Source organism: Adiantum capillus-veneris, chromosome 9, assembly GCF_014529385.1.
Source record: "Adiantum capillus-veneris isolate H3 chromosome 9, ASM1452938v2, whole genome shotgun sequence".
Taxonomy (NCBI): Eukaryota; Viridiplantae; Streptophyta; class Polypodiopsida; order Polypodiales; family Pteridaceae; genus Adiantum; species Adiantum capillus-veneris.
Genome location: NC_140939.1, coordinates 95,518,446 through 95,590,534, shown reverse-complemented (window position 1 = coordinate 95,590,534; position 72,089 = coordinate 95,518,446).

Here is a 72,089-nt window from a genome sequence, read left to right as displayed (position 1 = left end):
CAATGACGTAATGACGCATATAAATACAATGACGCAATGAATTGAGTGATAGAAGAGGCAAGTCTAAAACTCAGAATTTTCAATCAAAAGATGTGAGCGCGAGTAGAAAAGAGCGTTATACACCATGGAAGGTACTTAGAGAGCCAGAGCTTTTACAACACGGAGCAAAATTGTTCAAATACAATATTTGTGGCTTTAAGAGATCTCTCTCTCATCCTCGCATAACTCAGCATAACTTCCTATATCTATATAGAGCTCTCCATTTAAACACATATCCTCTGTTTCATTTTGTAGCTCCTCTGCATGCACCCCATATAGAGTAGTAGCATCTTGATGCTCGTCTGGCACCACCGCAGCGGCTTCTGATTGAGCATCTTCTCTGATCTCCTCCATTGATGTCGTTGTGATTGGCACATGGTAGCCTTCATACGTCCTTGCACTACGAGGGGCTACCTCTATGACGTACCACCAGTTTGATGTAGACTTTGTAGGATGAAATATTACCTGTCAGAGCCACATAACTTACATGAGAGCTTTCAAGCACATAACTTGTAAAAGGGGGATGTTAACTATTTACATACTTACTTGTTCACAATGCTCAGGTAGTACGAAAGTGTCTCTTAGGTCAGCCCATTTCTTAGTAGAATCCACCTCAAGAAAACCAGACTCTCCTCTACGCACAGTAGCGTTGCGACCCTCCATGATTATCTTGAACCATTGCACGTCGAACAAGTCGACAAAAAATCCTCTGTAATCGATCCTCAAAATCTCTTGCAGCGTGCCGAAGTAAGTGAGTTCCGCCACCACAGGATCTGCATCAAAGGAACGTCGTCGACTAGACTGTTCAAATTTTGCCATGATTCCACAATCTTGAGTAAAACGCTTTTTATCGATTCGTTCCACCCTAAAATGTCGACCTTTACACCATGCTGCTGTGTATGACTTATACTACAACGAACAAAGATTATGAGTGGCCGTTCAAACGTTTATAAATAAAGTCACTTGCTAGTCGTACATTGCAAACTTACCTTGGTCACGCAACCCCGAGAGTACTCCCACTCTTCTTCAGTCACTTCGTCACCGCATTGTTGTGCGCTTTTCAATTGGTTGTGCAACCATCTTAAGCTCATGAAGGTTGGTAGGCTCTCCAGAACCGCTGGATAGTGCATCGGTTATCGTCTTCCCCGTCTCCACTCGATTCGTGCCCTTTGTCGCTCTTGCTTTGCATCCTCATATTGTGAAATCCACTTTTGCATCACTGGATTGTGAAGCATGCAAAATCGGTTGATTTTAGCCTCTAGATCTTCCGTCATCTTCTTCTCAACACCGAGATTGCACATGACAATCCCAGATATGCGCTCATCATCTATGGTTCGCCATAGCGTGTCCCGGGCTTTATCAAATCCGTCTAGCCACTCTCCAATGTACACTAGGGACTCTGATACCAACCAACCTTCTGCCATGCTACCCCTCGGACGTGCCTTTTGACGCACATATCCCTTAAGCGTTTTCATGAAACGTTCTAAGAAGAACATCCATCTGGAATGAACTGTGCCAGCTATTTCCACCTCATCAACTATGTGAACAAGAAGATGCACCTGAATGGTTAGCATTGTAGTAGGAAAATGTTTCTCAAACATGCACACAAGCTCCGCAGCATTTAGTGTGGCGAATGGTATGGAGTCTACGTTGATCTCCTTTTGTGAGATCCATTGCACCAGCTTTGCAAGTTTGTAGATTGTGTTACGGATGTCGAGAGACAAACATCCCTCAATGGCAACCCGTAAAATAAACTGTAAAGTATGTGTAGCAATGATATTAAAGTCCACATTTTATGCAATGATATTAAAGTCCACTATGAACGTACCTGACACATTTTATGCCAATCGTGTGACTTCAAACCGGTAAGCTTTCCTTCTTTAGTAAAACACGTTCGGAGCGAGTGCATTACGCCAGTGGGGGTCCGCAAAGATCAAATGGTCTCTTTTACTTTGCGTTCTTGGGCTCCTGTGAAAATCCATGGTGCTTTAGGGAGTTTTATCGATCCATCAGACGCTGTTTGCGGCCAATATTGCTCCATACGATCCACATTTCTAAGGTCAACTCTGGCTCCCAAACTATCTTTCTTGCCGGTCAAATGGTCCCATAGTAGATTACCCACATTCTTGAATATGTGCATTGGATCGAGGAAGTGATTGATCATGAGTCGGGGCTAGTATGGTAACTCGTATCATAGAGATAGTCTCTTCATCCCTGGAGGCAATCCGTCATCGCACATCTCCTTCTGCTCTAACCATGCTTGTGCAGACATCCTTGGTGGCTCTCTTCCCAAAAAGCCGTCGCGTAACACATGATTCTCTGGAAGATACGCTTGATGACCTTCGTAGATTTGCTTCTTTAGTGAGGGTGCCCTACGTGCATTCAGTCTAGGTCCACATGTGACACATGCTCTGTATCCGCTTGTTTGAAGCCCTGCATGTATACACATGATAATAGATCAACTATGGGAAAAAACAAGATTTACAGTGTCTGAGTGAGGAGTGTCAATAGATCACCTGAGCATTCTGTTAGCCCGGGATAGTCATTCATGGTCCACATTAGAATGCCTCTGATCAAAGCATTCCGTCGTCCTATGTGTCGGCTCATATCCACCACCTCTATGCCAATCCACAATTGTTGTAGCTCTTCCAATAGTGGACGAAGATACACATCCATATTCCCCACTTTATATCGCCCTGGCACAATCAAGCTTAGCCATACGTGCCCCTTCTTCGTAGTCAACCACGGGGGAATGTTGTAGTTGACGATGACAACGGGCCATACACTGTAAGATGTTGATCTTTGACCAAATGGATTTACGCCATCCATAGCCAGGCCTAAGCACAAATTTCGAGCTTCCCTAGCAAAATCCGACCATGTTCCATCTATATGTTTCCACGCCACGCAATCTGTAGGAATTCGTAGCACACCATCCGAAGATTTATTCTCCTCATGCCATGATGCTAGGGCGGCCATGGACTTACATTCGAAGAAATGCTTGATGCGAGGAAGCAGAGGGAAATGTCGCAAAACCTTTTGTGTAATTTTTGTCCCGTGGAGATCTACTCGATATCTTTTGGAATCACATTTCGGACACTTCTCCATGTCTATGTATTCCCCTCTGAAAAGAATGCAGTCATTAGGACAAGCGTGGATAGAATTGTAATCCATCCCCAAGTTTCGCAAAATCTTTCTTGCTTCATCTCGGGAATCTGGCATCACATTGTCAGCTGGTAGTATGTGCTCTTTCAGCAATCTACACAACATAAAAATATGATACAGTCGTGTAAAAATCTATCAGATCATTATACATTTAGAGTTCTATTAAAGTAAACTAATTGTAATAGATCACCTGAAAAGCGTTGTGACGCTAGTGTCACTCCATCCTAACTTTGCCTGCATGTTGAGAAGAACCAGGAGTGCTTTCAATCTAGACATACGTGCTCCATTATACAATGGCGTATCGGCTTCACTTTTCATATCATCATAGATAAGCCTTTCTGAATCCATGATCGTCTCGATCATTTCATCAATCTCGGGCTCAAACATTGCCTCGTTGGGAATGTGCTCTGCATGATCATCCCCCGAGCTGTCAGAGGCTACATCTTGTGGCCTCACAGATGCTGCTTGACCAAAGCGCCTGCGAACACGTCTATTGGGTTGCAAGATTGCTGCTTGTTGGCCAGCGTCAGAGTCCGAAGAGTTATAATTGGCAACAACTCGATCTATAATAGATGGATCAAACTCGCCAAATTCGCGAACGTGCTGCAAAGAAACATGTCTTGTCCATCGCACAGCATTCTTGCATTGATTACAAGGACATAAGACCCTCGTTGAGAGATAGGTGTTTCGGTTGGACGGTCCCACATCCTCGTCGCTACTCATAATGAGGATAAAAAACTTATAACCTGGACAACAAATTTAATATTCTATTGGCATTCTTTGTCTTATCTCTCTCTCTCTCTCTCTCTCTCTCTCACTCTCTCTCTCTCTCTCTCTTTACCTCACATTCTCTAGTCATGTCCAATCCCCGCACACCTCGGTCTAGAGGTGCATGGAGATCAGAACCACCGGGTATAATCTCGTCTTTATTGGTCAATACCTATATTTGTGGGTATAAGAAATCTACACACCCACGTCTACATGATACTGCATGTAGTGGACAAAACCCCTTTGCCTCTTCTCTAGCTGTAGCACTTCACAGCATCTTAAAATCTTTTCACAGTAGATCTTTTCACTGTTCGTCTAACTCTAAACCCTAAACCGTAAGTAATTCTTGCGTGGACTCGATCTAACGTAAATAAGCGTAAATCTAAATAAACGTAAATCTAACTAAAAATAAAGCTAAATCTAATTTAACGTAAGTCTAATGACTAGAGGTTGTCTAGATGGTCATTGTGTCGGGGATGTAGTGACTCTTGCCGCCCTGAAGATCCACCTTCTTCCCTATCTTTTGAAGACATTTCACCAGTACTTTTGGATCGACGGAGCCCACCATGAGTGAAGGCAGCAATACCCTATATTCCATTGAGGGCTTTCTTCACCCGCTTCATGCAGGCATCGCAGTCTATGGAGACCTAAATCTAATCTAATATAACGTAAATCTAAATCTAGCTTAAATAAACGTAAATCTAGTTAAAAATAAACCTAAATCTAATTTAATGTAAGTCTACATATAACCTAATCTTTAACGTCTTTTAAGATAGTTTCCTACGACGTTATAACTCTCTTCTTCTTGTGTGTGCGCGCGTGTGTGGATGTGTGTGCCAATAAAAAGAGATAAATGGTATAACCTTTCTATGACCCATGCCAAGTATGATAGATTGATTATGCCATTTCCCTCTTGAATAATAGGTCTTGAGTTCAACTCCTCGTCGGCTAGATCTTTAGGTCTTTTAATTTTAATTAGTTTCCTACGACGTTAAATTAGTTTCTCTCTCTTTCTCTCTCAATGTGTGTGCGTTTTTTTGGATCGTATGCATGTTTTCTCTCTCTTTTCCTCTCTCAATGTGTGCGTTTTTTGTTTATGCATGTTCTCTCTCTCTTTTCCTCTCTCAATGCGTGCGTTTTTTGTTTATGCATGCTCTCTCTCTCTTTTTCTCTCTCAATGTGTGTGTGCATTCTTTGTTTATGTATGTGTGTGTGTGTATGTGTGTGTGTGAGAGAGAGAGAGAGGGAGAGAGAAAGAGGGGAAGGGAACATGAGAATGAAGAGAGGGAAGGAGCATACCTGGCTCTCCTTCCTCTCCTCGTGTGTGTGTGTGTGTGTGGAGAAGAAAAAGAGAGAGAGAGAGAGAGAGAGAGAGAGAGAGAGAGAGAGTGAGGGAGAGCGTTACCTGCTCCTTGCTTGAGGGTGCCGAAAAACTCAGATCTGAGATCTGAGTTTTTGGGCGCGCTCGGTTATTTTTTTACCCCAGCCGGCGTCGCTATGAGCGTCGCAAATTTCTTTGTAAATTTGCGACGCTCATAGCGACGCTTATAGCGACGCTTATAGCGACGCTCATAGCGATGCCGGGAAATTTTTTTTTGAGCGTCGTTGTGTGAGCGTCGCTAATATGAATAGCCTCTTGTAGTGACATCTTAAGGGTCACATGTGTGTAGACTCCGATTGATTGCAGGAGATATGTCAAACTCCAAGTGTGGGAGTTGGTTCACTGTGATTATAATTTATGGTTAAGGGCTGAAATTCCCTCATGGATTATGGTTGATATTTTATGGTGGAAGCCGGTGTGGCTTATGATTTTTTTTCTGGATTGGGTTATGCTACTGAAATTTTTACAGCGATGTTATGTTCTAAAGTGGTTATGCAGGTTTGGTCGTGCCTCACCCAAGTAGGGTAGAGAGCTCACCCGTGTGATGTGATTGGATTATGGTTTATGGTTTATGGTTTTTTGGGATTGGATCATGAAGTGATCAAGATGGTTTATGGTAGACGTGTAAGGGTAGAGACCCTGTATAGTCTAACTGTTTGGAAAAGGATTATTTGTGCATCTGGGAAGCGCTATTGTGATTGGACTCATGTGTTATGTTTCTCATGGAAGCATCGCTACAAGACTGGGATCACCTACATTGCTTAGCCTTAGACAAAAGGGTCGTTGACCAAGGACTTTGCTGGATCGGGGGTGTTGCATAGGTCTTCTTCTTTTTATTAGGCTCCTCTACACGGTTAGTGCATCGAGGGTTGAATGACTTACACAGCTAACGCATCGGGGATCTTGCCTTGGCTTTGCCTAAACACCCGATGCTGGGCATCGAAGAGGCAGGACGCCTAAACTAGTATGGTTGGTGTTGATACCCTACCACCAGCTGGTATTTGGGATCCTTTCAGAGCTACGGTTCATGGATGGAGGTGAAGCGGCCTCACCGTTATGTCTGGCTTAGGTAGGCTGGTGATGTTTTGGTTGGCTCTTGATGAAGTAAAATTCTCTCTATCCGTAGTAGAACGGAAGTGGATGGGTGGACTAGTCGATCCCTACACAGGTTTCGGTGCTCTGCTAGTTGTTTTGTCTTAAACTATTTGATGTTATGGTATACCTGGATTTTGTCATTGCATTAATACATGGTTGACTGTTCCATTTAGATGGGCATTTAAAGATTCTTTTTTGTCAGTTTCTCATGTCTTTGTGCACTCTAGTTCACCCTCCACTACATTTTCTCTCTCTCTCTCTCTCTCTCTCTCTCTCTCTCTCTCTCTCTCTCTCTCTCTCTCTTCGCACAACGTGGTGTACACATATATTCACCCTTCACCATGTTATGTTTTTTCTTGAGTACTTTTTCATTCATAACACCCATTTAGGGGTAGCACTAGTCACTAGGTACCTCTAGATGGAGTCCCGCTCATGGCCTAAACTCCATGCTTGGTCGGGCGCTGAGAACTCCTCCCCTATGCAAACTCTTCTGCAACTGTAATGTATATTGAAAATTGTATAAAAATGTAAATTGTATAATTTGTGCATAGACCTCTGGGGAGGGGTATCTCTCACCTGGTATTAGAGCCAATGCTTAAGGTTATAGAGATAGCGTAAAGCCTGATACTAGTCGGGTTAGTTATGCATCATGCACGCATTGATGCATGCTGTTTGAGAAAGGATATTGTATTCATGATGCATCTATAAGTGACATTGGTTGGTGGCACTTGTTTGGCTTGTCTTCTTGAGTGGAAGTGTTCAGTTTGAGTTTTGATAAGTGATTGAAGTGTTCAACAACTGTATCAAGAATTTTATTTGAATGTTTGTTTTAGTAATGACCTTTGCGGGTGACTTCTAACGTCTTGTAACTAAATCCGCCTTCAATGGGGTGTAAATGACTACCCATTCCTTAGAGAATTAGTGCTAAAATTGTTTCCTCCCACCCACCCTCTTGACTCATAATGTGGGAAGATTAATACAATATATTGTTGATAAGATTTTAAAATTGACATGATGCAAAAATAGATCATGCCTCCTAGACAAAATGGAGTTCTTGCTAATGCCAATGTCCCTATTGCACCTCAACCGACTATCATTGATCGTGACATTGATGTTATGCTTCGAAAGTCACATCCAAGAAACTTTAGCGGAGAAGGCAAAGATGTAGGAAAGGTTCTTGAGGACTGGATTGAGCGCATGGATTATTACTTTGATTTAGCTCATTCATCCGTAGAGTCATTCATCCGTAGAGAACAAGGCTATCATTGCTAAGTTTAAACTTGAAAAGACGTCCAAGCATTGGTGGAGAGACCATTGTACTGAGAATAATGTCAACCCTAATGCAACAACTAGGGATTATCTCAAGACTCAATTAAAGAAGAATTATTGGAACAAAGTCTATAATTTAGACCGTATGAATGAGTTTCTTGACTGTACTCAAGGAATGAGAGACCTGGAATCATACTATAAGCATTTCTTGACCCTTGTCAAGTATGCTCCAGCAGGGATGACTCAAGAGGTCAAGGTAGCTTGATTTGTGTCAGGGTTACATAATCCTTTGAAGACTAGACTTCAGATCTTACGCCTTAGAAATTTTTCAGATGTTCTTAATGCGGGTAAACCGATTGAGCTTAAAATATCAAATGGTAATAAAAGACCTCGACCAGCAGATGAGTCTAGATCTTTATATCTTCAAACTCGAGAAGCCATATTACGTAGGAAGGCAATAAGAGATCACCTTTGCTTCAATTGTTTTGAGCCTGACCATGTGTCTCAAAATTGTCCGTTTAATGATCCAGAGAATTATGAACTTGCAATACAAAATGATGCTAAAAGTACGAACACTAATAGAAACTTTAGAGATTCACAATCTGGACCTAATACAAACCACAGACCACCACAAAACCAAAAGAGTTTCAGACCTGTGAATCCAATATTTACAAGAAATGGACAAGTCAATAGACCAGCTCTTTCAAGAGGAAATCAACAGCCTCAAGGATGAACCCAAGTCAGTAGAACCCAGAATGCTCGAGGTGGAGGAAATCCATCAAATGTTCGTCTCCATGCAGCTACTACAAATGAAGAAGAAAATGAAGAAATTTCGGTGCCATTTGGACTTGTAAATGCTCCAACCTTATTTAATATTATGACAACCAAAATCTCTCCAAGAGAGGAACATATTTGAGAAATAGGATAGTCAATTTAGCATATATCTATAGAAGCTTTTAGACTTACTCATTTGTTATCCATGTCGAGGTGTCCTCACATCGAATTTTTCAAGCGTGGGAGGATGTAAGATCCCCAATTTTTGGGTCTCTTCTAAAAATAAGAAAAATAACTTCCAGTATCTATTTCGTCGAATTTTGATTGACAGTATTGGAAAGTCATAATTATGTCCGGATGTTACAGTGTGGCGTAGTTTAGCTACGATTTTCATTAGATGGCTAAATATTGTTTGGATGGTCAAATTTAATGTAAAAATTGAATGGTAAGTGGGAGAGTTGACCACCAAAAGGAAAGCCTTGTTTTTAGGAAAGAAAGAGTCTTTTTAAAAAAGAGAGGAGGAGCTTAGTTTAAGACTCTTTTTTTTTGAAGGCCAAACTTCTTCTTAGAGTTTCTAAATCGTGCATCGAAATACATGTCCTTAGATTTTTTATTTTTTTTTAAATTTATGAAAAGCTACAAATGTGCGCGAACTTGTCCCTCCTTGCTCACTCTATTCTAGCTAGTGCTTTTGGCCTTGAGAGCCTATATAAAGACCTCTCTTCTTTCACTTTGGGGAGATGGATACACTCTCAAACGCATTAGCTCTCTTACCTTGACGTCAGAATTACTTATCTATTATACAAAGTGGTGCAAGCTCTTCATCACCATCTCCATAAACGCTTCTCTCTCATGAAAAAGAAGAAGATGGATACTCTCTCTCTTTTTGGTTATTATCTTCTCTCTCGTTCCACGGTGTACGCGCTCTCCGGAAGTTTTTGTGGTGGATACCTCTACGTAGCTCTCATCACCGCTCTCTTGCGGCAAAGCAAGAAGCCTTTAGACAACCCCTATTTTATTCTAAATCACGGTAAGAAACCATAAACTCCATAGTCATCATCTCTCTCTCTGTCTATGTCATTTTTCTGCATAGTCTCCCTCTCGGTGATTTTTTTTTTGCATACAAGTGCATGTATGGACTAACCAAGTACATACGAGGTTGATTCATGATTGTTCATGATTTTTTACATATTGATTTATGCACATGATGTGTTATGGTCACACACGTGCATAAAAAAGAGCTTTTCGTTTCACGTGAAAGAAGCGGTAGGGATACTGTTTTGGTCATAAATCACAAACCTTATGAATTAGCCAGAACCCTTTATACCATAGATAAAAAAGATCATTTATAACATTCTCTTTCTTATGTGTCATGTGAAAAACACGCACGAGCTAAGAGATATGGTCAAAAAATAGATTGTTGCCCACTACACAACCATAATTTTTGACTCAAGGCTCCTTGGAGAAGTACTATAGAGATTCACTGAATGGGCAAACCCAATTAACCAATTGAAAATCTTGATGAAACTTGATGATAATTGAATTTAGGTCTTTGTTATAACTACAAGAATGCGAGTTATTAATCACTCTATTATCTGTTTTACTTACACGCACGGGAGTGCTATCAAAGGGGGATACCATATGATGCTGTGAGTTAACCGAGCCGTTTTGATATGTTTTATGATTTGTTTTGGTGAGTTGATTTAATTTACTAGATGACCCTAAACTGACATCGGAGTATATGGTTAAACATTCTAAACCCCATAGGCAGATATGAATAAGTGACTTTCTTTTGGGATTACCGTTTGTTGTGTGAGTATCATATGGTCAAAGTCGCATGATGGAGTGATAGTCTATACTATGTATCTGAACTTGATGCATTGGTTTGCGGTCAAATACTTTCAATTGCATGTTTTGCATACTCCCAAAAATGTCAAAAAGTTGTTTCTGCATATGTGTGAAGTTATGGTTTATGGTTGACCTAAAGGTCGGAGTTGTTTGCATCATGTTTATGGTGTTGGAATGTTATCAATGACGTATGGGAACTCATGGATTGATGTGGATGCCTCATATGCATGGTTATGATTGCTTTCCACTTTTCTAGGTCAAAACTAGCTCTATGTGCTAGAGTGGTGAAGTGCAGATGTGATGCATCAACTTTGCATGGTTGAATGTTGTCAAAATTGGAATTTTGTATCATGATTAGTCGCTCGTCAGGATCTTTTTATGCATGCAAGAATCACATCTTAAGGGTCACATGTGTGTAGACCCTGATTATGCAGGGGATATGTCAAACTCCAAGTGTGGGAGTTGGTTCAGTGTGGTTATGATTTATCGTTAAGGGCTGAAATTTCCTCATGGATTAAGGTTGATATTTTATGGTGGAAGCTTGTGTGGCTTATGATTTTTTTTTTGGATTGGGTTCTGCTGCCGAAAGTTTTGTAGCCATGTTATGCTCTAAAGTGGTTATGAAGAATTGGTCGTTCCTCATCCAAGTAGGGTGGAGAGATCACCCATGTGATGTGCTTGGATTATGGCTTGTGGTTTATGGCTTTTTTGGATTGGATCATGAACTGATCAAGATGGTTTATGGTAGACGTGTAAGGGTAGAGACCCTGTACAGTCTAACTGTTTGGAAAAGGATTGTTTGTGGATCTAGAAAGTGATATTGTGATTGAACTCATGTGTTATGTTTCTTATGGCAGTGCCGCTACAAGACTAGGATCACCTACATCGCTTAGCCTTACACTAAAGGGTTGTTGATCTGTGGCTTTGCTAGATCGGGGGTGTTGCCTAAGTCTTCTTCTTTTCGTTAGACTCATCTACACGATTAGGACGTTGGGGGTTGAATGACCTACATGGCTAACGCGTCGGGGATCTTGCCTTGGCTTTGCCTAAACACCCGATGTTGGGCATCGAAGAGGCGGGGCGCCTAAAATGTTATGGTTGGTGTTGATACCCTACCACTTGCTGGTATTTGGGATCCTTTCAGACCTCGAGTTCAGGGAGGGAGGCGAAGCGGCCTCACCTATGTCTGGCTCAAGTAGGCTCGAGGTGTTCTGGCTCGCTCCGGCGAAGTGAAATTCTCTCTGTCCATAGTAGAGCGAAAGGGGATGGGTAGAGTGGTCGACCCTACACAGGGTCCGGTGCTCTGCTAGTTGTTTTTTCATAATCTTTTTGATGTTATGGTATAGCGAGATTTTGTCATTGCATTAATACATGGTTTCCTGTTCCATTTAGATGGGCATTTAAAGATTCTTTGTTGTCAGTTTCTCATGTCTCTGTGCACTCTATTTCACCTTCCACTACATTTTCTCTCTCTCTCTCTCTCTCTCTCCCTTCTCGCAACGCGGTGTACACATATATTCACCCTCCACCATGTTATATTTTTTCTTGAGTGTGCTTTCATTCATAACACCCATTTAGGGGCAGCACTAGTCATTAGGTACCTCTGGATGCAGTCCGACTCATAGGCTAAACTCCATGCTTGGTCGGGCGTTGAGAACTCCTCCCCTATGCAAACGCTTTTGCAACTCTAATGTATATTGAGAATTGTATAAAAGTGTAAATTGTATAATATGTTCATAGACCCCTGGGGAGGGGTATCTCTCTGCTGCTCTCCAAAGTGACATTCAAGGTACTCATTTCAATCAAATATCCCTACAAGATACTAAACCACTCATCTCTCCATGTAGCGATTCTGACTGAACTCTTCTTTCTGTATACTACCAACTCCTTATATGAGGCTAACTCCTTCTGCATCAACTCTTGGCTTTTAGTTAATTCTTGATTTTTCCTCTATAAAACTGCTTCTTCAGTCTGAACCTTCTTTTCCTTCAGTGCTTCCTCCTTGAATTGCTCCAATTCAGTGTGAAGTCTCTTATTCTCCCTCTTTACTAAAGTAAAATACATTTTTTGTTGTTCCAAATATTCTTTCACTACTCCAATTGCATTCTGAACCTCACTATAAAAGATACATTTGAAAATCTTTCTTTGGGTATATTAGGCTTTTCAGTTGTAGATTACAAAATGTTATGATAGGTGTCTCTCCTACAGGCTTTCCTTTTAGCTTTCTAAGTTTAAACCCTATCTTTATCGACACAGGTATTGCCACTTTTTGTCTTTTTTACATCCCAACTTTAGGAAACAAGTCCCCCAATTCTTTGTCCAAATTCACCTTTATTGCTTCTAGATATCCCCTTGCTAAATATCCGACAAAAAACAAATTTTGTACATCCTTTGTCATATGCAGGCTTTTCTGTTCTCGATGCATTTTTTGTCTTTTTTCCTTCCTTGGTGCAGATCCTGAGTCTTCAATTAACTATCCTGCCCTTGGAAAAATTTTCCCTTGCAAAATACTCTTGTTGTTCACATACTAAAAAGCCACTACCAAATATGGCCCAACTTTTGTAGTTTTTTCCTTTCTCTTCTGCTTGGTGTAAATTTCAAACTTGATCCTGTCAAACAAGATGTTTGCCCATCCAATCTCCCTGCCAGTCTCAGCTGCTAACAATATGCCATAGTTTTACCTGCTTATATACTTTGACTTCATGAGAAAAAATATTATTTCAAGAAACCATTTCACATGTTGTAGTCTCACATGGTTCTTCATTTCTTGAAAGCTGATAATAATGCCTTCAACTTTGAGACTGTCTGAAAGCCTTTGTCATTTTTTTATAGTTTCTTTACTAATCTCATTATCATATGTAGTAGGTATATCAAATACCTATGCAATTAGTTCTTTAGTGAAATAAGTTTTTGCAAAGATATGTCCATCATTTGTCTGTATATGCTTTAAGTATACCACTGGCATTTGATTCTGCCTCCAAGTCATCGAGGGTAATCTTGCAAAGTTGAGTAACCCTATTTTCTTCAACATGGAATATTCTCCTCATATGTCACTAAATCATACCTGAAGTCCAAGAAAGTGTACTCTGGGACTACTTCCTCTCTTGAAGGTGGTAAATCCTTAATGGGAATAAGCTTCTGTGGCTCATCCACCAATGTTCTTTGGTAACAATTTTTGTGTAGAGGCCATAATGTGACAAAGGGATCTTCTTCCTCCATCCTCGAGTCAGACCCCATAGCTACGGGTGTGTTGGGAAGGCTCCACATACTGTAGCAAGCAAGAAAGTGCAGGAGGGAAGAAAAACGCAGCGAAGTAGAATTTTTTGCACCCCTCAAAATGATGCCTTTTCACTACCTCACATGAATAAGACATCTCTATCTCACTAACATCATTAATTTGATGCTCAAATTGAGTACCCTTTATTTCTCCAAAAAATGGTTTAAGTCAAAAAACATTTACTAGCTTAGCAATTGATTGTCTCGAATCATCGGACAAAATAAACGTATTGAGTACTAGAGGCCTTACTATCTAGAATGGCCTTACAAACCTGAGTTTCAATTTGCCAGGTCTCTGTCCTAGCTTGCTATTGTAAACCATCACCCAATATCTTGCAGAGAAAATTTTAAGCTTTATATTCCTGTTGATCCAAGATTGCCTCCTTTTCTGGATAACATATGCAATATACATGCTATGAATTCTATCCTCTTCAAGTTTCCACAATGCTTCTTTTCTATAGTTAACTGACTCTTTAGGAGATAGTTTCTATTGAGATGCTACTCTAAGGCTTGGTACTAAAGATTCCATATGAGTTATTGCTTGCAATCCATACACCAACTTGAATGGTGTCATGCTTGCTGCCACTTTAAATGCATTTCTAAAAGCCCAAAGTGCTAAATCCAACTTCTCATCCCAATTTCTTTTGTTCTGATTCACCAATCTTCCAATTATCTTGTTCAAAATCTTTTTGGTACTTTCTACTTGTCCATTTTCCTGAGGATAGTATGCAATTGATTTCTTATGCAAGATCATACGTAGTTCGATCAGTTTACTGAACACTTTATTAATAAAATTTCTTCTTTGATCGAAACCAACTCAATAGGGCATCCGAACTTGGTCATAATATTTTTATACAAAAAAAATTCCACACTCCTTGTTGTGTTGTCTCTCAAAGACACAACTTCTAGCCATTTTGTGCAATAATCAGTTGCAACCAAGATGTACCTATTTTGTGTAAACCTTACAGGTGGCTTGATGGGACCAAGAAAATCTAATCCCCACTTTTGCTCAAAAGGTAATATAGGTTGAAAGGGCCTTTTGTGTATATTCAATGGTCTACCCTCTCTTTGACATAACAACCAATTCTTTCTAATTTCTTGAGCATCTTTTATAACAGTTGGCCACCAAAGTCTTGCTTGAAATATTTTCTTGCAATAATTGTGCAAGGTTTCCTTCTTATGCTAATCTCTTTCTTTGCTCCTTAGTCATTGCTTTTGGCAACACCCCTTCAACCAAAAATGGAAGCATGTCGTAATACCAGTCCCTTGACTAGTTAGTCACCTAAACTAGAAACAACTCTGCAAACAGGAACTTGATCAAGTACACCTCCAAAATATTCCTCTCCTATTTCCAATCTACTCAAAAAATGGCTAGAAGTTGTGTAAACCTTACAGGTGGCTTGATGGGACCAAGAAAATCTAATCCCCACTTTTGCTCAAAAGGTAATATAGGTTGAAAGGGCCTTTTGTGTATATTCAATGGTCTACCCTCTCTTTGACATAACAACCAATTCTTTCTAATTTCTTGAGCATCTTTTATAACAGTTGGCCACCAAAGTCTTGCTTGAAATATTTTCTTGCAATAATTGTGCAAGGTTTCCTTCTTATGCTAATCTCTTTCTTTGCTCCTTAGTCATTGCTTTTGGCAACACCCCTTCAACCAAAAATGGAAGCATGTCGTAATACCAGTCCCTTGACTAGTTAGTCACCTAAACTAGAAACAACTCTGCAAACAGGAACTTGATCAAGTACACCTCCAAAATATTCCTCTCCTATTTCCAATCTACTCAAATAATGAGCGAATACATGAAGTTTGTCTGGAGTATGTATTACTATATAATCAAATTCTTGCAATAATAGTATCCATCTTGCCAACCTCCTTGAAAGGTTTGGTTTATTCACCAAGTAGATCGCCTGGTGATCCCTATTTGCCAATAGGTAATGTCTCAATTTTTTCAATGCATAAACCATTTCCAAGCACTCCCTCTCTATAACTATGTAATTATTCTCTGCAGGTTGCAATACCCTACTTGCATAGTAAATAGGTCTGAACCAACCTCTATTGGTCTCTTGCATTGATGCTGCACCTACTGTTACATGAGATGCATCCACAAAGATGTAAAATGGTAATCTCCAATCAGGAACAATCAACACTGGTGCTACACTCAACATGTCCTTCGGAATCCTAAATGCCCTTCTTTGCTATTCTCCTCATTCAAATACAATATCCTTCCCTGTAAGCTTTGTAATCAAAATTAATAGAATTCTATGCCAAAAGTTTTATAGAAAGACATCATCATATTGAAGTAAGTTAGTTGGAAACAATTAAAATATTGAGGATATTTTTACCATACAATGTGACAAATTCAAATCTTCAATTGAACAACTTCTCTCACAAAGATTGAAGATGCTGCTCCTTTCCATTTTGAATCATTGTTTGAAAAAATATGGCAGATGTCAGGAAGGCCATAGCATCCACCACACAATGGGCATATCATCGTAGGAATATGCTTTACGTCTTTGGTCATGTGGAATATTCATGCCACCGCCAATTATAAGGGCGAATTCCTCTCCAATCTATGAAGATCAAAGGCATGCCATACCCTAAAAGGTGGTACTAGAGCCTTCTTCAAATCTGCAATGATAGTTTCAACAAGAGGGAAGGTCGCTACACTGACTTTGCATACTAATTTGTTTGCAGTAAATTCACTATCTTTTGAGCTTGTGTCTACGTGAGATAAGGTGGTATCCATAAAAAAGAACAAAGCTAAGTGAGGGAAGATGCTTAGATCTCTCTCTCTCTCTCTCTCTCTCTCTCTCTCTCTCTCTCTCTCTAAAATGAGAAACAATATCACTGTCATTGGCAAAAACTTCATTAAAAACCAAGCCGTAAGTGTATTTTAAGGGCCAAAGTTGAAAACTCCAGGCTAGTTTTGAGGGTGGCATTGAAGGAAACTCGCTAAATTTGGAGGATTTTAGTGTAAAACTCGGTAAAATCCATTAATTTTTTTGGTTAAGATATCCAATGTTCTTTTTTCCATTGGTTCCAATAAAAGGTTTTGGTGAACACCTTCAAGGTTGTAGGATCCTCTCTCTCTCTCTCTCTCTCAATCAAGAGGATAGAGGATCCTTGGAACACCATTACTTTTCAAATCATAACCAAGACTCATGTTAACTATTTTCGTATTTAGACATCCACTTACAATTTTAATTGGTTTGGATCTTTTAATCATACAAATTGTCTTTTTAGAAAGTGGATATTTACAGCATGACTCCATCAATGATAATGACTAGCTTATCGTACGGGTATGGCACATAAAAAAGAAGCTAAACTAAAAACTATCAGATAATGTCTTGACCTAAAACACCAGTCAACAGGCAGCATGGACATGTTTTTTTCCCAACGCAGCAGTTTAAGTCTTCTAGTGAAAACTGGCTTAGACAAAGAAGACATCCCCATCAAACTAGACTTTTACATGGTTAATAATTGAGCCACTTGCAAGACAATGACAGAAGCCCTAGCATTCTCCATTGCATGTACATCATTCCTCATAATTGTATTGGTATGATCAACACGTTTTTGGAGGCACATTTGATTCATAGAGCCAAGTATGTCTATGGCAGTGAGTTTTCCCTACTGCATAACATCTTTAACAAGCCAATCCAAGGCATCAGATGAGATAGCATAGAGCAAAGGAGAAAGTGGGCACCCTTGTCTTATGGATTTATGCAATGAAATAACATTTATAAGTGTACCATTAAGTGAAACTCTAGCTGATGCATTCCCAAAAAGAATGTGAAAAATAATATGTCTGAACCCATATCATATAGACTTTGAAGTATTGATAGCCGTTTTTCGGCTCTCCATAATTGCCATAGTAAGTTACTCCACCCTACCAAATTCACCCAAACACTATGGCTATCCCTACCATTTCACTATAAATAGGCGTGTGTGAGTTAGGGGGCTTTTCCCATATCTTCTTAAAATCCTCATCTAGCTAGTCACTGGGCTAGTTGAGTCAAAAAAATAAAAAAAATAAAAAAAATAAAATATATTATGGCCCATTTGTGTGTAAATATTGCATTATATATATGACCTAAATATAGGGATTTTTATAATTATTATGGTATTTTATTTAAATATTTATACTTAGGTGTGTGTTTTATTAAACCTGTGTATGCCTTCTTTCATCCTCTTACACCATAAGTATATTTTGCCAATGTGTACATACTCTAACCTCATATTTTTCTTTTATACGAATCACCCCCACATTTTCACCCTCACCCTCGTGAAAACGAAAAAATTGATTTCTACTCATTGGTCACGTTTATTATATTATTTACTTGCATACCTTTTCCTCTTTCACCCAAAATAATACAAAGAGGGACCATATCATATGATTCCAATATCTTTCCATATCCATAATTCCTCCATATTTTTATTATTATTTTTATTATTATTTTTACTCATTATTCTAACACCATGTGCTCATTGAGCTAAAGTCCATGAATAGTCCATACACTAGTCCCACCATGTATATATTTCTTTATTCACCAATAATCCTCCTCCATGCATGGGTCAAGGGCAACTTGGATGCTTTGTATTATGATATGACAAAGGAGGGGCTCACTCTTGGATGCATTGTACAAATTCAACAAAGGAGGGGGCCACTAAAAGACTTTTGCAGGCATAGAAAAAGTCTTTTTGGTGAGAATTTTGACACCTATCTCCACTCCAACTTTGGAGCGGTGGTCGAAAGAGAAAATGTATCCCACGCTTTGAATAATCACCTCAATTTTTTTCATGATTTTTGGAGCTACCAGCGGTGAGCTATGATTTTTTGAGTGGACCCCAGTCTGCCCACTTTTCTCACAAGTAGCCCATAGTCTTCTCTCACCTCTTTCCACACTTCTACACACACACACAAACACACATTCCTCTCAATCCCTCACTCAAACCTGCACCTTCAATGGTTTCTCTCACCTTCTTCACCTTTAACCTCCCCACTTACTCCCATAGCTCTCATATGAGCTCTCCATGTACATACACCATCTCTATGCCTCTCTCTAATATCTCCAAAGTACAATTCCATCTTACTCCTTATATATATACATAAATTCAGCATGTGTACCATGCTTAACCTCTGCAAATCAAGAGATCTCATCAACGGAATTACCATTTTCATCACGATAATCAACCTTGGCGGCGGTGGCGTAAAGAAGGGAAGACGAGGAAGAAGATCGATAGTCATTTTGAGAACCTACACAAATAAGTCCAAAACTTCTTCAAGCTTCACCATCACAAGGATTTACTCACTTCATTCAACCATATTACTTCAACCATCCACCTCATTCTACCCATTGTAAATGTAACATTAACTTTCTAGTGATTACTAACACTAACCACTAACATACTAACACAAAATAGCATTGACCTAACCATAAAAGACACCTCACCTCAAGACATGTACAAAGTAACTCTCTCTCTCTCTCTCTCTCTCTCTCTCTCTCTCTCTCTCCTTACTTAAAACTTTATTTTCACCTTATCTACCATCAATAATGCTCTCTTTTGAGCCCACACCCATGACTCAAGCAGACAAAGAAGACCTGCAATGTTTTGATATTCAAAAAAATCATAATCGTGATTTGTTAGCTTATAAATTATGATTTCCAATAATCTTAATGAGGGGTCTCCAACCTATAAATAGGCCCCTCTCCTTCTTGTAAAACAACCTCCAACATCTCACATAGCACCCCAACACTCTATGCGTGAGGAGAGACTTAGGTTTAGCAACCACTTGTGAGCTTCACTCTTGGTGTGGGAGAAGCCTTCGAGCGACACATTGCAAGTGAGAGAGCGTGAGTTCCACAAATCTCAAAACCACTATTGTATATGCTCCTTCATCATCAATAAATTGAGGTTTGGTGCATGAAAGGCGTGATTCGACGTTCAAATCTTCGTCCTTCCATTTGTACAATACGGTTTGGTGAATTCAAGGTGACTTGTGTATTTTGAGTTTTTATCGGTTGATCTTGATTTTAGAAAGTGTTTTAGTGTGTTTTCATTGCCAATTTTTTGTCCATTGTAAGAGGGTATTGTGGTGAGAGGTCTCCCACACCCTAAGACAGTGTGTGTGTGTGTTTTGGCAATGTTTAGCAATCACTAAGCATTGAGTGAGTTTTGTACAAGTTCTACGATAGCATCATAATGAACCATCTCCATTTACAAGTCACAAATAAGGTATTACGCAAGATCCTTTCCTCTCTCTCTTCCCTTTTCTCTAGCTCTCTCTGGTCCATTTTGTGTGTGTCTTGGTGTGAGGTTGCTTGTGTGTGTTGTGTGGTGCATCTTCTTGGTTGTACCAAAATCTCTCTTGCGTCCTAGTTCGCATACCATAACTAGGTGGTGCCCCTATCTTGTTTGGGTTTGGCTGTGCGTTTGTTGTTTTGTTGTGCTTGTGGTTTTCCCAACCCCAATTGAGCAGCACGGGAGCCTCGAGGGGTGTTTAGAGGTCCCCTTTCTTGTTGCCTGCCCCGGACCGCCTCAATTTTGGTGCCCCCACTGAGGAGCGATTGTGTGCTTATTGTTGTTGTATTGCATGAATGCTTGAATTTCAGCATAATCAAGTAGATTATATGAATCATGAAAACATGTATGACGGAGTTTAATTTCAAGGAAACAAAAATTGATCTAGAATATGGTTCGGATTATGCATAACATAAGAAAGGAAAAAAACACTTTCACATAAGAATCTAGAATTCATGCTGAAAGACCTTTCAAAACTTTGTGTAGTTAGTTGATGATTGTTTGGAACTAATTTTTGTGTGGTTCTAGCATTGAGAGACTATGACACGCTATACCTTTGAGGATATCCCAATCTTCTTCGGGAATCTAGAAGAAGATGTTGATGATTTTCTTGCTGATTTTAGAATGGTTTGTCGTATCCTTGGTAAAAGGGATGACATTGAAAAAGGGGATTTCTGTTGCTATGCCTTAGAGGCAACGCTGAGCAATGGTTTTGGAGTATGTCTTCTCAGATTGAAGTTGGGTATACCCAAATTTCCAAAGCTTTGAAGACCAGATTCTCAAAAATTCCAACAACGGAGAAAGCATGGGCTTCACTAGGGAGACTTCAACAACATGGTGAAGACTACTATGCTTATGAGGATATTTTTTCTCGTCAATTGGAAGGATGTGGATTTAGTTCTACATTTCCAGATTATGTAAAAATGGATCAATTTATTTTGGGTTTGTCTCCTTTCCTAAAGACTAAGGTTACTAGTAGTGGACCCTCTACCTTTGAAGAAGCGGTCACTATTGCCCGAAGGAAGTTTCACAAGTACTTCTACATCAAAAATGGTTTCCATCATGCTGGAAGAACCAACCATCATGAAAGTGTTTCTATCAAGGAGTCATCTCCTTTGCCATACTTGTCTCCTTCTACTCCGACAAATGTTGAAGAAGTTACTTACATGCCAACTGATTATTCAAGTGCTAAAGTGTGTGGCCAAGATTCAAATGTGGAATCTCTTTCTTCTACCTTTATCACAAGCATGCAAAAATCGACACAAGATATCTCAAATGGCATTTATGATTCAATAATGGATACATCCAACCTTTTGGCAGAGGATCAATTTCTAGTCCGAGCAGACGAAGCTTTTGTGCAACATGACTCTATGGAGAATGAAGACCTTGAAGGTAACCTTGATCTTATGGAATGTTCTGAGAGTGTATCTTGTCTAAAAGAAGAGAGTGAAGAAGAAGATGAAATCATAGGTGGAGAGATCATAGACCACATTGATCATAAAGAGATGATTGTGTACATGGAATGCCAACTCCAAAACAAAGTAGAAGAGTGTGAGTTGAATTCATGTGAGGATAATCTTGAAGAAGTGTTTGAGGATGTTGAAAAGCATTGGTATGAACCATGTATGTTAATCATGGAGGAACCTATCATGCAAGAAGCCAAATGTTTCACAAAATCAAACAATAATCCATCAACCTTTGAAGTGGTACGATGTGAGGAGTTACAACCTTGCCAAATGGGGGGCTTAGAAGGGGATGAAGAACATGGGAGAGTAGTAAAAGATAAAATCATAAAAGAAAACTATCAGAAGGGTATCATTCTCTCCAATGGTGTTTTAGTGGGTGGCTCTTCATTCATGGGACAATCTCTTAGCAAGGAAATCCAAGCTTTTGAAGCCCCAATCATCTTCACATTGGGTTTCACCTCTTCAAGATCAACTTCTCCTCTCTTCACATATACCTTTCATTGGGGACACCATACCTTCTTAAGTGGAAGAGGACATGAATACTTGGTGATGAACGGATGTTTCCAAACCTTCTTCATTTGGTTCTTTGGTGTATGGAGGTTGCACATTGTGATGCTTCTGGTCTTCATCATAGATGAAAATCTTGTTGATTGCTACATGTGGATATTTCATCAATCAGTACCAAAATCTATTCTCTGCCAATGTGTTGGAAGCAATAGAAACCTTCATCTATTATCTACTTATGTGGTAAACTATCTGCAATATCTTTCAATAGCAGCTGGAAGCATGGATCAAGCTTTCCTAAATCATAAAGGTCATAGAATTTTTTACTTGATGAGCCTACCTAGGTTGAATGAAATTTATGAGCTACAGTTCAGGAATTTGCTCATACAAGATCTTGAAGATCGTAGCAGATACATCAACTTTACACAAGAGGAAGAGCAACCAATCTTTTATATCACATTCATAGTGATAGATGCAATGATGGACAACAGTAAAATCTACAAGTTTCTTCAATCAAAATCAGTAAGTGATTCCATACTATACATCTCGCTTTGGGAAAGATATTTCAAGATCTTTGATCCTGGGGGGTGCTTATGGAAACTTTCTCGATGGGGGAGGTTTACTCCGTCACTTCATTTCATCATGCTATTGGCTCGAGAACCTTTCATATCACACAAGGTTTTTTAATCATACAACAAAGGTTCTTCAAAGATGAGAGCAGACAAAGACAGACGTTACACAATCTACATGTTGTATGATCGGATAAATGGTACATAAATGTACCATTATCTAAGGGGGGGGCTAATGATAGCCGTTTTTTGGCTTTCCATAATTTCCATAGTAAGCTACCTCACCCTACCAAATTCACCCAAACACTATGGCTATCCCTACCATTTCACTCTAAATAGGCGTGTGTGAGTTAGGAGGCTTTTTCCATATCTTCTTAAAATCCTCAGCTAGCTAGTCACTGGGCTAGTTGAGTCAAATAAATAAATAAAATCAATAAAATAAAATATATTATGGCCCATTTGTGTGTAAATATTGCATTATATATATGGCCTAAATATAGAGATTTTTATAATTATTCTGGTATTTTATTTAAATATTTATACTTAGGTGTGTGTTTTATTAAACCTGTGTATGCCTTCTTTCATCCTCTTACACCATAAGTATATTTTTTGCCAATATGTACATACTCTAACCTTATATTTTTCCTTTATACAAATCACTTCCACATTTTCACCCTCACCCTCGTGAAAACAAAAAATTGATTTCTACTCATTGGTCACGTTTATTATATTAGTACCAATGAGACACATTGCAAGTGAGAGAGCGTGAGTTCCACAAATCTCAAAACCACTATTGTATATGCTCCTTCATCATCAATAAATTGAGGTTTGGTGCATGAAAGGCGTGATTTGACGTTCAAATCTTCGTCCTTCCATTTGTGCAATACGGTTTGGTGAATTCAAGGTGACTTGTGTATTTTGAGTTTTTATCGGTTGATCTTGATTTTAGAAAGTGTTTTAGTGTGTTTTTCATTGCCAGTTTTTTGTCCATTGTAAGAGGGTATTGTGGTGAGAGGTCTCCCACACCCTAAGACAGTGTGTGTGTGTTTTGGCAATGTTTAGCAATCACTAAGCATTGAGTGAGTTTTGTACAAGTTCTACGATAGCATCATAATGAACCATCTCCATTTACAAGTCACAAATAAGGTATTACGCAAGATCCTTTCCTCTCTCTCTTCCCTTTGCTCTAGCTCTCTCTGGTCCATTTTGTGTGTGTCTTGGTGTGAGGTTGCTTGTGTGTGTTGTGTGGTGCATCTTCTTGGTTGTACCAAAATCTCTCTTGCGTCCTAGTTCGCATACCATAACTAGGTGGTGCCCCTATCTTGTTTGGGTTTGGCTGTGGGTTTGTTGCTTTGTTGTGCTTGTGGTTGCCCCAACCCTAATTGAGCAGCACGGGAGCCTTGAGGGGTGTTTAGAGGTCCCCTTTCTTGTTGCCTGCCCCGGACCGCGCCTCATTATGAACTCCCATTAAATTCTATCATAGGCCTTATCATACGCTGTATGGCCGATTGTTTGTGAGAAGATCTTTTAGAAGAGATTTTTGTGCAATTTTGCAGTGTAGTGGATCAACATCATATCTAATAATCAATGAATTATTATGCCCTTTGAATGTTGTATTCTGGTGCTAATACTACTACTTGTAGTCATTTGAGATATTAACGGCTACAGGAATTGTATCATTATAGTGCAAGCTGCTGCGCATGCCTCCTACTGCCTCTTCCCAATATCAGATGGCCAATTAGCTCTTGCTTCCTAATTGCACTTGCATGATTTACTACTTAACTTCCACTACAATGCTACTGCATCTCCTTGGAGCTATGTCACATTAACCAACTCTTACAGACACCATATTTTGTGCTGCATCGATCATGGGAGATGTTTGTGTTTGTGTGTAGACCGTTTTGAAATACTTGCCTCATCAAATTTTCAAATAGGTTATGAAAAGAGATGGAGGAGGAGTGTGACTGGACAAGGAGTTGGGTTGAGGCCAAAGGTTCATCATTCCATGAATTTCACTAGTGTCAATATTCCCCCATGCCTTTCCCTCGACATTGAGCTCTCTGCTGCTAATCCCCTCACACACTCTACTAAAAGGGCAAGCAGCTAGCTGTACTATAGCCGCTGGCTTAATTACTTGAGAAATATAACCATCATAATCTTTTCTGCCCTCATGTCCACTTTGATGTTTACTCGTTGTATTTTTGCCCTCTACCATTTGCATCACCAATAGTCTGATAGCATCAATAGAAAAATGTGCTGACAAGTGGAGACTCAAGTACTTGAGCACTTCTGACACCTTAACATTGTCTCGTCCGAATGCATTATTAAGGGGAGGATCACATGAGATTTGCAATTTCTCATCAGTACTACTCTGGAGCTTGTGAACCTTGATGTAGTTCCATACTCACTTGAGGGCATTAGGCCTTGTGATCTTTGAGGTTTGGAAGATGGGAGCCAACAAGCTGGAGGAGACCCTATAGAGGATCTGAGTTCCACCTCTGGGCTCGGACTTGGGGTTGGGTTTGGGAGTGGGTTTGAGTTTGGACTTGGGCACTTTCTTGCTCATCTATTCATCAACTCATGAGAAACGCAAAGCAATCACACACTAGACCAAGGGCAAGATCTCGATCGATCGCAAGATGAAGGATCGTAGTCACTCGCAAGAAAACGAATGGGGATAGGCTGGGGTTGAGTGATCGAAGCTACCATTTGCATGTACAATACCCCATACTGTAGCAACAAGGTTGCATGATATAGTCGACATTGGGCTGCTTGTACTGAAAAGCATATGCGCTAGCCAAAAGAAAGAGGTAGAGGTGATGGTTAGGCAACTTTACACAGCTTGCTGGCGAGAGAGGAAAGTGATGACAAGATGGGATGGCTTCAATAGCACACACAAAAACCCTCACTTCTCCTCTCTCTCTCTCTCTCTCAGTTAAGAGAGAGAGAGAGAGAGAGAGAGATTCTCAAAAGCTGCAACAATGCATATACAAAGTCTTCTCCGTTAATTTGTGGTAACCAGGAAGCAAGAATGTTGCGAGGTTCGATTGCTTTGTAGAAGTGAATCGCAGTATTGTCTTGTCAGACATCAACTCTTAAGAGTGGCGGCTCCTCTTCCCCTTCCTCCTCTCTGATACTATCTTTTCTTGTCTGACTAGAGTCTTCTAGGATCTCACGTGTGCGAGGTGCTAATGTACCAGTTCAACCGTTGCATGCAGCAAGAGCAAAAGCTCTGTTTGTTTCAAGGCTTAACTTTGGATCACAGGAGCTTGTAGTTCTCATTCAAGGTCAGCCTCTTTGTGTGCTGACAGTTCTTTGATGAGCTTACAAGGATAGGTTTTGCAATATGTTTAACAAATCAAGACAGTAATAAGGTTTACTTTTTGAGAAATACAAAATTTTCATCACATACCATACCATACCATACTGGCTCGCTTTAAAGAAAATCCAATACTTTCAAAGATACCTTGTTAAATTCCCTCCCCCCCCCTCCCCTGCATGTGCTTTTCCCTCTACCTCCATGCAGACCTGCACCTTGTGGCTTGTCATAGAAGGAAAGAGATACCTCAACTGGCTCTTGGTTGAATTGCACAAGAAAACAAGGGAGAAGGACTCTGAAGAGATAGAGAACCGCCCACTGATTTAAAAAAAACATTTATGTCAAATATTCTCTCCCCCCTTTTGCTTGTTTGCCTTCTTGCATTCACCTTCATCACCTCCTCCTAGCCAATGCCTCCTATGCTTCCATCCTTTGTTTCATGACCTAGCTTCACTTTGGTGATGATACCACACTAGGCACATACCACGCCCCCCTCGGTGTAGCCCCTTGGTTTTCTCATGTTTCTGTTGTACACCATCGTCCATAGCTGCACATCATGTTGTCAAGCATGGATGCCCTTCTTTCCATATTGATTGTAGGCATTCAACATCATCCCACCCAACACATGTGCCAAGAAAATGGCAAGACGCCTCTACTCTCTTCGTGTTCATGTGCTCATGGAGACTACGTTGGTTTTTTCCGCAGGCCTAGATATCAAGAAATGTGTGTAATGGACATGTTTTCTTCCTCTATGGTTACAAAACATCATTTTCCTCTTCAATTAGAGAGTGGCATCACTTGTAGATTTGCTTCATTTTAATTTCTCAAAAATGTTGGTACATGCAATTGGTTTCAGCTCCTACTCATACAATTGGATCGGCTTTTGTAAAGCTTAAATTTTCCTGTTAAGCGGTTCAATTTTGGACACATCTAGTACAGTATTTTGGATTAGAAGAAAGAGAGAGAGAGAGAGAGAGAGAGAGAGAGAGAGAGAGAGAGAGAGAGAGAGAGAGAGAGAGAGAAGTGCGACTAGGAGATGCACCTCTCCAAAGTCCAGAGGTCTCCTTTTAATGCCTCTACCTATCCCCAACAGAAGTTATGAACTCTTGCCTTGTAGGAGTGCGTGCTCTCCCTCCCCTGCCTTGCTTAGTCCAACAACCACCACAACTTTACATTGGATGCTTAATTGAGTTGGGAAAAACCTACTCAAGTTGCAACACCAAAAACAATGGTGCGATAAGAGATTAGGTCGAGCAGCGTCAACATGCAGAAGCTCTCCTTGTGAGAGAGTACAAGGTCGTTTGACACATATCAGCATAGATATGTTGATCCTACATGTCATCATAACTAATATCTAATTCTCCTAAATGATTCTCTCATGTTAAACTGATCATTTAATATGGGGAAGTGCCAGGGGAGAAAAAGCTACAATATTGGTTAAGCTAGCATACCGGCCACAGTAGGGATCCAAAGGGGGGCCATCTACTGAGGCGGTCCGGGGCGGGCAACAAGAAGAGAAACCTCTAGACACCCTTCAAGGCTCCCGTGCTACTCAATGGGGCTGGGGCACAACACAACACAAACAACGAACCTACAGCCAAATCCCAACTACACAAGGGGCACCACCTAGTTTAAGAGCGAACTAGGACGCAAAAGAGGAGAATCGTTAGAGCAACCCACAAACAAGCAAGGAATAATTTACGCTAACCCTAACACCAATGGAACACTCTCACACACTAAAACACGAGAGAGAGAGAGAGAGAGAGAGAGAGAGAGAGAGAGAGAGAGAGAGAGAGAGAGAGAGAGAGAGAGAGAGAGAGAGAGAGAGAGAGAGAGAGAGAGATAGTGCTCGGGCTGCTTTGAAATGTATCGGCAATGATCAAGCAAACACAACTATATATTTAAGAAAGAGAGAGAAAGGGGGAGGGGGTGCTTGTTGCATTAATACCTTCTTACAAATCTGTCATGACAAATCAAAGTGAGATTAGTATTTGTTCAACATAGCTTGCGTAAATTTCACCACAACACATCACAAGAAAAGCCACCCCAATCACTGTCTTAAAGCCAGGGGAGTCCTCTCCACCCTGTCGCCCTCTTACAGTATGTGGGATTTATGGCTAGATTGATGACAACACCAGAGACAAGCTATCAAGAACTTAACAAAAAACACCAAGACACTTACGCATCATTGTTGTCCATTACTTCACATTGGAAGGGAGACAAAGTATCCAAGCTTAGTCCAAATCCACCCTCCTTGATTCAGCAAATGTTGGGCTTACACTAGTAGGATAAATGATAGATTTCCTACTCTCAATTGAATGATCACTCTCTCTCTTACAATGGCATAGAGTTCCCTTGCTAATCCCCTATTACAACACATGCACATGCATAAGACAATGAGCTTCCACTCAAGAGCTCCTTCTAGAGAGGTTGAGCTTGGCTTCTCAAGCTATAGCATAGTGCTCTTGCTTATGGCTCCCTCTTTTGTGCTAGCTACACCCTCCTTTTATAGCAATGTTGAAGGCTAGGGTTACTCCTCTAACCATGGTTGGGTTAGATTTTCAGCAATTTATCTAATTTCTTTTGCTTGGAATTATCAAGAAGTTGGTGGGGAAAGAGAGAGGAGAGAAATGGAGGTGATAGGACTTTTCATAGTGGGTTAGTGTTAGTAGAGTTAGTATTAATTTACAAATGGAATTGGATATTTACAATGGGAGTATCCATGTAGGATACAAATAAGGAAGAAAAACTCTTAAGAGGTAAGAAAAGGTGGATTTCTTACAAGGTTGATGCTCCGAGTGTCTTGAGTAGGGCCAATTTTGACGCTTGTTGACGGTCCACTAGCTTTGACGGTACATTTTTTCTCCACTCTTGACCTTCCTTGAGAGACAAGGTAATTGAATCTGAGTAATCAACCACCATGATGCTGTCTTTTAAGAGAAGAGGCTGAATTTTTTGGTTTTTTTGATAGATATGGGTAATTTGGAGGAGGAAAAATGAGACTAGGTGGTCAATTTTGGAATGGAATTGTGTGTGGGAGGTATGAGTTCACCATGGTTTCTCTTATTCTTCAAGGTTGAGGAGAAGGTGAGTAGGGTGTAGAGAGGAGTGGTGAGAGAGGTGGGGATGATGAGTGGAGAAGTGTGTGTGAAAGAGGAAAATGATAAAGTGGAAGAGAGAGTGTGGCTGCATAGCATGGGAAAACTGGGGTCCACTAATAAAATCATACCTCACAGCTCGTAGCTCAAAAATATATGAAAAAATTTGAGGCAAAAGTTCAGCCCACGAGCTACAACTTTTGTTTGTATCACCTTTTCAAATTCGGAGAGCAAGTGAACTTTAAAAACTCAGCAAAACCGACCGTTTTTTTCCACTGCACAAGGTCCTTGTGGGGTCCTTCTTTGGATGATTCTTTTGAATACCTCCAAGAGTGAGCCCTCCATAGTGCATGTATGCATGCCACCTACCCTTGACCTTATTTGGTAGGTCTATAATTGAAGTTATTGTTGAGATCATGATATAAGTGAATAGTACAACTAAGAAAATCAAATATTGAGGGGTCTAAAAAATATGTACATGTCAAATATAAATAATATAAGTGGAAAAAATATAAAGGGGTCAAAAGAAATCTCTCTCATTATGAGGCTACCATAAAAAGATAAATATTTTTAGTGTTCTAAGTTTTTTAGAAAAAAAACAAAATAGATGTAGGAAGGGAAAAATCACAATAGTGAAAAAATATACACATAAATAAAACTAGTTTTTTTGGATTTTTGTCGGGGTGGAGTTACACCAAATATAAGAGAAGCTTACATGAAAATATTTCTATATGGAATAAAGAGTATGAAAAATGGTAAGAAAAAGTGTGGTAATGGTGAGGCAATGTACAGAGCATAAATAACACACACCTAGGTAGAAATATTTAAATAAATACCAAAATAATTATGAAAAAATCTTTTATTTAGGCCCTATATACAAAGAAATATTTACATACGCATGGGCCATAATATACTTATATTTTTTATATTTTTGGCTCAACTAGCTAATTGAGAGTTTTTTATTTCAGTAAGGAGATATGGGAAAAGTCCCCTAACTCACACGCACCTATATACAGTGAAAGGGTGAATGTAACCACAGTGTTTGAGTGATTTGATAGGGTGAGATAACTCACTATGACAATTACAGAGAGCCGAAAAAACGGCTATCACTACAAAAGAGAAATGTGCAACAATGGGCTTAAAAGGCCATAAGGTTCAGCCCATTAAGACTTCCAAAATGCTAAGGTTCCAAAATTCAAAGGTTGTGTCCAAAGGTCAAACACTAGGAAAATTGGATGCTTAGTGAGTGTAAAAGAAGTCTTATAATCCCTACATAGGAGGGGGCGAGCCCTGGAAGTAGTGGATGAGAGAGAAACACACACACACACACACACACACACACACACATTAGCTCCCTAGCCCACATGCCCACAAGGTGTACTCAAATCCTATTGGATGGCCATGGAGGTGGACCAATGAGAATTAGTCTAGAGTAAATCTAGTCTAATTTATTTAAAAACACTTAATAAAAGAACCAATCGGAATTAAGCTCTCTATAAGACTATTGGACAGTCTCCCAAGAGGTCCAATGAGCATTCAGCAGCCCAATGGCTTGCCTAATTCCTATTGGCCAGGAGACAAAGGGGTCCAATTAGAGTTTTGTTGCATTAGGGGGACACATGTTCGAAGGCCATCACTTATGCTCTTGAAATTCCATTGGCTAAGCCTGGGGAGGTCCATTAGGATGTGAGCATGAGAAAATAGAAAGAGGGGTTGACCAAGAGAGAGAGGGGGCTGAGTTTCTCAAGCCATTATTGCATACACACTCACACTAGTCCATGTGTCGAGTAAGAAGACTCTCTCTGTCTCTCCTTCTCAAGCTTTAATGGAAAGCTTATCACCTACTCCAAGTTTGTGAGAAGGGAAGCCTACACCAAAAACTCTTGGCTTTGTGATTCAAATCCAACCAAGAGCCAAGCTTCAATTCGTGCTCATCTGCTCTACCATGCTAGTTACTAAGCTAAACTATGCTAATATGAGCGATTATGTGAGGATATGTACATCTTTCTCGTAAGAATACTTCTTCTTCCTCTCAATCTACCCCGCTAGCTCTCACCATCTTTGAAGGTGTGTGAGGTCTTGGGTCTGAGACCGTGAGGGATTTGATGTTGTGTTTATTAAGTGTTTTGCTTAGTTCTTGATGTTTCCATCTTCATTGCACTAGCTAGTATTAAAGGAACACAAAGAATTGTATTGTAAAATGTCTCTCTTGATTGGAGAAACCATAATACAAAGCCTTTTGGAGGGGGGACCGGCTCCGTGTAAATCCGGTCCTCAACTATTGTCAAAAGCTAAATTTATCTCTTTTTTGAAGTATTGTTCATGCTATCTAACTAGGTGTTATGATTTTTGTTGCTCTCTTCACCCAAGCACTCTTACTATTCTCAATAAGAATCTATTCTAATGAAGTGCTCACTATGTTCATGTTATTTTCCGCTACACAAAATTTTCTAGGCCATTAAATGTTACATTGGTATTAGAGCACAAGGTTTCTCTTTTCTTGCTCAAGAAGGGAGATCCTCAAGCTAGCTATAAATGGTTGGTACTATTAACCGCATTTGAGTAAATAGAATAGAGATTTTTATGCCTTGCAATGTGTCTGCCTTCGTGCAGATAACGGGGCATCATCGTCAAGAGTTATGGTATTAATAATGGAGTCCTACAGGGATTGCCTAAGGCTTAACCACTATTGAGCCGGTGCAAGCTTGACAGGAGCCGGTGCCGTTTTGGTGTTGAAAGACCCTCTCTTCTATTCCTTGCAATTAATGGTATTCGAGCCACGGGTACAACAGCTTGAATGATTTTCTAAAGGGAAAAAAGGATTAGCAACTAGGGTTTGAAGTGCCAAAGTACACCTAGAATTTGTTAGAATGGCTGACAATAGTAAAGAGAGTGAAATTAATGTTGATAACTGTGATTTTGCTAATGAGCATGCTACTAATGATGCCCCTATGCTTGTTAACTATCTTGTTTTTAGGCTTCAACAAGCCATGGGAAATCCATCCCTCCAAAGTGAAGTGCAGATTTTCCAAACTCCCCACCATGACGAGGGAGTACCTAGGAAGCTTCCTTGTGAGACTTCCAAAAGAGGCCTCTCTCCAATTCGGGAAGAAGAAGAGGATCCATACGAAGGGCTCAAAAGTTTTCTTCTTGATAATGCATCTCCTTCCCAAAGGATAATTCAAGAGCACCCACTGAAGGAACAAGAATGAAGTAAGTCTCCTGCCACCTTGGCAAAGATGGCTCCACAAAGACAGTTGGCTAAACGCTCTGCATCACCTCCAAAACGAAGAAGACCATCACACACTTCTCCACACCATAATTCAAAGAGGGATGACAAAAATCAAGAGAAAAAAAAGGGAAGAAAGAGGACACCCTCTTCTCCATCTTCTTCATCCTCTTTCTCTTATGAAAGTGATGGTGAAAACAAAGAAGATCAAGGCAAGAAAGAGGTCAGTCTCTTCTCCATCTTCCTCAAATTCTTCATCGTATGAAGAAAGTGATGGTGCAACTTTTGAACCATCAAAAAGAAGAATCCATAGGAAATCCTATGCCACGTGGAAGAGGTCATCCAAGCTCAAGCATTTCAAAGAGGGAGGAAAGAGCATCTCTTTCCTTACCTACGTGGCACCTCTGGCGCTACGGACAAAGTCTTGGCATTTATCCAACAATTTGATGTGGCGTTTGGAGATGAGGGATTCACAGAGTCCTCCAAGCTATACCATGTAGCTATGCACTTTCAAAAGTCCGCCAGGCAATGGTGGTCTAGCCTATGGGCCAACAATCAAGCTCCATGAACATGGAAATATTTAAGAGCTTCCATTATGAAGCAGTTTTTGGCCACCGATGCCAAAGACAAAGTACTCACCGAATGGCAAAGCCTGAATCTCTCTCCCTATAAATCCATTCACAAATATTTAGACAAATTTTGGGACTTACATTGCAAATCCATTGTCTTTAAAAGGATGGATTTTGGAGAGAAAAAGCATCAACTTTGTGCGAGCTTAACTGAAGAAATGGTGGAGAATGTCAACTGCCAAAGGCCACGAACAATATTGGCCGTTATACATCAAATCAATTTCCAGACAGGGGCTAAAAGAAATTCTTAACCCACAGAAAACAAGGGTTCCAAATGTTCAAAAGTCTCCTAAGGGCAATTCCAACAAAGCTAAAGAGATGGGAGTTTACAAAGGTAAAAATAAACTCTCTCCTGAAGAGCTTGAGCATTATCACAAGGATAACTGATGTTTGAAGTGCAGCGAGCAAGGGCATGCGTACCATGCTTGTCCCCAAAAGAACACCCACCATGAGCCTCCTAGAGCTACCTTGGTCGAAATCGAAGAGGAGGAAACTCACCACAAAGGATCTCCTCTATGCCATGCTTGGGGAAAGTTAAGAGGACATGATGCTTTTATTCTCTTTGACCCTGTTTCTACTCACAATTTTATATCCACAGACTTGGCCACCAAGCTAGGCATACAAGCCTACGAGATGGGAGATGTCTTACCCGCAGACAGTGCTTTCAAGCGACAAGAAACTTCAGTCACTCCCTTAATCTAGAAATTAAGGCTCCATGTCCAAAGCTATGTGGACAAATAGGACTTCTTTATCTCTCCTCTCAAGCACGAGGATGTAATCCTAGGGGCACCATGCTTTGATTGCATGGCTTCCAATGTTAAATTCAATGAAAGAAGAATCTACTTTAGGTTCAGGAAAAAAGATATGTACATAGATGCTGAGGAAATGGGTAACACCATACTCATTGTACATACAAAAGCTTTCAATAAGTCAATAAAGATCTCTATTTCCGTCTACATGATTTTTGTAAAAGATTCTCAAAATGAACCTAATGCTTTAGAAAAAGAAAATATAAACAATCATAGGGAATTACAGTTATCCAATTTTCTCAAGGGGTTTCAAGATGTCTTTATTGACGACATTCCTTGTGAACTACCTCCTAAGCGAGGCAATGATGACCATGCAATTGAACTTCTTCTAGGAAGTTCACCACCTAATAAACCTCCTTATAGAGTTTCTCAAGCTCAACAAGAGGAGATTATGCGGCAAGTGTATGAGTTAGTTGAGAAGGGTATGGTTAGGTGTTAGCAGCAAGCTAACACGAACACCATTTTTCAGAGTTCTCTTTGTAAAACAATTATTATTTTGATAAATTGGGAATATTGTAACTCCTATTTTCTTGGATAAACTTTGTAATTAATGAGCCGGGGCTACAAGCTTCGAGATTGTATCAGCCAATCATCACCCCGCTTTGGTAGGACTCCAGATTAATAGTTTTGAACACCCAAAAACCTTGGCTAAGGTATAAAAGCCAATTTTTGTAAGTTTTTTACAAGTTTTTGGATAAGAAATACACAGTGCGAGCTAACGGCGCTCACTTCTCTCTTCTCGTGCAATCGCAGGTAAGAGCTCTACGCATTGACATAAGTAGTTCACAGTATTTTGTAGCTTTTGGTGTCGCCGACCCGCGGCCTAATTTCATCATAACTAGGAATTTACACTTTTAAATAAAAAACTAAGCATAGGCGGGGTATTGGAGCATCCTTGCTAAGCATTTAGATGTATTCTGGGTCGAAGACGGCTAGGTCAAAAATCCACTGATGTTAATAATCGCGATTTTGAAACTTGACCTAAAGTGGGGTTTGAGACCATAGGCATGTGTGCTTAGGTCTTAAATAAACTTGTCCTAGAAGTTTCGTTATGTTTGAATGTCATTTGATGCTGTAACGGATGTGAATTGTTTGCCGATGAGCGATTGGCTTTTGGTGATTTTAGTCACTTGAGTGTAGCCTCAGTTGGATGCGAGTTGTTAGTTTTTGTTCTGAGAGATTGACAACCTCTTGTAGTCTCTATGTACTAGTCGAGTCTCTTCCCCTGGTTTGACAAATTAATCGTGGTTCTTGCTAATACTGCAATAAGATAGGATGGTGAGGTTAGACATACTTCCCACATTTGGCACCGCTACTGGGGATCGAAGAAACCTAAACTAGGAAAAACACGAGCGTCTTTTGTGGTTGTCCTTTAACTTCCTCTAGGTTCACCTAGAGTAAAACTTTCTTTTTAGAAACCGCATAGCTTAAGATTGTCGTCTTTTGTTCTGTAGAGGTAGCTTGGAAGTAATCGTACTTGCTGAGTGCCTTTAGGATTGTAGGACTGTATATTTAGATTAGCATTGGGAGAATGATTGGTAGACAAGAAAGGTCTTAACACTAGAATGGTAACAGGACACTTTTATGTCCTTGGACATTTTTGTATCCTGTTAAGTGACCATTTTTCTTGAATTATTTGAAGAGTATGAAAATGAATTTCTAGGTGCTATATATCCACAAAGTTTCCTTATGAGCTGAAAAAAACTTAGCATTTTTTTTTGAGTATCGATCTCACCATTAACCTTACTCTTGCACAACATTTTTGAACCTAAACTGTGTGAAAAGACCGGTCCTGTTTTTGGCTTTTTTTCAATTTTTGGCAACTATACCACTCTAAACTTCATGTTTGTGAGGTTTAGATGGCTAGAGGTTAGGCCTTCATAGTTCTCAACATGTTTTGATGCTTGTAGGGAGAGCTAAGTGTTAAAATTGAAAGTTATGACCAATTTACAAGAATTTCATAATCCTGTTTTTTGGCCAAAATTAGCACTTTTATGATTTTTTTGGTGGCTTTCTTGATATCCAAATTCAATTTTGATTGTGTAAGTGTAATGTATAACATAAAGCTAATTTTCCTTGAGTTTTGGGGGACCTAATATGCTATATAGCATAGTATATGATGATGGTTGAGTTTTTTGATTGCTGAAGAATACGATACATTTTAGAGTAGCAAGTATAACTTTCTCAATATTGCTAGTTTCTTAGGCCAATTGTGTGTATTTTGTAGGTAGTAACCATATCTAATAATAGACTACAAACTTGGCTAGATATTGAGTAGTTTCTATGGGTTTCTAGAGGTCATAATGCTAAACCCACTTTTTTCATGTTTGCTGTATTTATCACTTTATCATTGCCCCCAAGGTTCCAATTGTAAGAGATCCATTATCCTTTTGACATGCTCCATGGATCCTTTTGAATCCAGAGGCCCAAAGGGAACTAAGAAAACATGTATATAGTATCTGTATTGAGTGTGACTATAGAAACTTTGATGATAGGTCCGCAGAATGGCAAAAATGGAACTTTTTTATACCTATTTTTTTTGCCCAAAAAAAAATTAGTGAGGTAAAAGCAACCATATGTTTTGGTCACCAATCCATTGAAGTTAACGGGGCATTTTATCCCATGTCCTACAAAAATCTCCACTCTTATTTATATGCAATCAACCGTAAGAAATTGCTGTTTTGGGCAGAATGCATTGGTCCATCAACTTTGGAGGCTTGTAGTGACCAAGGGATGAGAAAAATTACAAGTTTCTCATTTTTTCCATATGTAGTAGTTAATGAACTATAAGCTCATGGAAGGATTTTTCAAAATGAGTGGATCTACTATGGTTTTGGAATTTTTTCCCAAAACCATGAAAGGACACTTTTATGTCCTGTTAGGTTACCATTCTAGTGTTAAGATCAAGGCTCTTAAAAACATAGAAAACACAAGAAAACAAGTGTTTGTGGACATTTTCCACAACCCCATTGCATGAGAATCTAGGAGTAAGTAGGATCCGAGGTAGATTTCAAAACTTTGCTCTCTCTGAAAGAATCAAGTGTGAGTTGTTATTGAAAGTTGCAAAATTTTTGGTCTACGGCTAGAAATAGCTTGAAAAGACTCGAATCCACTCAATCCGACTTAAGAGTAAGCCCAAGAGTTGTCTGAACCAATGGGTAAGCTCAAAGACACTTCGAGGTAAAAATTTCAAGAGTTGGCCAAAACTCAGATTATTTACTTTTTCTTGACATTTTAGGCCAAATTAAGTTTTGACTTGATTTATAGGCTTAAAAAACATCATGTAAAGACTATCTTTGAGAAAATTGCAAAAAAGTGCTCATTTCAAGCCTCAACTTAATAATCATGATTATTAACTATCTGCTCTAAATTGGCCAAGGTTCATACCATTGACTCATTGGACGTGTAAAAAAACTTTTGTAAAGGCCCAAGAGATTTGGATCACTAAACTGGCAAAAAACTAGGTAAAAGCTAAAGTTTTTACTGAGTTTTTGAATCTTGAGTATAAATTGGGGGAAATTTTATCAAAACTTGTTGAAATTTGATTCATAGGCTTATGTTGATGTGATAAACATGTGTATATACTCAGTTGACCAAAAATTTGTAAAAATTTGTCAGAAGTAAACAATCACAATTATTTACATCTGCCCTATTTTTCAACTTTTTTGACCAAGTCTGCATACCACTAGCTTCACCATGTTGTAATAAGCCCACAAACCAAATTTGGTAAGATTTGGACCACTGCAGTGAAATTTGTGACTAAAATCGCAAAATTAGTAGTCTGTGGACAGATAATTGATGACCATTTGACCAAAAATTGTCCAAACTTGATGAAACTTGCCCAAGGACCTTAACTTAAGGTGATTAACAGATCTGTGTCAAAGTTGGGGCAAAAACTTTCAAAAATCTAGTTGAAGTAAATAATCGTGATTATTTACATCTGCTTTAAAACTTGATGATTTTGCAAATTTGAGTATACCACAAGGTCAAGCGCATTGAGTAGACCTCACAAATCCATTTTGGTGAAATTTGCATCCCAAAAGTGAGACCTAAGCCACATTCTTGAAATCAGAGTCTGCGGACACCAAACTTGTTGAAACTTGTCCAGGGACTATAACAAGTTGTATACTTGCCAATGCTATCAAAAAAGTACAAAAATCTCACAAAAGTAAATAATAATAATTATTTACTTCTGCTATCCACAGATATCATTTTTGACTTTTGAACTTATACAGTGATAGACCAACATAATATAAAGCCACAGAGAAAATTTGGGTTCAATCGGATTAAAATCGATACATGTACACTCAGTTTACATGTTGCAGATTAGACCTTTGATTTTTGCTAAAAGTCAAATGTTGATTCTCATAGCTCGATTTGAAGTGATACACAGAGACCAATCACAAGAATAGCAAAAAATCTACTATCTTTCTAGAAGAATAGCTAACTTGATCAAATCTGTATAGGAATCAGGTTGCAGACGAGGAATCAGTGGCTTGACAGAAAGTTTCAATTGAATTAAGTGGAAATTGACAACAAGTAATTCCAAAGGTGAGTACTCTATCCAGGGCTTCATAAGTCTATATGAACCTTAGATCTGGTCATGTACTAGGAAATTAAGGCATGCTCGAAGAAACCTCCAGTAGAGTATCTACTGAAGAAAGCGTGAATCAAGGCAATTCCTTGCACACAATTCCTAAAGAAGTCTCACATAATTTTTCAAATTCACCATCCGAAATGTCTTCTTACTCGACTCACTCGGAAACTGGAACGACAGTGTGCTATAAGCATATACTACCATGGAGCCCAGGTTTACTTGGACCCTAACGAGGAGTATGCTATTGGCATTGATGACCATGGTATTGAGTTCGAAGAAGAGGTTAGGACAAACAAACAAGGAAAAATGTACATGGATCAAAATGGAACTCAATATTTACAGGTCAAAAAAGCTGACGTGATAGACAAATGGGGGTTAGAAGTAGACACCATATTCTCAGATATGTCAACAAAATAAGGACTACCAGCTTTAGAATTCAAGGGATATGATCAAGTAGACTTGAAGCCTTTGCAATGGCTAGTAGGGATAATCCTAGGATCGGAGTCTATTGTTGGGAAGATAGAAACATAAAAGATTTTATGTGGACTTATCATGCCAAACCAGGACAATTAACGGCCATGAAGATCATCTATATCTTCAAGAGTAAAGATAAGGGATCAGCGGACCTACCAACCTACCTGTTTAGGGATTGTTATAACAACTACTTTGTTATGATGACTCCTGAGGAGGTAGAACAAACCAAATACCAAGGGTATTCCATACGGGATTGGATATTGGGGCAAGGACCAGAAACAATTCCAAGAGATGAACACCGTGAGAGATCATCTAAGAGTGATGTGAAGAAACCAGAAACCACCTCATCACGTGGAAAATCCGGTGACACTAAGGCCAGTCCAGGGCTACATGAGTCACTATTTCCAACAAACTGGTTTGAAGGACTCGGAACAGGACCAACTCCCAGAAGACCTGGAGTTGAACCAAATAGACGCGTCAGACCATCTAATTTTCAGAAATGGGTCAGAAAATACAGTGGATCAGGGGATTCATACGACCACTTAGCAAGCTCTAAGCAAGTTCTAAGAGTAGATCATATATTCGATTTACATACTCAATTCGAGGGGTTTCGAATGACATTAGAAGGAGAATCTTTGACATGGTTCCAAAAAATTCCATCAAGGTCAATCATGGACTTGAATACATTAGCTCAAGGATTTGTAGCTACGTGTTTCAAAACGGGAATGAAACATAATACGGTAGCTCAAATTTACAGCTTTACACAGAAACATGGTGAGTCTGTTAGGGATTGTGCAACTCAAATGAAACAATACATTGCCAGATGCACAAAGATGGAGATACCTGTAGAAGAATGACGTGTATCTTTGTTTCTGGAGGGACTGCTAAAAAAAGAACTTCATGCTATACTCTATAGTAAAAAGCATACAACCCTAGAAGCGTGTATGTCTGATGCTATTGACCTAGGAGACAATTGTGAAATTTTCAATGAAGAAAATGTCCCTAAGGATAACCAAAGTGAGAAAACAGCGTCCACAAAACGTGCACAAGTGGGAACGGTTGGTGCTAAAAAGGATAAATGACATGCTGAACAATATGCAAAAAGCCACTATGAGAGGACTAGGACAAGGGATACCTCCACAGGGACAACCAATTAGGCCACAAAAACGGTGTGTAATTGAGGGAAAATGGACCAACCACAAGACCCAGGAGTGCTAATTCAGACCAAAGTATGATGGGAATGTTCAATACGTGTCTATGCAGCTACAAGGACAACCCATGTACAGATATCAGTCTAATATCGCCCAAGCTGAAAGACCACCAATGGGTATGGAAAGACCTCAACCTGTGTTTGGACAACAACCTCCGTATCCAGGACATAATGCAGTGCCTGTAAAGTACATGCACTCTGAAGGAGTCATAGATGAACAAGAATTAGTGCTTGTTACACCCTATGCAGAGCGTAGTCCATCTACAGTAATGGTAGAGGGAGATTGGTATAATCCACATCATCCACCAATGAAAGAAACCGTGACTTATGCTCCACCAGAGCTAGCACCAATGTATTATGTAGCTATCAAGGTGTTAGACTTCCCATGGGAAGACCCATGATGAAGCCTATAACAAGCAACTATCATAATTGTGGTGTTGATAACCATTGGAAAAATGAATGTCCAGAGCTTGACAAAAACCTCAAACCAATTGAAGCCTATTGCATACAATGTTGCAAAAGGGGAGGACACTTTCCGGAAGATTGTCCTAAAAATCCTTTGAACAAGGGCAAAACCGTTGTAAACGTAGTCTAAGTGATGCCTAGTATCTCATCAAAGAGTGAACCGATTGTTCCAATCAAGGTAATCACTAGAGCCCAGGCAAAGAAAAAGAAACACAACTCCTCTGATGATTTGGAAAACACAAAAGTTTCTTATCAAAGAATCAAAAGGAGCAGAAGCAAAAGATATGAGATTAGAAAACAAAAACAATGGATTGAAATCGAAGAGAAATCAAAAATGTTAGCCCAAGACAAGTTGAAAGTAACTGGTCGTGAATTCAAGGAAACAACCGTGAAATCTGGAGGATCCATTCTGGTTGATAAAATTTTTGAGCCTATTAATGCTGCCTTGGAAGCCTACCAAGCAGGACTTAAAGCAAGGCAAAACATGAAAAACAAGTGGAAAAGTTATCCATCTCTAGACATGGAAGCAGCTAAGATGGAAGCTTAACAAAATTTGGTAAGAATCACGCAATAAATACTGGAAAAACAAAAACCCAAGCTTGAAAGTATTGCAAAACCTGAAGAGATTGCGGTAAAAGAAATGAAAGCAAAATCCGATGTGGTGGCAGAACCCCACCTTGAAACAAATGAACCAGAGCTTATAGCACTGGACAGCAAAGATGCCTTAGACGGAATTCCATTCGTAGAGGAAGACTGCCCAGGACACTTATGTAAAAAAGTGAGAGAGATCAATGATGGGAGTCTAACTTTCAAGTCAGCTCCTATAGAGGAATTCTAGTTGGATAAATTACCTTCTGATATGAACATGGATTTACAATCCTCGTACAGGGATTGCGGATCAAAAGCTTCAGGAATGTCAAAACCATTGATATTAAAAACATTACCTTCTTACTTGGGAGATAACAAAGATGAATCCATCGTGTGCAAGAACACTCAAGTAAAAAGAGTTGAACAGACTCTAGAAGTTGACAACATTTCATTCGATCATGTCTACACCCATCCAATGCACTCTTACCTTGGGAGAACTATTAAAACTCAGACCATACTTATGGAACAATTTACAAAAAACCCTAGAGAAGGTGGGGATAATGGGGTTAATCTCAAAGAATTTGGAAAATTTGAAAAATGAAATGGAAAACAAAGAGATTTGATCAGTTCCTATGAACAAAGTTGGAGAATATTATGAAGGGCAAGAAGGAAACACCACCCTCCGAGTGAAATATAATGACATTGAAACCATGGAAATACTGGATAGTGGAGCTGGCATAGCGATAGCCAGCAAAGCAGTATGGAAATCCTAGGGACAGCCAGCCATCAGACAAACTAGAATGAAATTGCAGTTGGCTGCTGGACACATTGAGAGACCACTAGGGCTTCTTGAAAAAACGATAGTTAATTCCTATGTAATTGAATACCAAGACACTTTTGCCAAAGTAGACTTTGGGAAAGAACTCAACTATACAATCATATTGGGAAGACCTTTCATGCGACAGGTACATCTTATCTAAGATTGGGGAAACAACTATCTGTATTTGAAGCAAGTGGGATCTATAACAAGAGTCAATCTAAAAGATCACACTTATAGAGATGTTTTGAAAACACCCATCCAAGAGTTTGATTCAGCCTCTTTGATTGAAACTAAACTCCCATCTTGGTTAAACAAATACACTCCTATTTGGATGTGTGGAGCTTCAGAAAATGGAAGCTTAAGACGAGAAGAATGTATCATAGAAAGGGACTGCACAGACGAAGTCTACGTACCTGAACCCTTTCCAGAACATTTATTTGAGCCATTCAAGTGGACTCAAATTTTAGCAACAATGAATGTATGTGTGAATACGTCTATGCCTTTTCAATTTTTCAATGAGGATGGCTACGACATAACTCCCATCCAAATGATTTCAATCCTCAACATTGAAAACAAAGATGAGGAACCCAAGGACTTGATGAAAGCTCAACAAGTCTTTTCAGACCTCTATTACGATATAACTGATGAGTTAGATGAACACTCAGCTACATCAGAAGATTCGGGGTCAGAAAAAGAGTATACGAGAGCTAAGTTACTCTTAAAGGGAGGGAAGGAAAAAGTTTTTGACTTTCCGAACCAGAAATCAAGAAGACAAAAATGGTATAGATGAAAGAGAGATACCAGAATTGTGAAAACATGACCTATTCCATCAATCTCGAGTAAAACACAATTCCTAATGCAGATAGATGCTAATGATTGTGTCAAGGACAAAATAACTTGCAGATATCCTTCAAACAAAAGCTTAGAAATGCCTCAGACATCGAGAAAAACAAGGAAGGGTACCCATGAAAAATCTCAGGATAAGAAACCACTCACGACTAGAGTTGAGTGGAAAAAGAAATATCAAGAGTTGAAAAAATCTCTAAAGGAAAATGGAAACTATGGAAGAGGATGGTAAGGATGCAATGCATGTTCCATCCCATTACAAAAAGTATACTCTCCAAGATCGGAAAATCATAATTGAACAACCTGATAGAGAACAACGAAAACAAGGCGAATCTTACGAGGGGCCTGAAAAAGCTAAAAGGGTAGACTCGGCTGAACCAAGAGAAGAGCCTAGACATGCTTACATTGTGAATGACCTAGCAGAAGAAGAAGAAAAGCTTTTGTTGAGCTTGTTAAAGGAATACCAAGATATCTTCGCTTGGTCTTACAAGGATCTCGAGGGTGTTGATCTAGAAATCTGTCAACATACTATACCCATGAGAGATGACGCAAAACCAAGTAGACAGAGACCATATACGTATAATGAAACATTTGCTAGGAAGATCAAAGAAGAGATTGAAAAATTAAAGGAAGCTGAATTCATTTACGAAATTGAGCACACAGATTGGGTGTCTCCAATTGTGGTAGTACCTAAGAAGAATGGGAAATTACAAGTGTGCATTAATCTCAAAAAGGTGAATGCAGCCACCATTAGAGACAACTTTCCTCTTTTGATAACTCAGCATGTTTTAGAATGAGTTGCAGAAAAAGAAGCTTACAGCTTCTTAGACGGCTTTTTGGGATACAATCAACTTTTGGTTGACCCAAAAGATCAGCACAAAACTGCTTTTGCAACAGAATGGAATATATTTTCCTATTGGGTTGTGCCGTTTGGGTTAACCAATGCTCCAACCACGTTTCAAAGGTTGATGAGCTATGCTTTCAAGGAGTAACTTCGGAAATTCTTAGAAGTATATATGGATGATCTATGCGTACATTCATCAATCCGGGCTGATCATTTTGAACACCTCAAAAAGGTATTCAAAAAAATGTAGACTTGATAGGATTTGCTTAAATCCTGAAAAGTGCACATTCATGGGAAGACAAGGAAAAATTCTTGGACATATATTGTCTAAAAATGACATACTACTGATATCGAGAGGATTCATGTTGTTGTTGATTTGCCTAGACCAACAACAATCAAGGGGGTACAAGCCTTCATGGGACATTGTGGATATTACCGATGGTTTATCTACATGTACGCTATAATTGCAAAACCTATGTATAGCTTGATTACGCACTTTGAATGGAGCGAGGCATGTGAAGAATCCTTCATGAGGCTAAAGCAAGCTCTCACCTCAGCTCCAATATTGAAAGCACCAGTTTGGGATAAGGTATTCCATGTACATGTAGATGCTTTGAATTTTGCCAACAAGTTTGTGTTCTTTGTGGACCAACAAGTTTGTGTTCTTTGTGGACCACCAAGTTTGTTGTATTTGGTCAACAAGCCATGCAGCACAGGGAGAATAGTGAGATGGTTCATCATTCTTCTCAAATTTGATTTCACTGTGGTTGTAAAAAAAGGCATTACACATCAACGAGAAGATCATTTGTCAAGGATTGTTTCAAGGGAATCACTTAAAGGGGTAGACGATGATCTACCAGATGCCTATTTGTTCTCCGTAGAAATGATACCTAGATGGTCGGAAAACATTGTATCATTGATGAAAATAGCTCAAGTGGATTCACAAATACCACTTCCTATCACAATCGGATTAATCGAGCAATTGGCTATGTATCAATTAATAGCTAGAAGGCTATACAAAAGAAATCGGGATGGGATATTTCTCTTATGCATTGACCCTAAAGAAAAAGAACAATACCTAAGTTAAGCACATGTTACCATAGTAGGAATTCACTTTACGGAAGACCAAACTATGCAACGAATCTTGAGACTTGGAGTATTTTGGCCGACTATGAGGAGAGATGTTAAATATTTTGTAAAAGATTGCCCTCAATGTCAAAAACAAACACCCATTCCTCATGTAACATTGTTTCAAATGTCACCTGTTCCTAAGTGGAGTAATTATCTGGTTACTTACTTATCAATCCAAACATTTCCTGAGGATATGAGTAAACACCGTCAAAGAGAAATTGAAACTGAAGAAAGAGACTATACTCTTATTGGGAACCAATTGTATCAGAGAGGTAAAGATCAACATTTGCGTCTTTGTGCAAATGAAAACAAGTATATTAAGATTATAGAACAAGTACATGATGGACTAGCTGGAGGTCACTTTTCTAGTGAAACCACCACAAGAGAAATCTTGATGGCAGGCATATGGTGGCCGACACTTTTGCAGATGCCAAAGAATACGTTCGAAGGTGTGATCTTGTCAATGAGAAAAAATGCCAACACAAGTAGATAGCATGCCCTTAAGACCAATGATGGGGGCTAGAGCCTTCGCAAAATGGGGTATAGATTTTGTTGGACCAATACAACCACCTGCTTATAGAACCCCAGCTCATTATATCATTGTAGCTACGGACTATTTGACCAAGTGGACCGAGGTTAAATCAACTCAAAAGAATGATGCTAGAACCACTGCTGCATTCTTATATGAGTATGTATTCACAAGATATGGGCTGCTAATAGAGATTGTCAGTGATCGAGGAACTCATTTCCTTAATGAGGTAATAGAGTATTTGCTTAATGAGTTTATGGTCATCCATAACAAATCCTATCACCTACAAGCAAACGCACAAGCTGAGCATACGAATAAAATTCTTAGCTCGGTGCTGAATAAAGTGGTTAGTTTAGGAAGTACAGACTGGGAAATGAATCTCCATGCTGCTCTATGGGCTTATCGAGTTTCATTCAAAACAGCTCTAAATTCTACACCCTTTAACCTTGTTTATGGTCTTGATGCCAAACTGCCAATAGAATTTCTATTGCCGACATTAAGGGTAGCACAGAATCTTGAGTGGAATGGACATGAATTTTCAAAAAGACTCAAAGATTTGGAAAAGCTAGACGAGCAAAGGATAATTGCTGTAGCTCATATCTATGCACAAAAGCAAAAACAAAAACTGTTTTTTGATTCCCACATAATCACAAAAATCTTCCAGAAAGGGGACTTAGTTCTAATCTATTCCCTTAAGCAACACATTCCCAAGTTTAAGAAAAGGGGAAACACACCATTTATCATTGAAGATGTATCTCCAAGTGGAGCAGTAAAATTTTCCACCCTAGATAGTGAACCAATGGCTAATTGGATAAGTGGATGTCATTTAAAGATATACAATTCTCCACTAACCAATGAATTGCTAGAGAGAATGCATGCAGCCAAACAAAGAAAGATCAAACGACAGCAAGTTATTGATGAAGCTAGGCTTCGGGTACTCAAGCAAAAAACTGCTCTCAAGAATCAACAGATACCGATTCCCATCAACACTTTGGAAATAGATGATCGACAATGGGAATTACGTAAAGACGCAATTTCAACAGATGATGACTGGTTAGATGGAATGGATCTGTGCATCAAAGTACAGCTCAACAATCATAGCACCAATGTTTTGGTCGACACTGGAGCTAGAGTGAATGCAATCAGTTATTCCACATACAAGAAGACAACAAATCAAGAATTGACGGCATGAATAGCGACAATCAAAGGATGCAACAAGAACCCAAATCCAACATTGGGAGTAGTCAACTTGAACATGATAGTACATGGATTTTCATGTCCTCATCAGTTTGTATGCTTGCTAGATGAACACATGAATGAGACGATGATTCTTGGAATTCCCTAGATGTATACATACAAAGCAGGACCAGATTGGGATACGAATCAACTAAAGCTAACACCTAAAGGAGGGCATCTCGTTGTTCCAATTGCACCAAGCAAGGAGGAATGGAAAAGAAGCAATCAACAGACTAATCCATAAAGTCAATCTTCTCCATCCCCTCGACAATCAAATGCTACATGTAGCAAGCAAGGAGTCAGGAAAATTTGGGTACCAAAAGCACAGCTTAAGGATAAACCGAATCAGATCTGGGTGCCTAAAACTTCACCGCCGACGAAACAAAAGAAGGTTCCACGGGTTCGCACACAGAGACAAGTATCTCCGAGCAAGGAATCTAACATGAAAATGGTTTGGAATAAAAGAGAGCACTTATCTTCTCCACAACCTGCGAAACCAATCAAGCAATGGCGAGTTAAGTCTCAACAGACTCCACCACACTATGCAGCACCAAGTCGACCGAGCTACCAATGGAGAGAAAAAGCTCGACAACAAGTACTAATGGGGGAATCTGGGGAAATTTGGTTCAGGAAGTTCGGGTATAGATATCCAAGGTAGGCTAAAACCACCTCATTTCCACTTGGAGCCTTTGCAGAGAGAGATTTCGGCCTCTTTCATGCAACTTTTCCGGAGCCCACAGTTGACCATTTTCAGCGCCGTCTCACACGAGACATGAGGGGTAAGTTCTTTACTCGACAATGATCCATTTTTTATGGACGGTAGCTAGTCTAAAGTCCTAGAAAAAGCCCTAGAAATCGGGCAGTGCACGAAGACCTACGACCTAAAATTGACCATAGCGACCTGCTAACTTGATGAAATCGGATGAGATTTGAACCATAGCATGCCGTAACATAATAAAACCTTTCTATACCATCAAATGACCATTCGTCTGGGGCCAAGGGGGTCCTTAATAAAAAAGTTAGGTTTTTGGAAAATGCCAAAATTCTGACCTGTCTCCACAGATGACTTGCTAATGAGGTCCATATACAATGTATATGATTGGTTTGGTGAGATCCATCAAGCAAAGCCCTCAAAAAATAGAAAACGGCTCGAAGGTTACAAAGCTTCAAATTCAAAGACGAGGTCAAACTGACTCCAAATGACCCAGAACTAGACAGGTTCCTTCATGACTATGTTACGGACAAGTCCAAAGCCTCAAAGTTGACCGACCAACCCAACAGATAGAGTAGTCACAAAAAACGGTGATTTCAGAGTCGACAAAGCACAAAGTAATGCTGGCATGACCAAACTTGACCAAATTCAAATTAGGACTTGTATTAGGTGTATGAAACATGTCTAGGTCAAAATTTGTAGGTTTTGCAAAGTTTTTGTTACTGTAGTAAATAATCACGAGTATTTACTTTTGCATCAGTTTTGCTTGGAAATTGTCAAATCACCTCACCTATCATGTGTATACACCTATTACATGCCAAAAATCAAGTATGAACCAAAATGACCACTCATTACTTGTGAAATTACTTAAAAAACGTAAAGAAGTCTTTGCAAGCCAAGATTTGGGTTATGGACCATATTTCTTGATCCAAATCACTTCATATCTCATAGCCAAGGTCCATACAATGCCTAGAACCAATTGTACCAAAAAATGTCAATTTTGGAAGAAAAGTTAATAATTGCGATTATTTACTGTTTGGTCAAATTTGGAAATTTGGATATTTTGTCATCATACATCCAAATTACATGATGTGTTAAGACCACTAGCCAATTTTGAATTAATTTGGAGTTCAAAATCTCAAATTTCCTTTATATCTACTATTTCAGAGACCTAAAGACAAAATTTGGTACCATTTTCACCGTGTGCATCCAATTGAGCCCATATTTCCCTCAGAGCATGTATTTGATATATACTTCAAGCCTATAAAGCCAAGTTTGCAAAAAGTTGAAAATTTTTCTCAGTTGTAAATAATCGCGACTATTTACTTTGGTTGCAATTTTTTGTTTTGACCATACAGTTTTGTTCCTTGCATGATTTTATGCATCTTTGCTTGTTCCAAAATTGAGTTGAAGCAATTTGGATCAAATTGTCAACATTTCAATCTAAAAGGACATTCCAGAGAAAATTCTGACAAATCTACTAACTTTGCACTCTATTCACTGAACAGGATCAATGCAAGTAGCGGAGAAGCTAAACCAGAAAGAGAAACTACAAGAACTGCCTGCATATCAACTAGAACCCGAGTCAGTCAAAGCGGCAAAGGCATCCTACCTTCCTAGAGAACAGCTGGAAGAGCACCACACTACGGTATTCATTGGCAGGTTCAAGAGTGAAGAGGGGCATCAGGTGGAGTTGCAACTCCTGCCCAAAGAAGTCTATGATGTAGTTGCCAAGCAAGAGACAAAAGAGACTAATCGCAAGTTGGGGCTCATGCATTTCTATGAACAAGATACTTGTGGGATGTACTTTCAGAAAGCTTACGAGCTTCTATCCACCATCAAAGAGAACGGAACCGCACAAATATCCGACACCCAAGAAAACAAGGTCAAGGTAGTGATCACAAAAGAGATAGTTGCAAAGGCACTCAGACTGCCCACTGAAGGAATGACCATGCGGGAAAGAGACAGGAAAACCGTAAGCACATTTACCAAGGAGACAACTGCGGCTACATTCACTAATCTTATCCACAAACAGGTGGAAGAGCCAGACCGTTTGTACCATCAACACTTCCATTTTTTTGACAAAAAGGCCACCAAGGTACACTACACCAAATCACGCCGTGGCCACCACCTTCACTCAGGTTCTCAAGTCGACCACAAGGCAACCAGTGGACCACGTGCAATATATCTTGACAACCTTGAAAGGCACCAAGAAGGAAGGCAAAATCACATACTTGGGTGTGCCAGAGGTGTTGAGTAGAATAGCGTATCATGCCTTTGGCATGGCCGACAACCTACCACCTACCCCTCATCAGAATACATGGATCTTGACAGCACAACCCTCTCCACGAGCTGCAAGGTTTGGTAAATGATCACATAAATCTGATGATGAGCTAGCACATAGCTCGCCGGAACGTCACAGGAGCGAGAGCTCTGACAACGAAGAAAAGAGATCTCGGAGAGAAGAGATGAAAAGGAAAGTTGTGGCTACACACCAAGAGGAACCAGCTAAAAAACAAGCACAATTTGAAAGAGAAAAATAGGCATACCAGCACAACAGACAAGCACAAGGGAAGGACCCAAAAAAATGGGTACTTGAAGGACTTAAAGGCCCTCGAACAAAGCATCATACAAGAAAAGAGGTGGATGATCCTACAGAGCAATTACAAAGAATGTACCAAGAGGCTGAAGCGTTAAAGCTAAAGGAAGCAGAAAAAGCTGCAAAGAAATCCCTGGATGCAGAAGACCAAAGGCAAGCTGAGGAGACGCCTAGCCAAGAGCAAAGTCATGGATCTCCTCAACCCATCTCACCGCCTCCGGAACAACAAGACTATCCCATGCCTAGTCCACCACCATCATCAGCATGCAAACATACCAATGAAGAAGCAGAGCTTGAAAAGAGAAAGATTCTAAGTCCACCCAACAAACAAAATTTGCACAAGAGGCTGACCACCTCAACCGACAAAAAGAAAAATAAGCCGAGCCAGAACGGACGAAGGCACCTCAAGAGACTCAAAAGCTAGAGGAGGAACAGGCAGGGAGATCTGAAAAAGAGACTGATAAAGAAGAAGATCTGAAAAAAGCGTCTACCATTGCACATGAGATGGAGCCCGAGCCAGAGAAGGAAGAAAGGCTGGCACCTGAGGAGACATCAAGGGTTGAGACAACACCCTTCACTTTTACTCAGCTAGAAAGTTCCAAGGAATCAAAGCCTCAGGATGGCTAAGAAGAAGAGCGACCATCCACCTCCACACAAGAACCACAAGCAGTTACGACGCAGCAAGAAGCAACACGTCAGGCTACAGGCATATTTCAGCTGGCACGATAGGAGGAGTGGCAGTCAAGCGATGAAGTAATAATAGAGGTCAATCAATATGCACGTCAGATGTAAGAAATGATGGAGAGACTCCGTTCAGCAGCTTTAAATCGTAGCACAAAGGCCAAGGAACTGGAAATGGTGATTGATGCTCTTCAAGGAGAGCTAAAAGACAGGATGATTGTCATCACTAATCTCCAAAGGCAAGTGCAACAGTTGAAGGCAGAAGTGGAACAACATCAGTTGGCCAGAGATAAACAACAAAAAGAAATGGAGTTAGGTGATCTTCTCACCAAATTATTTGAAGCCTGCAAAGTAAAAGATGAGCAGTTGAGAGAAGTTACAAATGAACTTCTTACGACCTCTCTATCAGCTCAAAAATTTAGGAGCAATGAGATGTTTCCAACGCTTCCTTGCAATATTCTAAATAGAGGATCAATGATCATGCCATTTTCTTGCGGCAAATCAGAGAAAACCTAGCCGTGGCCTCAATCAAAGGAATTGAAAAAGTCTACAAGGCACTTGAAAAGAAAAACAAAGACCTAGAATTGGAATTAAATCTTGAACAATCACAGCGCAAAGACCTAGCATTGATGAGGGTTCAAAGAGAGGAGGAGCTCTTAAAGGAGATAGAAGAACTCCAACGGATAAATCAACTCCTCAGAGATGGAAAACGAGACACACAGGAAGAGGCAGGCATTTTAAAGCTACTGCAGATAGACATACCCTCTGTCTCGTTAGCTGAGTTTGAGACACAGTCCACAGTAGAGCCGAGTGGTGATGAAGATTTTCATATTCACATCAGAGATGCAGACACAGTGCCAATGGTCTATCTGTCAAAACCTGAAGAATACACACTGAAGGAGAATATCACCTTAGAGGTGGATGAGCAGTGGAAAGACGCTATGGATTGGGAGTTGAGAGTTTTACACTCTGTCAATGTCACTTAACTCTCTCCCAATCAGATCAACGCTCATCGCACCAACAATCCCTGCTATACCCTCTCATCAAAGTAGAACTATTACAGGTGAAGGAAAGGTTGTACAAGGATATGCAAGAGGATGGCACAGATAAAGACCACCCAAAGTGGAGGTTAAGCTGGCTGAACAAGAATCCGAGATACCTGATTCTGTTCACAAGAGCGCCTACAACCCTACGAAGAGATCCAACATTCTTTCCTGTACCCAGAGTAAGGACATGGCAAGCACATGAAACACTGCAAAAGAAGAGGCCGACTTGGCTCAAATTCCCCAGGCTACCAACTCCAGAAAGAGACCAAGCGACGGAGGAATACATTGTGAAAACCCTAACGGGTGCCATGTATTTCTTCAAGAGTCTACCAAATCTCTCCTGTGCAATTTTATATAAGATCTGCAGGATGCTACTCACATGTATACAAGTTTTTAATGGACCTGAGTAAACAAGAGCCCCATGGCTCTCATTCTTGGAAGGAAACAAAGGCTTATGCTACGATCTGAGTGGGCAACCTTCAAAAGAAATCCTTTATGGATTCTATGCCAGATACATGTTCCTACCCTCGAATAATATGCTAGCCTTTGAAGAAGCATTCTACACTAGATTCTTCACTTGGAAAACAAAAATATTTGCATCAGTGATAAGCAACCTAACATCCAGGTTTGTAAGCTACTCAGCGGTGGAGCTGAAGAATCAAGTCACAATGCAATTTCTGCAAGTGCCCGACAAAGAACGAAGAATCAGATACCAGAAGGCACTGGATGCGCTTAAAGACCGCCTCGCCCACCGTCAACTCGAAGACTACTTCAGCCCATAAAGTTGTGTCAAGGGACGACACAGGCGAAGAGGGGGGGAATGTTAGCAACAAGCTAACACGGACACCATTTTTCAGAGTTCTCTTTGTAAAACAATTATTATTTTGATAAATTGGGAATATTGTAACTCCTATTTTCTCGGATAAACTTGTAATTAATGAGCCAGGGCTACAAGCTTCTAAATTGTATCAGCCAGTCATCACCCATCTTTGGTAGAACTCCAGATTATTAGTTTTGACCACCCAAAAACCTTGGCTAAGGTATAAAAGCCAATTTTTGTAATTTTTTTACAAATTTTTGGATAAGAAATACACAGCATGAGCTAACGTCGCTCACTTCTCTCCTTCTCGCGCTTCCTACTCCCTCTCTGGTTGTCACATTGCGATTGCCTTTTTTACATTGCAACTGCAAGTAAGAGCTCTACGCATTGACGTAAGCGGTTCACAGTATTTTGTAGCTTTTGGTGTTGCCGACCCGTGGCCTAATTTCATCATAACTAGGAATTTACACTTTTAAATCAAAAACTAAGCATAGGCGGGGTATTGGGGAATCATTGCTAAGAATTTAAATGCATTCTGGGTTGAAAACGACTAGGTAAAAAATCCACTGCTGTTAATAATCACGATTTTGAAACTTGACCTAAAGTGGAGTTTGAGACAATAGGCATGTGTGCTTAGGTCTTATAAACTTGTCCTAGAAGTTTCATTATGTTTGGATGTCATTTGATGCTGTAACGGATGTGAATTATTTGTCGATGAGCGATTGGCTTTTGGTGATTTCAGTCACTTGAGTGTAGCCTGAGTTAGATGCGAGTTGTTAGTTGTTTTTTGAGAGATTGACAACCTCTTGTAGTCTCTATGCACTAGTCGAGTCAGCTTCGTCCCATGGTTTGAAAAATTAATCGTGGTTCTCGCTAATACTGCATAAGATAGGATGGTGAGGTTAGACATGCGTCCCACATTAGGCCTAGCTCATCTCCAGTTTGCTCACCCGTGCTATTAGTGCAAAATAAAGACGACAAATATCGTATGTGTGTCAACAACAGAGCAGTAAGTAGGATCACTATCAAGAATAGATTTCCCGTTTCACGTGTAGAAGACCTATTTGATAAGCTACAAGGATTGACCTACTTCAGTAGGATTGACCTAAAAAGTGGCTATCATCAAACAAGGATAGTTGATCAAGACATTGTAAAGACCATATTTTTCACTACATTTGGTCTTTATGAATACATTGTCATGCCTTTTGGCTTGACCAATGCACCAGCCACATGCAACCGCTTGATGGAGAATCTATTCAGGCCTCACCAAACGTTTAATGGAGTTTTCTTTGATGATATTATCATCTACTCTAATTCACTAGATGAACACAAGTAGCACCTCCAAGTAACATTTCAAGTTCTAAGAGAGAATAAACCCTATGTTTATCGAAAGAAAAGTAATTTTTTCTTGCAAGAGATTCAATATTTAGGTCACATAATCTCTCAAGATGCCTTTTTAAATGGATCCATCAAAGTTAGAGGTAATAAAAGGATGGCCTAAACCAAGGAATCTTCATGAGCTAAGAAGCTTTATAGGAATGTGTGCATACTATAAACGCTTCAAAGAAAATTTCTCACAAATTGCAGGACCATTACATGACCTAGCAAAGAAAAATGTTAGGTATACATGGTCTGCCAAGGAGAACAATGCTTTTGAGAAGCTTATCTCTCACCCAATGCTTAAACTTCCTGATCTCAAAGCCATTTGAGGTCCAATGTGATGCTTGTGGTGATTTTGTTGGAGCTGTTTTTCTCTAAGAAGGGTAGGCCAAGCTCTTGGCATATATGAAAAGGAACTCCTTGTAGTTCTACATGCCTTAGAATCATGGAAGCACTATTTATTGGGGACTCCTTTCATTCTACAAACAAATCACCAAAGTCTTAAGTACTTCATGATGGAGACCAAGCTCTCTGACAAACAAATGAGGTGGGAAAATTTCCTTTTGCAATTTCATTTTCATATTGCTCACATTGTTGGCAAGCATAATCAAGTATTCAATGCACTCTCAAGATGGCCGAGAGTGAATGCGGTTTCCATAACAACTCACAATGATCTATCTTCAATGATAGATGCATATGCTATTGATCCTGATTTTAGAGATATGATTTCAGCCCTTGCACTAGGGAAGAAAGAGGAAACATTTACTTTACAAGATGGTTATCTTCTCTATGGAAATAGATTATGCATTACTAACGCACTACGTGACAAAGTAATGTATGAATATCATGCTCCACCTTATGCGGGACATAGTGGGATTTAGTCTACCCCAAAGGGGATTGGAACATATTTCTATTGGCCTACCATGAAAGCAAACATACAAGAGTATGTTTCTAAATGTGTGGTATGCCAAAAGACGAAGTTTGATAGAGGGAAGCAACGTGGATTGCTTCAACCTTTGCTATCTAACTAGGTGTTATACTTCTTGTTGCTCTCTTCAGCCAAGCACTCTTGTTATTCTCATTAGGAAGCTATTCTAATGAAATGCTCACTATGTTCATGCTATTTTCTACCACACACAAGTTACTAGACCATTAAATGTTACATTGATATCAGAGCACAAGGTTTCTCTTTTCTTGCTCAAGAAGGGAGGTCCTCAAGCTAGCTATAAATGGTTGGTACTATTAATTGCATGTGAGTAAGTAGAATAGGGATTTTTCAGCCTTGCAATGCGCCTGCCTTTGTGCAGTTAACGGGGCATCACCATCGAGAGCTATGGTCTTAATAGTGGAGTCCTACGGGGCTTGCCTACGGCCTAAATACTATTGAGCTATTAGAAGCTTGACAGGAGCGGATGTTGTTTTGGTGTTGAACGACCCTCTCTTCTATTCCTTGCAAGTAATGGTATTTGAGCCACTAGTAGAGTAGCTTAAGTGCTTTTATTAAAGGGGTAAAGAGGAATAGCAGCTAGGGCTTGAAGTGCCAAAGTACACCTAAAAAGTTTACACCTAAAAGTTGTTAGAATGGCTGACAATAGTAAAGAGAGTGAAATTAATGTTGATAACTTTGATTTTGTTAATGAGCAAGCTACTAATGATGCCCTGATGCTTGTTAACTATCTTGTTTCTAGGCTTCAACAAACCATGGGCAATCCATCCCTCCAAAGTGAAGTGCAAAAGCAGCTTCGTGCTCATGGGATTCCAAGCTCCCCACCATGACAAGAGAGAACCTAGGAAGCCTCCTTGCGAGAATTCCAAAAGAGGTCTCTCTCCAATTCGGGAAGGAGAAGAGGATCCCTATGAAGGGCTCAAAAATTTTCTCCTTGATGACGCATCTCCTTCTCATAGGAGAATTCAAGAGCCTCCACCGAAGGAACAAGAAAGAATTGATTCTCCTGCCACCTCGGCAAAGATGGCTCCATGAAGATGGCGGGATAAACGCTCTCCATAGCCTCCAAAACAGAGAAGACCATCGCATACTTCTCCACACCATACTTCAAAGAGGGATGACAAAAAGCAAGAGAAGAAAAAGGCGAGAAAGAGGACACTCTCTTCTCCATCTTCTTCATCCTCTTCCTCTTATGAAAGTGATGGTGAAGACAACGAAGATCAAGGAAAGAAAAAGGCAAGAAAGAGGTCACCCTCTTCTCCATATTCCTCAAATTCTTCATCTTCTGAAGAAAGTGATGGTGCAACCTTTGAACCATCAAAAAAAAGAGGCCATAGGAAATCCTGTGCTGCATGGAAGAGATCATCCAAGCTCAAGAAGTTCAAAGAGGGAGGGAAGAGCATCTCTTCCCTTACCTACAATGGCACTTTTGGTGCTACGAACAAAGTCTTGGTCTTTATCCAACAATTCGATGCAGCGTTTGGAGATGAGGGCTTCAAGGAGTCCTCTGAGCTATGCCATGTAGCTATGCACTTTCAAAAGTCCACCAGGCAATGGTGGTCTAGCCTACGGGCCAACAGTGAAGCTCCATAAACATGGAAAGATTTAAGAGCTTCCCATATGAAGTAGTTTTTGGCCACCGATGCCAAAGACAAAGTGCTCACCAAATGGAGAAGCTTAAAGCTCTCTGCTGACGAATCCATTCACAAATATGTAGACAATTTTTGGGACCTAAAACTCAAAGATATTGTCTTCAGAAAGTTGGATTTTGAGAGCAAAAGCAACAATTTTGTGCAAGCTTAACTGAAGAAATGGCGGAGTATGTCAACTCCCAAAGGCCACGCACCATATCAGCGGTTATACACCATACTATGGTGGCCTCTCGAATCAATTTCCAAACACGGGCTAAAAGAAATTCTAAGCCCACGGAAAACAAGGGTTCCAATGAGCACAAGGGGAAGGACAATGCCCAAAAGTCTCCTAAGGGCACCCCAACAAATCTAAAGAGAACGGAGTTTATAAAGGAAAAAATAAACTCTCTCCTGAAGAGCTTGAGCCTTATCGCAAGGATAATCGTTGTTTCAAGTGCGGCGAGCAACGGCATGCGTACCATGCTTGTCCCTAGAAGAACACCCGCCATGAACCTCCTAGAGCTACCTTGGTTGAAATCCAAGAGGAGGAAATTCACCACAAAGGATCATTTCTATTCCATGCTTGGGGAAAGGTAAGAGAACATTATGCTTTTATTCTCTTTGACCCTGGTTCTACTCACAATTTTATATCTATAGAGTTGGCCACCAAGCTAGGCATACAAGCCTACGAGATGGGAGATGTCCTACTGGTAGACGGTGCTTTCAAGGGGCAAGAAGCTTCAGTCACTTCCTTAATCAGGAAATTGAGGCTCCATGTCCAAATCTATGTGGACAAAGAGGACTTCTTTATCTCTCCTCTCAAGCATGAGGATGTAATCCTAGGGGCACCATGGTTTGATCACATGGCTGCCAATGTTAAATTTCCTGAAAGGCGAATCTCCTTTAAGCTCAGGGAAAAAGATATGTATATAGATGCTAAGGAAATGGGTAACACTATACCCATTGTACATACACAAGCTTTCAACAAGTCAATAAAGAGCTCTATTTTCGTGTACATGATTTTTGTTAAAGATTCTCAAAATGAACCTAATGTTTTAGCAAAAGAAAATATACACAATCAAAAGGAATTAGAGTTATTAAATTTTCTCAAGGGGTTTCAGGATGTCTTTATTGACGACATCCCTTGTGAGCTACCTCCTAAACGAGGTAATGATGACCATGCAATTGAACTTCTTCCAGGAAGTTCACTGCCTAACAAACCTCCTTATAGAGTTTCTCAAGCTCAACAAGAGGAGATTATGCGGCAAGTGCATGATTTAGTTGAGAAGGGCATGGTTAGGCCTAGCTCATCTCCATTTTGTTCTCTTGTGCTACTAGTGCAAAAGAAACACGACACGTATGTGTGTTGACTATAGAGTACTAAAAAGGATCACTATCAAAAATAGATTTCCCCTTCGACGAGTAGAAGACCTATTTGATAAGCTACAAGGGTCCACCTACTTCAGTAGGATTGACCTAAAAAGTGGTTGTCATCAAATCAGGATAGTTGATCAAGACATTGTAGAGACCCCATTTTGCACTACTTTTGCTCTTTAGGAATACATTGTCATGCCTTTTGGCTTGACGAATGCACCAGCCACATTCAACCACTTGATGGAAAAGCTATTGAGACCTCACCAAACCTTTACTGGTGTGTTCTTTGATGATATCATCATCTACTCTAATTCATTAGACGAACACAAGCAACACCTCCAGGTAATATTTCAAGTTCTAAGAGATAATAAAATTTATGTTAATCGAAAGAAAAGTGAAATCTCACAAAAGGGGAAATGGGGACACATGTCAGAAGGCTAACACTTATGCTGCTTAATTTCAATTGGCTAGGCTTGGGAGGTCCAATAGGGATGTAGCATGAGTAATTAGGAAGGGGGGTCAACCAAGAGAGAGAGGGGGCTAATTTTTGCAAGGCATTATCACACACACACACTCACACAATCTCATGTGTGAAGCAAAGAACACTCTCTCTCCTTCTCAAGCTTTAGTGGAAAGCTTACCACCTACTCCAAGCTTGTGAAAAGGGATGCCTACACCAACAACTCTTGGCTTTGTGATGCAAATCCAACCAAGAGCCAAGCTTCAATGCATGCTCATCTCCTATACCATGCTAATTACTAAGCTAAGCTATGCTAATATGAGTGATTATGTGAGGAGATGTACATATTTCTCGTAAGAATACTCCTTCTTCCTCTCAATCTACTCTCATACCGCGCTAGCTCTCACCATCTTCAAAGGTGTGTGAGGTCTTGGGTCTGAGACCGTGAGGGAATTGATGTTGTGTTTGATAAGTGTTTTGCTTAGTGCATAAAGTTTCCATCTTCATTGCACTAGCTAGGAACACAAAGAATTGTATTGTAAAATGTCTCTCTTGATGTGAGAAACCATAATACAAAGCCTTTTGGAGGGGGGACCGGCTCCATGTAAATCTGGTCCTCAACTGCTGTCAATTGATTAATTTCTCTCTCTTTTGGAGTATTGTTCATGCTATCTAACTAGGTCTTGTGCTTTTTGTTGCTCTCTCCACCCAAGAACTCTTGTTATTCTCATTAGGAAGCTATTCTAATGAAATTCTCACTATGTTCATGTTATTTTTTGCTACACACAAGTTACTAGACCATTAAATGTTACAATACAGTGAGAGAATATGCAAACTTTTCTTTTGTGGCAAGGGGGAGTTGAAACGTGCTTCTTTTGATGAGAAATTAGTAAGAGAGAGTGTTTTATAAGTTAGAGAGAGAGGGGAGAGATGAAAAAAGACATCTTAAAATTCAATTATCCACCTCTCTTTTTTGGGTTAAAATAGCCTATTTTCAAATACAAAATATACAAATGGTATTTTAAAAAATATGAGTGTATGCCTTTTTGCCCTCTCTTTTAGGCTTGGTCAAACTTAGCTTTAACATTAAGCATTTCCTGAAATTGCCAAATAAAGAGGCCCTCCTATACTCCATTCACGTCCTAATGTTTAGAGTGCAATCATACCTTCCTCAAAAATTGACAATCAAGTTAGCATGTGAAAAGAAGAGGTGACAAGGAAAGGAATATTTTGTGTGAGAGAAAATATGGATGTTAGCAAAGGGAGGGGTAATAAGGAAAGGAATATTTTGTGTGAGACACAATAAGAGGAGAAAAAGAGGAGGTTTCAATATGGATCTTAGCAAAGGGAGGGGGTGACAAGAAAATGAATATTTAGTGTGAGACACTATAGGAGGAGAAAAAGAGGGAAAGAATAAGGAATCATTCTTTAAGATAACCCTATAGTTAATTGGGAGGTTTTTAAGAGGAGAGTCCCACATATTGTCAGTCCTCCAGAGTAAAAAACACTAGGACGCATTTTTATGGCTCAATTTTGTGGTCTTTTGAAGAGGGAGTTCCCTAGAAGCATAAAGGAAGAAAAAAGGTCCTTAAATGATCAAAGCTCCAACAGGCCACATAACAGAAATAGGTGAGCTAGAAGGCTAATGTCAAAGAATTATAGGGCACCATTAAGATAAACATTTGCTACAAGTCTAGTGCAAATATCCTAGATGATCAAGACATGAGTTCTTGTAGGGAAAAGAAACCCTTCACTTTAAAAATAGGATAGATTTTTAGGATATTACAAAGTAGGCTCAAGAAATAGCCCTTGTTTGTGTGTGTGCGTACATGAAGACATGTGAGTGTATTGTACATGCATTTGGAGAGAAAAGGCCAAAGGGATTCACTATGAGAAACTTATTGTACCATGTAAGTGAAAAGGAAGGGGGTTCTTTGGAAGGCTAGATAAGCATGTAAATTAAGGAATAGGCCCCTAATAATTTTCCCTTCATTACTAAAACATAAGGGAGGGTGCTTGTGGTATATATAATTCAAGAGGAAAATGAGGAGGGGTGTTTGGGGGTAGTAGAAGAGATTCATAACATACATTTACACTTACAAATAAGGGCCTTTTAATAGTAAACAAGCCAGCTATTTCTAGTAAATTACATGTGGTTGCCCCATTACAAATGAGGGTCTTTTAACATTAAGCATACCCACTATTGCTAGTTCATGACACGTGATTACCCTTTTACATGCCTTTGTAAATAGAATACAACCCAATAGGATTTAGGTATTGAAGTTTGCAATGTAATAACTTGTATACATCAAGTTTGGTTTTAAAAACATGAAGGTGAAAAACTATACCGAACCTTAAATATAATCTAGGGGCATAATAATTTTAGTAACTATATGCCCTATAAGTGTAGAAAGAGGGGTAACACCATATTGGAGAGTTTGAGACTTTAGAGTCAATTCGAGAAACACCAATGTCTTAAAGATTTGACCATATGGACCAATCTCAAACTATGCTTTAAGGCCAACTACTTCCACAAAGTAGTACTTGAAAATCTCTTTCAAGCCATTCTCTCAAAACTTTGGCAAAGATTTGTCCATGTGCTTAAATCTTCAGCTCATTTTGAAAGTGGGAATAAAAATTTCTAAATTCACTAATATGGTGTTGGATACCTTAAATGAATCGTTAATTGAGGGTTTTCCAAAACCCTTCGTTTGTGGGTGTCGTGTCCTTTTCTATAGAGAGTGAATGCTTGAAGAGGGAAGGAAACAAAGCTAGATGATGTAGCGCCATGTTTCAAAAGAAATTTGGCCATGTGACCGTTGATATTATAGTCAATATGAGCATCATTTTCATGGTTGCTAATACCAACAAATACATCAACACCATCGGGTGACCCCAAAAGCATTAGGGCCTAAGAGTTGGCACCTTTTGTGATCTCTATTAGTGGTTCTTAATTTGAATTTTTCAAGTTTGTTCTAAATATCAACAACCTGTATTCAAGAACTTCTTTAAAAACCCCATTTTTTTAATTTCTCATAGATATAACACACCCGTATTTAGTTCAATGTCTCTTTTGATTGGTACCCTTGTTGAAGATAATAGGTGATGGTGGGTGCAAGCGGTGAGACACCATAGCTAGTGAGAGAGAATGTAGAGAGAGAGAGAGAAGATGCACAAACTATCAAAAACAAAGGCTTAAATTTTTTATTTAAAAAGACCCTATAATTATCTTAGAGTACATGATTCCATGTGGTGAAAGATTTTATTCTTGATTGGACTTGAAGAAGAAGGTAGACAATAGTTTAGGAGAGAAGAAGATGTTTACACGCTATACAAGGTCTTTATTCTAATTATTTTTCTCCTTATCACTAAGCAAATAGTACATATTCTTTTGCGAGGCCCCTAGCAATTGGTAGCCTCACTAAGGGATATTATGCTAGCCCTTTGACAATCTTCCTATGTTATGTTTTCTTTTGCTCTCAGTGAGAGCCTGCCTCCACCCCAAACAAAATTATGCATCCACATCACATAGTTTTTGAATGGGTGTTTCTTTGCGATAGCCTTCATCAATATATGGCCCATCATATAGCCTCGTGCAATTCACCCACGATTGCAAATCCTTACAATATCTCATCTTAGCCTACCTACAACCTTTGGCCAACTTATTTGTCCACTACAAAAAGCCTTCAAAAGATACATTCCTATCCTCATGGACTTCCCCTTTTTACACACACCACAAACAACTCTATTGGTTTTATATTTTTTTTCTTGTATTAAGCCAAAAACATTTACCCAATAGTAAACCTCCTTATGCATCCAAAGATATAGCTTTGTCAAACATGTATCGACCGAACCTCACAAAGAGTAGCTTGACAATAAAGCTCTATGTGATTGGATGCAAATGGCTATGTACAGGCAATAACCTAAAACCTTAAGGCAACATCTTAACCTTGTACATACCATTAGCCTAAAAATGTATTATCAAATACCAAATGTGTACACCTACCACTTTCTATCCTCCAATGTTAACCTAACCTACTAGGTTTGTATCTTCTACTCTCTCTCTCTCTCACACACTCTCTCTCTCTCACACACACACACAGTGCTAAAGTCACAAAAATTTCCAAGTTGAAAAGAAAGGTATACCATGCTCCTCTTAGCCCCCTACAATTCTTTAGGAGTAATTCCAACAAGTCACACCATACACCCTTCTAACCTTAAGGTTTGTCTCGTATAGTAAAAGATTAATCACATTGAAATCTTCATCAAAATACTATTCCCTTTCTTTTGGGACAATCAAAAACCTTTGTGAAAAATCCTTCATGTATGGTGGCCTTTGGAGGGGATTATGAACTTTTATGTTGCATATAACTTATATATATATGGTCCACATCCTTATTCAATGTCTACATTGAACTTACCATTCCTAAGAAATGACACTCTCTTTCAACCAATAAAATCTTTTGTACACATCCAACATGATTTAGAATTTGTAAAGATCATGTCAAGCCTAGTAATTTCCCCACCTAGCCACTTTTTCCTCCAAAGTGCTTATAAAACCATTCTCCTCATGAGAGATTTTCTAGAACGCTAGCGGTTTGTCAAGGAAGTGACACGGATGGTTTCACTCCTCAAAAAGTTAACCTAATAAGAAAATTCATCAACTCAACAAGTAAACCACCACTCAATGATAGAAAAAATGTCCTTTTTCACCACTCTCGATCATCAAGCCATTTTGGCACTCGAATGGACTCAAAATGCAACAAGATTTTAGGAGGAGGTCTAAGAGGTCTAGGAGAACTATCCTACCAAGTCTGCTTGTGATTTGGCAAGGTACCAAAATCACGATCAAGGTCTTGAAAACTACCACAGAACCATTCAAAAAGGTTTCTCTATGGTCTAGGAACACTCTCCTATGTTCAAAACATTGAAAATTTTGGAAAAATAGCTCGCAGATGAGTAGTTGCAAACCTCAACAAAATTGAAAATTCTTACACTTAATTGAAATAGCAAAGAAAGAGGAACACAGTGCAAGTTTTGGAATTGAAATCGGAGTAGCCAATCATTAGAAAATTGTTACAAGTTGGAGCTAAGAAGTCACTTGACCATAGGTACAACATATCTCTTCTTTCTTCAAAAGATAAGCCTCCCCTCATTAAGGTTATTAAATTTTTTTCCTAGGTCTTTTTAAATGGCAAATGGCTAGCTCACATATGCCTTTACACATATCATGGTAGAATTACAAATCAAAGAATCTGTTAGGAAATATGATGTAGTTTAGTAGATAATTGAATAGATTACTTAATGGAGAGAAAAAAAATTCACACACAAGAGATTATAGAGTAGAGAGAGAGATAGTACACATTATATACGTGGTTCACCCAATGTGGGCTATGTCCACGGGAAAGGTGCCACTCAATGGCTATAGTACTTCAAAACAAGAAGTAGAGTACAAAGGGATTATATCCTTTTGGAGCTCCCGCCTTGCTTCACTCTCACCACCTCACACCCACCTTATTGCATCAATTTCACAATATGAAATGTGTGTAGAAATGGCCTCCTTTTATAGGCCAAAAGGGCTGCCCTCTCTCATGAGAGGCAGTCGTGTGTACCCGCCCTTGTGTAGACAAGTCCAAATCGGACCCTCCAATCTGCCCATGTGTGGCCGCCCTTGAGAAGACAAGTCCTCCTTTGAAATCGGCCACCGGTCATTGAATTCGGCCACCGGCAACTGGCCATTGACTTCTAACCACCGGCCATCGACCATTGACTACCGGCCACCGGCCAACCGACCAAACAGTTGGACCACATTTCGGCCACCGTCCAGCCATAATATTCCGGTGAAGCCAGTCTCGAGATTTCCTCGAGACTGGCCGTAAAAATTTTATTTTTTGGGGTTTTAGTTTTTGGCGAGTGATTTTTCTTCATGCACGATGGATTCTCCTCATCACAAGGACCTTACAAATGTGTGTTTTTAACATAGAAAATTACAAGCGGTAAATCAGGCTCATACTTAATAGAATCAACTTGCTACTCTGAAATTAGGATTTACACACAGTGTAGTTACATTGGTTATAAAAAAAAATTACAAATGTGGTGTCCGGATAAGTGTCTGGCTAGGTGGGCGCTTTTCTATTGAACTGCTAGCATTCCCGTCTTCCTAACTCATGTTGTCCCTTGACACGACCAACTAAAATCTTCCTTGAGTGATTTATATATGATGTGTGCTAGTTGATACATGAGTTTGGCTTGGATTGTTTAGGAAAATTTGCAATTGGGTGCATATTGTCTTCTTTGTTGCCACTTATGGACATGCATATGGCTTTGGTGTTGTCTACCTTTTTTGAAACTGAACCTCTATGTGGCATTGACTTGATGATAGATTGCCCTCAAGTTCCACTGCAAGGTGATTATTTGTAATGTTTCACCAACTTGAAGTACCGTAAGAGCTTCTTGTGATTATGTATTGCTTGTCCATTGTTTTTCTATGCCATTCTTTGACATTCCTTGGTTTTATTCAAAGATAAGATTTGCTCTTGACAAGAAAATTGAGACTTGCAGTAGATGTCGCTCTATTTCTTTGATGAATTACATGGGTAGCCATTTTTGTATTGCTAATGTAGAAGGAATATGTACAAGAAGATATTGATGATTGTTTCTAGATTAGGGTCTAAATCATGGATGAACAAATGAGAAAAAATAGATGGTAAAACAGTATCTTTGCTATACGCTATTATTGGAGTTGAACAGTTGGACTTGAAGTACCCATCATGCAAGGTGAGTGCTTGAGAGAAACACAAGAAGAGTGCCTTGTGCAAGTACCAATTATGGAACACTCTATATGCATATGAGAAATTTATCAAACAAAAGCATGCAGTTTCAAAGATGGAGCTGATGGGTACTTCAAAGAATAAGTGTAGCACATGTGACATCAAAGGACATCACAATAGCTTCCACATTTCCAAGAAGGGGTTTTAATGTAGAAGCTTCTCCACTCATACCTCATCGTGCGTAGTGTGTGAGTGTCTTTTGGACTTCGTCCTTCACTTTAACATAATTAAAATATTTCCACTTTTATGATCACCTATACAATATGAGTGCACAACATAAATATGCTCAGCTCTTCTACCTTGAGAAGTACCTAAAGTAGCTACCACTCTTAGAACACAACAAATAGTACTTGAAGCTTTGGGATTAACATCTCACTCATTTAGTGGCTTAGCTTCCTGACTCTAACTCTTATGCCATGTATTTTTAATGTTGACTCGGACGTATCTATTTAATACAAAAAACCCAATTCCATAGGTTCTTGAGATTTAGGCCTCTTTCATTGTGTTGTCCTTTGGATGCCACCATTTTTTCAAGTATCTTGGCATAATTTGGCTCCTCTTGATTTGTTTTTTGTATGTTGACACTGCTTTGTGAAACAGGCTGGGAGTAGGATTGGATGGAGCTTTTTCTTGGGTCTCCCATGAGAAGCAGTTATATATAGATGTCTGTGGGTGCTTTGTGATTGTCTCCTCTGCCACGTGTGAAGGTGGCACGTTTACACAATTTTCAATACTTTTTTTCCTTTATCTTGTGTGGGAAAGGCTTATTAAAATAATAAATCTTTGCTTTTGTAGTCGAAGACGAGGTATCCATCTAGAGGTCATAGTATCCTCAATTATGATTGGATTATGCTGACTCTTTGTTGTTGTTATTACTTGCCTTTTGATGGATCCTTAAGCTACATGATTGTTCCTTGTTGTTTCAGGATGAGCTACTACTTTCGGTAGCCATATTTGAGTGTTTCCTTTATAAAATCTTTTTGCTTTGAGCATCTTGATTGGAGTCATCCACTGCTTCACCTGTATTTGTTGGGTAGCTTGGATGAGTCTAACTTTGGTACCCATATTTCTTGCATTGCTTACTTATTTGAAGATATTTTATTTTGAGTTTTGTGGGTGTTCTTCAACCTAAGTGAGGTATTTGTTTTTCATTTATGGCATGGAATTCTCATTTCAGAACCTTTTGCTTGAGGTGAGTAGGTAAAGGCTATTACTATAGGCTTTTTGGCCCAAACATTAGTGTGTCCTTGAAAGTATCCTTGAGCAGTGATTGACTCATTTGATGCTACCCACCCTATTACCTTTGGTTGTTGAGGTTGAACTTGTGCTTAGTGTATCCAAACTGGATCCTTGACTTTGATGTGCTCTTTAAATACTATCACTTGGTTGATTCTTCTTGGCTTATTCTTGAGGCTCTTTGGTGATGGAAAATTTGGATCATGAATTTTTTTCTTGGGTTCTATTGCATGGTAATGGTGTGCCTTTCAATGTAGAGGCTACTTAGGAAGCTTGATGGAGACAGGTTGAAGGTAAAGTTGACTTGCAAGGTTGATCTATTTCAGTGTTTTCTCTAGATCTACCTTTCTTTGCCATGGTTGGTTGTTTCTTCTTTGCATGGGCTTGATATGATTGTGAGATTGCATCTATTGTTTTTGTGGAAGATTTGCGTTGTTATCAAAGGAATATGTTCATCCTCAAGGCTAGAATCTCTTTGATATGATGGGAATCAATTATGCAAAAATGATGGTATTGATGCTCATATTGATGAGCATACCAATGGTCTCCTTTTTTATTACTAGTTTATTTTTGTTGATACGGGCATGAATATTCTGGCGATGTGTGGTAGTGAGATGCTGAAGCTAGAAAAATGCATTGTGCCAAAAAAATTCATGCATACCAAGGACATAAAACTTACATGCATAGAGAGTACACTAAACCACATAGATTTTCCCACATGTTTTGCAAAGATGCTATATATGTGCCATATGTTCAAAATGAGTTAGTGGACATCAAGCATTAGAGCCTCCACAATAAGAGCATAGTGGATATCCATTGTGAGATGATTACAATATCATAAGAGGAGCTGGGATATGTGTTGTTTGGTGCCACTATGCAAACACATAACATTGTGAAGGTTTTGCAAATGCAGATTTGTACCTCGACACAAACAACAAGCACCGGTGACACAAGCAACTCCAAAGAGTTTTAGAGATACATTAAACTCCTTAGGTGCGAGCGCCATGAAATGAACGAGCGATAAAAATAATAGTCAATCATGAGCATGATCGAGCATTTCAACACTTTGCAAACACGTCCAGTTTTCATAGAAGACGTTGTGGATCCTTGCTGGGTTTGCGACTACTTCTTCCACATTTAGGGTGATTACTATAGAACATCCTACAACCATATGTATCATTTACCATGTCTCATGTAGAACATGGTGAATAAAAAGGAGTTTCATACATGCAAGGCTCCCATTGACGAGCTTGTGTATTCTATGTTCAAAATGGAGAAAGACTATCAATTCTAAGTGGAAGCCGTCACAAGAGAGAGAGAGAGAGAGAGAGAGAGAGAGAGAGAGAGAGAGAGAGAGAGACTCTATTTTGGACAGCCTAAATTTATTTTTATGAATATCATGACATCAATTGAATTGCAGTGACTATTTGAATAATTGTGTATCATACTCTTGCAATGAAGTTGAAATCTTATAAAAGTTGTAGTGACTTTTTTGCCTCTTTGTATATGATACTCTCATTTACAAAAATTTCGATTGCGAAAGAATTCCATTGTGTGTAATGTGTTTTGAAAACTGTTAACTGAGTCAATGCCAGTTAATAGGAGCTGCTAAAGACCGAAGACGTACGGATGCACATCAAAGATCAACATGAAGAAGTAGTAAAGATTGGAAGTACACATTTTTCACATTTTTCCAATATGGTTACATATTGTAAATTCTTGATTTATTTCAAGCCATTGTAATCTTTTAATGTGTTACGAGCTCAATGGGAGTTTCAAGTTGTAAAGAATAGGTCAATTATTGTGTCTAGGTTGCAGATTCAGTAAGTGGTGGAGCCCTAAGGCCTTGTGCGCCCGAACATTGCATATTTTTACCCTCTGTATATAAGGCAGTGTGTAAAAGAAATTAGGGTTCTCAAGCTCATTTGTTGAGAGCACTCTTTGGTGAGAGCTCTTGAGATGTGTGGCTATGGAGTCTTTGAGCTTATCCTTGCTAATGAGACTTGATTAGCACTAATCAATGATTCATTCTCTTTCACTATGCCTCTCTCATGCTTCTTATGATTGCCTATGATGCTTTGATCAGTTAAATCTTACCTAATTAGTGGTTAGTCCCACTCTAATCTTGTGTGATTGCCCTCTTTTGCTTGTGTGTGCATGTAGGTTTGATTGGAGTGTGGTGCTCGATAGATCTATGTGTGTGCGCTTGTGATTAGTGTGTTGCATGATAGGATTAGTGTTGTGTCCATCTTGCAATCGTTAGTATGCGTGAATGGGTTGATTAGTGGTGAAGAGAAGTGGATGTGGAGATTGCCCTCATTGTGGCTTAGCTCCTCATAGGTCGAGAATCTCACCTTGTAGAGTTAACCATTCGTGTTGCCATGATTAGCTCACTAGTTGTGTGAGTGTTTCCATGCCCTAGCCGGGTAGTTCATCCCTCCGGATTGATACTTTTGTTGGTCATTGGAGATATTGCAACGATGGATTCCCCAACATTTGGCACCACTACCGGGACGATGGCCTACTCTAGTGTAATTGTAGCATAATCGAATGCGTTCCTTCACTAATTTCACGTGTTTGTTTATGTTTTTGTAGATTTTGGATGTGTGTTCATGAAGCAATGTGTTCATAATTCCCTAATGTGTCACCGTATCTTGCAAATTGTGTGTCTACACACTCTAATTTCACACTAACCCCTTGCTAATTTCACTAATTTTTGCTAACTTACTAATTTGCTATGAAGGATTGGAGCATTCAACCATTCAATTGATTTTCAATGGAAAGGTAATCAAGTTGGTATTCTCAACCTCCCTAGAATCTAAGGATGTGTAGAATTGTGTACAAATCCCACCATGATGCAATGTAATGTTGATGCTATGTTGATGTAATGGAGTGTTGATGCTATGTTGGATTTTTTTTTTTTTATTGTTCGTTTTCATACTGTCGTGATGCCAAAATTTTTAAGATTTGGTGGCATATGAATTTGACAATTATCGATTGCTAATTGATGAATGTGTGTTTCTGATTGGGTGTCTGATTGAGTTAATTGTATGCTTGGATGGTCAATTGCAAGTGTGTGTGCACTAAAATCAAGTGTGTCTGCATTCTAATTGAGTATGTGTATGCCTAATTTTAGGTGTGTGTGCACTATTTTGCCCATGTTTGTGCACCTAAAAATCAATGTATGCTTAATGATTTTTCAATTGTGATGATTGATTTGTGTTGTGCTCATGCCCAAGTAATGATTTGTGAAGTCACATTGCAAATACGACAAGTTTAACCATTTTGTGTGCGCACCTAAAAATTGGTAAAAACTGTCAATTTTATTAGTGTATTTGTGCCTAAAAAGTGTTTAATTTGCAAAATATACATTTTTTTACATATTTGATGTGTATAATGGTAAATTGTTGCATTTTTTAGCTCAAAACAAGGATTTGCACATTTCAATTGCGTCAAACTTTGACCTAATTTTGACGGTAATTTTGCGGTTTAATTGCTTAATCTTGATTTCATTGATGAAATTGTTTGGCAATTGATTTGATCAGATTTTTGTGATCTTATTTTGGTTGCACTATTCTCCGATGTGAAGAAATTTAATAATTTTTTTGGGCATTTTTCGGATAATTGTTTCAAATTTTTGGTAATTTTGTGCTAATTTTTGCATTAATTTTATATTAATTCCATAAAAAATTGATATTTTGTGATCTTTATGAGCTCTTTTGAATGTGTATTTTTGTATTGATTTCGAGCGCATTTGGGCTTTCATTCGCCAAAATTTGAGCTTTTTGCTATTTTTGGGGATCAACTTGACGATTTTGTCAAATTTGGCTTTTTCGATAAAAGCTGCTATTTTTGGTGTCCTTTTGCGTGTCCAAAATGCTCAGTTGTGAATCACAATGATTCTCCAAGGTTTCTATAATTTTTTGGAATTTTTATGATAATTTTTGAGATTTCGAGTGAGTTTTAGCGTTTTCGGCTAATTTTCGGCCTATTTTTGGCACTTTTGGAAATTTAAAAAAAATAATAAAAAAGGCCGATTTCAAGCATGATGTGCATGCCTTGTGCCGCATAAACTGCCTTGTCAGATAGATCTTTATGGTCTCTTGGGATAGTTTCCTACGATGCTAGAATAATCTTCTTCGTTTTCTTCCTCTGCTTATGCGCATGCTCGTCTCGTTCCGTGTGAACACACCCCCTCACCCTCACTGTCTCTGTCACTTTCTCTCTCCTCCCCACCCCCTCCTCATCGCCATTATAAGAATCACTCTCTAACTCTCTCACTTTCTCTCTCCTCCCCCTCACTCTCTCACTAACTCCCTTTCTCTTATACTCACCCTATCTCTCTCTCTCTCGCCTATGTCCACGCATGTGCTCGCCCCAATCGCCCCTTTTTCCTTGACTTTTCCGCAGTCACAAACACACACCCCCTCACTCTCTCACTAACTCCCTTTCTCTTATACTCACCTTGTCTCTCCCTCTCGCGCCTATGTCCACGCGTGTGCCCACTCCAATCGCCCCTTTTTCCTTGTCTTTTTCGCACTCACAGACACACACCCTGACAAGCCTACTTCCCTCCACGTCGTACTTGTCGCTAGGCCCCTGCTCCCCGCCTGCACGCGCACGCTCCCTTTTTCCTTCTCGTACAGTGTACCTACCCCGCCTTCAACACGCTATCAGCCTACCACTCAACGCTAACAGCGTCCAACAACCCCACTAGAGTGTCGCAGCTTCACAGGCTCTTCTCTCTCCAGCTCTCTCATTATTCTCTCTTCTCAAGTTCTTTGCACCTTTTGCGTGCCGTCACCGGCTTCAACGGTTTAACCCTGCCAGAAGTCAACCGCCTGTATATATATATTTATAAACCAGAAACTTTTAAAAATTTCACAAAAGTCCCAGAAAAAAAAAACACATGTAAAATCAAAAAGAGTTTTAAATTTTTTTTTTGAAAAATAAAAACAACATAGGAAAATTCACCAAAAAAAAAAATCACAAAAATTTTCAAAAAGAAAACTTCTTAGAAAATGCATAAGAAAAAAAAAATTCACGAGAAAATAAAAACTCATAGAATATTCATAAAAATTTCAAAACCTCCACAGATAAATAAATAAAAAATAAAAAATCTATATAAATCACAAAAATAATAAAAAACTCATAGAAATCTAGAAAAAAAATCACAAAAAAGTAAAAAACTCACAAAAAATCATAAAATCATCAGAAATTTCATTAAAAATCTAAAATTCACAAAAAATAGAAAATTACTAGAAAATTCATAGATTCACAAAAAAATTATTAAAAAATCAAAACATTTCCAAAACAAGCATAGATATACTAAAAAAAATTAGAAAATTCAAAATTTTAAAAAACATTAATAGAAATAAAACAAAAGTCTTTAGAAAAAGCCAGAACGAGGTCAAAAAGCAAAAAACAACGCCGAGAAAAACACACTGTCAGAGAATCACACCGAGCAAAAGCGAGTGAAAATTGAGAGCAACAACTGAGAAAAGAAGCGCGCAAACAGCGGAACAGTCATAAATAGTAGAAGGATAGCCAGAAAAAGTTGAAACCGACTAACTGGAAGCTGTGAGCACCAGGAAAAGATTTTGTGCTCAGTTTTGAAAAATGCAGCCACAATTTAGTCAAGATGCTAGAAGTGAACGGGCACGCTATACATTGGCTAGTGCAAGCAATTACATTGCAAATTGAGCTTCTAGTTGGACGAACAAGGGCACAAATCACGGTGGATTGCACATTAGGCTATTCAAAGCCCAGATTTTCATCAGTTCAAAGGCCCAGATCAATTTTGACACTGTGGAGCTAGATTTAATCAACTCTTGTGAGTCTGAAGAGCAGTCAACTGCAGAAGTGGTTTGGCTAATGCAGTTTAATCAAAACCGAGCAAGAGAAATTTTGCTAATCAACACTAGCATCTGCTAGGGGACAATTTTTACAGAACTTATTAACATGGACTCAAATCAAGCTGAGAATTCCAGTACAGCAGAGTAAGTTGGTAGTAGTGGCAACACTTGCACAACTGCAACATAGCAAATTTTGCAACTATTTGGCTACAATGGGGATAAAATTTTGTACACAGA